The 71,178-nt window shown below is 42.3% G+C and overlaps 1 protein-coding gene across 7 annotated transcripts; it reads right to left on the bottom strand.

Annotated features, from left to right (window-relative positions):
* Positions 1-18,407: 18,407 nt before the first annotated feature.
* On the bottom strand, positions 18,408-70,442 carry gramd4a (GRAM domain containing 4a). 7 transcript variants are annotated; one of them, XM_040035127.1, is made up of 20 exons: positions 70,315-70,442; positions 70,061-70,219; positions 59,153-59,366; positions 52,787-52,907; positions 35,081-35,201; positions 33,557-33,618; positions 31,306-31,444; positions 30,930-30,955; positions 30,552-30,643; positions 29,788-29,879; positions 29,344-29,392; positions 29,165-29,236; positions 29,038-29,081; positions 28,829-28,938; positions 27,123-27,277; positions 24,118-24,262; positions 23,870-23,963; positions 23,476-23,566; positions 23,254-23,322; positions 18,408-20,889 (listed from the first exon to the last, which is right to left on the bottom strand). In XM_040035127.1, the coding sequence occupies exons 2-20, from the start codon at positions 70,066-70,068 to the stop codon at positions 20,782-20,784; spliced, it is 1,812 nt and encodes a 603-aa protein (XP_039891061.1). In that variant the 5' UTR covers positions 70,069-70,219; positions 70,315-70,442; the 3' UTR covers positions 18,408-20,781. The 7 variants fall into 7 exon arrangements, with proteins under 7 accessions (XP_039891061.1, XP_039891060.1, XP_039891058.1 ...); XM_040035126.1 differs by lacking the exons at positions 70,061-70,219; positions 70,315-70,442 and adding exons at positions 59,712-59,999; positions 68,240-68,725; XM_040035124.1 differs by lacking the exons at positions 70,061-70,219; positions 70,315-70,442 and adding an exon at positions 68,240-68,725 and having other exon boundaries at positions 31,306-31,441.
* Positions 70,443-71,178: the final 736 nt, after the last annotated feature.

The following is a 71,178-nucleotide window of genomic DNA, read 5'->3' as shown; positions in this document are numbered from 1 at the left end:
AACTACCGCAGTGAGAGGAAATGTAGTTTTGCATGTTCGTGTGTGTGCAAGTGTGCGTATGCTCGCTTGGCTTCATGCATGAGCGCCTGCGTGTATGTGGCTCCAAGCAGCGGGGAAAACAGTTCATTGTGCAATAAGCAAACTTCTGTTAAAATATTCATGAGCGGCCTCCTCAGTGGGGTGCAGCAGGTTGAGTCAGGTCGAGCTCATTTGAACAGCGCAGTCAGTTAAAATGGGACCAGAAAGCTCGGGAGAGCGCTGGTTAGTCGAGGTCAGCGGTTTAAAACCTTCACAGTAGTGATGCAAAAGTTGAAATAACAGTTGATGATTTGAAAGGGTTACACGAAGCCTTGAAAACCTTTAATATATGTGGCAACGCTTATTCTGTTCATAATTTGTGATTTCATAAAATGCTTTACACGCGTTTTAACCCTGCTAAGACTACAGCAGCATAGACTGTATATAAACAATGGATGTAGGGGACTGTGAGGTCATCCACCTCCTATTTTAAAGCCTTGATTTTAGCTTGTGTAGTTTAAGCTAAAAGTGTGCATATAGTGCAGTTCTTAGTTATCAGCTAACGCTATCAAGCTAGCCCTGATATTTACGCCGGCCTTGAGAAGTCTGATGTACTGTAACTTAAGAAAACATCAGCTCCATTTCACAGGACACATCCTTTCTTGTCACATCCATTTTTAGCAACTATGATGGAAACAATGGAAATGCTCATCTCAAGGCTTCTAAATGGAACTTCAGAAACCAAAAGGCGAAGTCACAGTAGCTACGTCGATCTTTTATACTTTCTACCAGTGACAATAAGGTCAGCAAAGGTTTGTGTAAGAAAGCACATGATTGAATAAGTAGAAGGAAGCTAATAGTTAAGAAATTTCCCTCCAGTTTTCTAGAGCCTCTTCAGCATCATCACTTATATGTTGGCTATGCAATAACTATAAAAGATAACACCTTTTTTCTGTTTTTGATGGTAAAAACTAATGTTACCAAAAAAGCTCAAGTCCTGATGTGCTATTTACAGTATAAAAAAATCTAAACTGAATGTTAAAGTCTGGGCAGACATGGATTCAAGTGAAGGTTTACAAGTAAGATTCTAGTAATTCTAGTTTCCTAATTTTTAGTTTTCTATAAAAGTAAAAACAAACAGCGGCACACAACTAGATGCCACCAGAGGACCTGACTTTGGCCATGTCCACGCTATTATGTTTTAGTTTGAAAACACATCTTTGTCTCTGTGTTTTGTCCTTCCGTCCACACTGAGACGGTGTTTTTGGTCAAGGAGTACTGAGCTTTTTGAAAACGCTCTCCAAAGTGGATACATTTGAAAATGCTGTTCTTGCGTTGCAGTGTAGACTGCGAAAACGGAGGCATTCGAAAACGATGGCGCATTTTAGTCATATGACCAATTCAACTAAGATGGCAGATGATGTTGTATGGCAGTTCTTTTGTTTGCTCTCAATTTTGACAGCCCTATTAAAGATTAATATCAGTTTGTACACATTCCAGATAAAATTCGGCACTTTTTCCTCAACATTTTGTTTTCAAAGAGCCGGAAAAGTAAATAAACGGCAGACGGAAATGACGCAGGTCAATTTTCTTACGTTTTACGCATGCACAGTACAGGAACGTAGCGTTTTCAGTGTGGATGAAAACGACTGGAAACGATATTGTGTACGCGGAGCGTTTTTAGACGAAAAGGCCGTTTTCCAGTTTATCCGGATTAGTGTAGACGTAGCCTTTATGGACAAAAAACACAAAACCTTAAAGCATTTGGAACATCTTCTCTGAAGCATTCGTGAGTGTGTTTATGTGTTTACCTGTACTTGGTGCTTTACTATTGTGAGAATCACATTAGTCTCCTTGAGCCACTGGTCAATTCAGAATCAATTTGAAGCTGCAAAACTTCAGAATGTATTGAAGCTGCTGAGCTTGTGTTTCATGTCTTTTGAATAAACGCTTTGACCTATAACAGAAGGAAAAGGTTTGCCTAGATGAATGAAAAACTTTACCAAGCCAAGTAAGAAAACCATTTGTGTGTGCAATCGTGATGTTTCTACAGAGGAAAAAGGATGAAAATTATCCGTCAGCAGAGCCGGATTTATCCAAGCCAAATGCAGTTTAACAGAACAGTCAAGCAGAGTAAATAAAAGCAAATTCAGAGACGGGTCACTGCAAGAATCCAAAAGTGCAAACAAACCAGAGCATAACTTTTTTATTTTTTCAAATATTAGCAGCATATTATTTGAGACATCAGCACAGGCTACGCTCGTTTGATCCAAGATATGTAAAAAATGCATTTTACAGCCTACAGTTACATTACTGTTAGATCAAATGCTGCGCACCACTGCAGGGCTTCAGGTAACAGCAGCAACGGTAGCAGCATAGCACCGACTTTCCCTCCTCTACTTTCACAGTCTTCATTATACAGCAAGCAGCTGGAGGCCTCGGGGAAGGTCATGAGTGTTTATGTGGGATTCTGTGTGTGTGTATGTATGTGTGTGTCCTGAGGGAAGGTTTTGGACCTAATTGGCACCGGCATGTCAAATGTTTCCGTGAACCAAGCTGGCACCCCTGTACGTCAAAACTCACCCGTTCCCAACAAACGGAGCAGCGCATGAATGCGAATAAGTCTGCCGACCCCTGAGTGACTTTAAGCATCCCAGCACTGCAGGCAATGAGCGCGGAGACAGGAAGGCTGGAGGGATATGAAATCAGCTTATTCAAAATGGGTACAGCAAAAAAAGAAAAAAAAAAATCAGACTAATACATAATCTAAAATGACTGCAGCGAGATCGCAGACATCTAAATCCCAATAAAGTGATGATTTTCTGGTGAAGGTGGCTCCACATTCCTTCATGTAGTATATGCACGTTTTTCTCTGTGTACATGCAAATACTGCAGAAACAAACCTACATGATAAAACCTAATCCGTGCTCTGTGTGTTCAGCAGAGTCAATTATCTGATTCGACTTTGAGACACCTCGCTGGATAAATTTAGATATTAATGAGGACAAAATTATTTTTTGAAAACTCCTTAATAAGTTAAGATGCAGAGCCCCCATTAATTACGGCCATTATGGGACGACAACTGTGCTGACATAGAATTATTTGCTAATGAATGTGAATTAGCTTAAATAATGACCTCATTAACATAACTACTTATGTTCAATATATCACAGCGATATGGTGGGGCATGAAGCAGCTCAAGTGCCTCTCGTTTATTATGGTTCCACCTAATTTATAGCGCATTTTTTAATATTTAATTGCATGTTCTGCTGTCGAATATAAGATATTTTTACACATTTTGGGAATTTTTCGTCATATGTATTCTACGCTCGTGGTTAATCTTCGCAGGCTAATGTTAGTGTTTCTAATATTAGGGACTGTTTAAGAGAGAGGGAGGTCAAAAAACAACAAACTACTAATGCATATTTATGCAGTTTCTGGAGAAATTGAGAAATTAAAATTCAACTTGTCTGACAGAAACAGTAAAATTAAAAAAAACAACCAAACAAAAATGTTTTTAGAAGCTGGGATACCAGAACAATTTGTAAAATAATGGGAATTTACCATCATGTAGGCAGAATATAGTTTAGTATCTTTAATTCATATGAGAGTCTCGTGCATTATGAATGTTAAATAAAAAGTAAAAGCTATTGAATTACCTAATATTATGGTTTGATATAGTTGCCTTGTGGATGCAGTTTGTACTGTTGTGTTGACACTATTTTTTATTATTTTAAATCAATAGTTTTACTTTTTGCTGTGTCAGCGGTGCTTATCTGAAAGTAAACATTTACACTGGTTTCTCTTTTGTCCTCTGTTTTCTTCCCCTAAATTTTCCAATTGTTGCTGACTATAAGTCGTCACATTCTCTTACAAAATGTTGAAAATTGGACACTCTCCATTGTTGCTGCCCCAGAATCCACAATGGTCTTTCTACATGAAGTCAGTTTCTGCATTTTTGCAGATTTAAAAGTTAGCTGCTATTGACGTTGCGTTGCTCTATACCCCTTGTTTCTGTTTAAAACTAAGATACAAATTCTAATTGACTGTAAAATGTTCCTGATTTAATCCTTTCACCTATTACTGATAGCCAGCATCTGTATTAGGTGCAGTGTTGGGGAGTAAGGGAATACATATACAGTTACTGTTTAAAAAGGTGGTATTCAGAATACAGTTACTTTGTTGAATTAAATGGATTACACAGCGGTATTTTCCTGTTTCATAAGTTCGGCTTTGCTCTCTATTTTTGGTAATTCTGCGCCGGTGGAAACCCAAACAAAACACGCATTAAGAGGCTCTAATGCCTGTGTATCAATCTCGTGGCCGATGTCTACTTGCAGCCCGCATAATGACGTGACGAAATATTTTAAAAAGATTTTTATTAAAAAAAATATTTAATATGAAGGCAACAGGCACAGTGTTACAGGCATAGCCCTAAAGAATGTAGCCTTATGGGCAGTGTAAGTAAGCTATTAAGACTCGACTGTACACTGTGTTTGTGTTCCGTTGGAGCAGCCTTTCAACGCCTCTCTCTGTCTCTCGCTAGCAACGTTGACACAGACAACAAAGTAAAGCTAGTTTTCGGCTACGAGCCCGACACGGAACCTGTAACAGTCACAATGGTGTGGTGTCTCTTTAAGACAACCCAAGTCGAGGGTTAATGTTGTCATCCGTATGCGCCACTGACTCTCTCTGTGATTGTGTGGACATGTGCTTGCACGCTAGTGCATGAGGAGGGACGGATTTTATGTTTTACCTCTCCAGACACCTTTGTTTGCAACGTTATGGGTTGTACAAACACTGCGCGCTATGTTTGTTAAGCTGCAGCCGTTCAACCGGGCTTACATGGTTGATGAAGAGAAGGTATATTAAAGAACACGCTGTGGAATTCCCAATGCCAGTGCGAGTGTGTATTCTTTTGGCTACCCTGCTAAGTGTTTTGCCGCCTCCTCTCAACCACTAAACGCAACCCGACGTTACAAACCCGACGTATTAGCCAGAGGCCCCGTTACTGCAGTTCGGAGCTGCAGACCTGTTTTATATACGTTTTCTATACGAGATCGCTGCAAAAAGTGCAGCCTTACCTAATGTCCACCCTACTGTTATTCATTTTATATTAAGATTTTAAAATCTAGTTGGTATTAGTATGGCGAGTTGCCTTCAGTAATAGTAATAAATCACACAGCAATAGTACATTCATGTAGTTGTAAAAAGCACGATAATATATATTAAGTAATCCAAAGTATTCAGAATACGTTACTCTCATTGAGTAACGTAATGGAGTACATTACAAAATACATTTTGGGGCATGTATCCTGTAATCTGTAGTGGAATACATTTTAAAAGTAACCTTCCCAACACTGATTAGGTGATAACTCCTCCTTTTATCGATGTAGTCACGTCTGGTTCCAAAAATGACCAAGAGCGCCCATGAAAAAAATGCCAAAAGTTAGAACAGTAGTCCACAAATCACTGGGAGACATAACATTGCCTGTTTACATGACTTTCACAGCCATCCTACATACTACCATTCGATTCTGCCCAACTACATTCCCTGCAGTTTCTTATTTCTTTCATATGCACTTTCTGCATATCTCCACTCTTAAACATCACTCCATCTTCCTCCATCCTGAAATATGTGTTCACCACAGCCATTTTCACCCTTTCACCAAAATCCACGACCATCTGTTCTTATTCATTTGTCTGTTTAACACCATACATACCCAACATCTCCTCATCACCTCTGTTCCCTTGACCAAAATGACAAGTGAGCACTCCCTACCACTTCATCCAACTTACTCCAGAACTCTTCTTTCTCATATAATGACGTCCAACCCACGGGGCATACACACTGACAACATTCAACATCACCCCTTCGATATCCAGCTTTAAACTCATGATATTGTAAGACATGCTCTTCATCTCCATAACACTAATCACCTATTCTTCCTTCAAGATTACTCCTGCTCCATTATATATATTTATCCTTAAAACTCGGGTCCTCTACCAGAGACCTGGGAACTTAAGGGTCTGGCGCAGTACCTTTGCTGTTCCTAGGACTGCGCTCTTCTGGACAGAGATCTCGGATGTTGATCCTGGAATTTGCTGGAGCTGCTCACCTAGCTTGGGCGTCAATCAATCAATCAATCAAGCCTTTTATTTGTCACATGTAAAGTTTACACCTGCAGTGAAATTGGACCCCCTGACCATACATACATAGCACAGACATCACATGGGAAGACAGGTCGGAGACAGGCAATAATTTGGAACCTCTACTCCAGGGGTGCCCAATCCCGGTCCTCGAGAGCTACCGTCCTGCAGCTTTTAGATGCATCCTTGTTCCCACACACCCGAATCAAATGAATGGCTTGTTATCAGGCCCTTTGCCAAACATGATGGCATGCTGAAGAGGTAATCAAACCATTTGATTCAGCTGTGTTGGAGTAGGGATGCATCTAAAAGCTGCAGGATAGTAGCTCTCGAGGACTGGGATTGGGCAGCCCTGCTCTACTCATACTGGGCTCCTTGTGGGAGGTCAGCATGAGAACAAAAAAACTCCTCTGCACAGAGAGCACATACATCTCCACATCACAATATCATGAAACGTATGACAAGCAACGGGGTTGGGTAAGGGAGTGAGAGGTGAGCCGATGTAGACAACGCCATCCTGCACTGCAGCTGTTAATCCAGTGCTGGGCCCAGACCCGTCGTCTGTCCTCGGCCTTGGAGATAAGCGTTCGAAGGCGTTTGGAATCCAGGATGGGGGTGCGTTTGATGGGAACGGAGAGTCTAAACATAGTCTGTTATCAGGGAGAAAGTTTTGTTGTCCAGCTCCAGCCTTGAGACCACAGCTGGCGCCGATATGGTAGCCGCATGAAATGATGTGGTTTTCCTTTAGTGCGAACAACTGCATGTCAATTTTACAGTCGATCTAAATGTCCGTCACTGGTCTCTCAATCTCCCGTTGGAGAGCCGTGAGTTATCAATTGTTCTCAATTAATGTTATCAATTTTGCGCTCAAAGAGCATAGTCTGAGTATTCACGCTTGTTCACCATTGCCATGTCCGGTTGGTTAGACACTATTTTGTCCGTCAGTATCAGGAAGTGTGACAGGATCTTAGCTTGGTCATTCTCCACCACCCTAGGGGGCGTCTCCATTTTGACCTCGGGACTTCCAGGCCATACTCAGCACAGATGTTTCTGTATACTATGCTGGCTACTTGGTTATGGCATTCTATGTATGCCCTACCTGCTAGCATCTTCCACCCTGCTGTTATGAGCTGGATTGTCTCAGGGGCTTCTTTTCACAGCCTGCACCCGGGGTCTTGCCTGGTGTGATAGACCCCAGCCTCTATGGATCTTGTGCTCAGAGCTTGTTCCTGTGCTGCCATGATTAGTGCCTCTGTGCTGTTTTTCAGTCTAGCTTTGTCCAGCCACTGATAGGACCAGCCACTTCCTCTATACTGTCCAGGGGCCTGTCCTTTCATGATGGTTCTTCTTCCTCCTCTTCTTTCTCAGGTTTCTACTGCTAAACTTCAGGTCGGGGTTTGACTCCCGATCAGGGCATTTGTATCCAGTAAGGGTCCCTCTGCTAGCTAACAGCAACTAAAAGCAGCTAACAGAGGCTAACAGCCCCACCTACTGACAGAAAACATCAGGATATACTCAAAAGCCCAACTCAGTATTGCTCAGAAGTGAGCTTTAGTGACTCATCAACTCGTCACAATCCTTTCACAAAGTTTTGCAGCCTCCTCCAGCATAAACAGAAATGGACATATATTGGCAGCTGAGGTAAACAGTGGCCAGACTACAGATGAACAGTTGTTTGTTCTACAGTAGCCACCAAATCTAGGATGATACACTTGAATTGTGAGGGGTAAGAAGTCTACTGATATCTAATGGTGAGAGTGTTACACTCTGTAACTTTAATATTCTCCCAAAATATATACGATTATATTTTTTGGCGTTTTAAGTTTTAATGCCAAATCATTTCTCATTTACTCACCCCTAGACCTCAATATTTTTAAAATGAAAGTTGAAACCCTTACGCTAAAGCTAGTCCAATGGTTTCAAAGGATCTGTCTCTCGCAATCTGTGAAAGGCCCCCTCCAGTTTTGAAAAAGCTCATCTGGGTGCTGTAAAACAGTGTGTGACATGCTTTGGGAATTAGCAGACAATGCGGCCCTGCAGACAGAAATAGCTGCTTCCTCTCAGCATGGGTGCGCCTCTTGACGCGGCTTTGTAGTCTTCATCATGTAATAAGCAAAAGGTTCACTGGGAGGGTAAAGCTGACACCGGATCTGCATAAATAGACCTATCATCCATAAAGACAAAGGAGCGAGCACGTGTTGCTGTTCCGAGCCTGAACAGTACGCTAAGAGGAGGAAGTGGGCAACTTGGATTGCTGCATATTTGTGCGGTGCATTCAACAGACCAAAGCAAAGTATATTTTTGTTTTGTTTTGTTTCTCCTTCCATGGAAATCATTTAGTTGTAGTAGATGAGATTCTCAGTTGTGTGTTTTCCAATAATTTCCACTAACATCCATGATGAGTCCTTTGGTAAGGCAACCAGATGCATCATGGTAAGTGTGTGTACTTTGTGTGTATGCGTGTGTGTGGGAGTCATTATGCCGGGTGCTGACAGCTGCTAGAGGGGAGAGTTATAGCCAGAATGGGCTGCTATCCTTTAGGGGAAGTATCATTTCAACATTTAACTAATGACTGATGGCCAGGCGGCCAAATGCCTGTCCTCTCCACTCCAGCACACACAAGTTACCACACACAGCGACAGAGAGGTCACCTCAACCTACCCCTGCTGGTGACTGTCCACTAAATGCACGCAGGAACACTGCAAAAACCTAAATGTATATATGCGCTGTCAGAATGTCACAAACCCAGTGTTTTTCTCACTTTAAACTGATGCTTTAATTCCTGCAGTTTCTCAAGTGGAAATTGCTCATAATTAACACTCTTTTTTTCTTCTTCTTTTGAGCTAAAGAAACGTCTGTATCTCCCTAACCTCACCGTGTTTCACACTCAGAAGCACAGCTACAGCACACAGATGTTTTCAGTCTTATGGCTGATTAGAGCTCTGCTCGGGTTCAGTGCAGCTAAGCTGGGAATTAAGTGAAGTCACCAAACTCCACATTGTTAACTTTTTTTTTTTTTTTAGAGAAAATACAAAAGTTTAAGTTTATCCTGCCCTAAAAAGCAGAACTACAACTCTAACAGCACCACAGTCAGAAGAAGAGGTCTGGACGTGAATAAAAACACCAGTGTGGGTTTACTATACAGGCTGATTATAAAAGAGGAGATTCTCTTAAATCTGTATTTGGAAATAGCTTTTTCTGGTTTCCTAAAAATATAGTAAGTAATTTCCTTCCTACCACAATTTCACACAGGATAATGATAATGCCACAACCTTTTATGTGGTACCAAAAAATAGCAAGTGTTTATGCCCTGTCTAACATTCACACACAGACTCAGTGATGGATGCGACACAGGCAACTTGGGGTTTAGTATCTTACCTGAGGTTACTCAACTATACAGGAGAATCCAGAGAGCGAACCACCAACCCGTCTGACTGGTAGGCGACCCGCTTTACCTCCTGAGCTACAGTCAGTCCCAAACCTGGGTCCTAAAACAGTATCTTGCTTATATTGGTTTATACCTCAAAACATCAGTGAGTGAAATTCCATTTAAGCCTCATATATATATAACAAGCGTAGCCACATGCAGGTCAAACAAAAGCAGGAAATTTGATAGATGTCTGGAAACACTTTTTTTTTGGCTTATGCAGGGTGGAAATATGTTTACTGGTCCCTTACTTTCACTGGACACCAAAGTGGGAACGGAGGCCTCATACACGCCCACTACCTTGTGTCGTTGGTGCCTTGTGGAGCCTTTAGTGTAAATATCTGACAATGATATGGCTTGATGTGTGATACAGACCACTAAAGAAGTTTGTGATTGTTGTGAGTGAATATCTAGTATTTTATAAATCTGTTACCTAGCAAGGATCAGCTCCTGAGTTAAACCTTTCTCAAATTTGAGATGAGAGACTACCAATGAGGGTAAAGGATGCTGTTGATTGACACATGACAGGGTGGTTAATTACCAACCATCAGCGAGAAACGTGATGAGCAAATCACTTCCTGTATGGACACACCTTTGCAGTGTATGGATGGATCTAGCGAAACAATCTTGCTAGCTTTAGCTATATTAGCTTGGTTATTAGCATTAGCTCGGCATGTTGCACTGCTGTGTAAATATGTTGACGTGTGGCTCCAAAAGACAAAAGGTTAATAGTAGAGTTTCAAAACATGCCTATATTGTGTAGTGGTTCATGCATTTTCCTAACAAATGTAAGATTCCTAGTTAGATCCCAGGAGGAGCCAAATCCCATTAGGGCTGCATCAGAAAGGGCATGGAGTGTTTAAAAATGTTAAAACAGCAGAAGAAAACATACGGAGCTACCCGCTAAGGCAGGGGTGGGCAAACTCAGTCCACGAGGGCCGGTGTCCCTGCAGGTTTTAGATGCGTCCTCGAACCAACACAGCAGATTTAAATGGCTAAATTAGCTCCTCAACATGTCCTGAAGTTCTCCAGAGGCCTGGTAATGAACTAATCATGTGATTCAGGTGTGTTGACCCAAGGTGAGATCTAAAACCTGCAGGGACACCGGCCCTCGTGGACTGAGATTGCCCACCCCTGCGCTAAGGTGACTCCGTGTAAATAAGTGTCGGCGTGCTGATGCCGCTCCCGATCCTTTTTTCCTGACCTGGTGAAAAACCAAAACGAACGACTCGAGACAGACTTCTTCAATTCAATCAACTTCTTTATTTCAACCCCTGTGCAGGAGGGAATCAGCTCAGCATGAAGCCTCTTGCAGATTCGAAGGGCAGTCCTTCGAACTGTTACATTTATATTATTCCAAAGTTCCTTATTCACCTCCCACCTTTCCTGCTATTCTGTTATCACGTTCGCCTATACATCATACACAGTTTCGATCAAAACAACTTGTCTCTATCTGTAATATATGTGTGTGTGTCTCACTGTAGGTGGGTGTGTGTGCGGGTCATGTCAAGTGTCATGAGTGTGCAATCTTTAAGCACCGGGGGTTTACGCTCTCCTCCTTAGTTCTGCTTTTCTAGTCTATACTTATCCAATGTATTAGACTGTTCTTAACGCTGCCCTTTTGCCCCCCTGTTATCTACTGCAACGTCTGTGCTATTTCTTAGTATCTCGTCTATGCATCTTTTTCCTGTGATGTTACTTCAACTATTCTTACCCCTAAGGTCACACAGGGGCCTGCTTAAAAGTATGTTTAAACAGTATCATGCTAAAAAGCTATATAATGCTATATAATTCCACATAAGTGAGGTGAAAGTACCTTCTGTGTTTTTCTTTTCTTTTAGTGGGGCTTTGAAATGCAGAGAGGTTTCTGTTACTGTGGGTAGTTACATCCAGCTATGTCTGCAGTGGCTCCCCTGATACCGGGGACTATATCAGGAGTTGAACTTATAATGATTATAAATTCACAAAGCATCATACAGTCCACTCACAGCGTCCCACAATGCTCATGAAAATCAAGGTAAAATGAGGACAGTAAAGTTTAGCAACATAAACAGCCACAAACAATTTATTAATTTATTCTTTTTGGGTTTTTTGGGGGTTTTTTTTTCAATTAATGTTCCTATATTGATTTAACAGTGACCCAAGTAGTGTCCAAGAGTTATGGTATAATTATCCACATTAATTATCACATTTAAGGTCCTTCTCCACAGACATAAGGTCTTAAATTATCAGACCTCATCTTATCTTAAAGACCTCATAGTACCTTATCATCCCAATAGACCCTCTCAGACTGCTGGTTTACTTTTGTTCCTAGGATATTTAAAAGCAGTGACTTCCACATGGTTCTACTGGATGTTTCTTCCTATTCAAATGGAGTTTTTCCTTCTCACTTTTGCCAAGTGCTTCCTCATAGGTGGTTGTTTGATTATAGGGTCTTAAGCTTACAATATAACTACTAGGGGTGCAACAATACTCGTATCGGTATTGAACCGTTCGATACAGTGCTTTCGGTTCGGTACGCATATGTATCGAACAATACAAAAAATTTTTATTTATTTTATCAACTTTTCTTCTGACGATGCTGTCTGTGTTGAGCGCTCAGTGAATCTGCGTTCGACTACTCCGCCTAGGCTGCACTGTCGAGTGCAGATCCACTGAGTCCAGCGCAAGCTAGCAAGACAGAAGCTAAGCTCGAAATTGAACCTCCCCCACCCTCATTCAGATCTGGCCTTTGGAACTATTTTGGTTTTCATGTGAAGCATGACCCTGAAGGTAAGCGTGTCATGGACAAAAGTAAAACAGTATGTCGGATGTGCCAGGCAATGCTCAATTGGTGGGAACTAGTGCGTTAGCGCAGTTAGCTCGTTAACGTGTTGGCCGTCCAGCCCCACGCACGGGGCGATCCGCGGTAACTCGTTAACAGAGATTTGCCGCGTTATGGCGTTAATGTCATTTTAACGAGATTAACGCTGACAGCACTAGTGGGAACACAACGAATATGACTGCACATTTACACCGACATGATCCTAGTGCAAAGACAAGTGGAAGCAGACAAAAACAACAAGCATGCATGCTACAAACTTTACCCGAGTCATTTAGACAGCCGTTAGCACATGATGCTCCTTATGGGGACCTTATGGGGACCTGATATGTTTAATATGCTGCTGAGAATATAGCCCAGAAGAAGCGTATAGTATAGCTTTTATTTTGGAAAGAGCCATTTCTCTGTAATAAACTCTTTTTCAAAGATGAGTGATTCCTCAATCAGATAGATTTATTTTTTTATTTTGTTGTTTCAGCAACATTACATTTAAAAACCGTACTTTTGAGTTAAAATATATATTTATAATTTTAATAAATGACAAATTAAAAAGGCATGAACATTTTTTTGTATCGAAAAAGTATCGAACCGAACTGTGAATTTTGTGGATCTTTACACCCCTAATAACTACATAAGACTCAACTCTAAATTATGATAAGGGAACACTGTGTAATACCTCCAACTATTATTATTTTGGCAAATCCCCTGCACCATATTGTTTCCATTAACTCTGATTTTCAACAGATACTACTGGTGTGCAATCACGCAGCACTCTCAGGTTGACTTAACTTTGATTTGTGAGCATTTGTAGTCATCTAAGAATTTTATTTTGCGGGCTAACTCCTTGCTTACTTTTTAAAAGCTTGTTTCACCCTGGAGAGTAAATGTTAACAAAGTTTCTGGTCAAACCACAAAACGTGGTGCAGCTTTAAACATGCACAAAGCTGGCAAGGTTGAGAGTAGTTTGCACTTGAATATTTGTGTCACAGCTAAAAGGATAAAGGACATGGTTAGTGTCCTGCACCAAGCTGTCAGACACTTCTGTCATTTGTGCACAAATGGCAAATGGTGTCACGTTTGATGATGTCTCTTTTGGGAAGACCAAAAATACACTAAATCCATCAAGCAAAGCAGCGGGGTAGACAGAAGCCCCTGAATGACTCGGAGGTGTCATTTACCGAGTGTCGCTTCAAACAGCCTTTAAACTGTGTTAAGTTCATGACACTGCTTCTCTGGCACCGTCTTGAAATAGTTTGTGAGCAAAGGAGAAAGTGAAAGATCATTGAATAAGGTGCTGTTTTGAAAGCCGATTAAAAAAAATAATAAAAAAATCGCTTTGGGTTCAGGATCAGTGTGTGTTTGAGCTTTGACAAGTCCTCGGCAGGAAATCTGTTAAGGATGAAATGTTGCTTTTCTTGTACTTGAGCAAAAATTGATTTTTGTTTCTTTGAGGATTAATAATAACCTGATTTCTGTTGCAGAGCTTTCATTTAGCTGTCAGGTGTGGACTGAAATGAAAACTAGCTGATGTACAGTACTGTGCAAAACTCTCGCTAGGAAAATAACACACATGGAAATAAAGTATACAAAGTGAAAATGATGTTCTGTTCTAATGAGCTTACTTCTCCGGGCTTCTTGAAGGACATTCAAAGCTCTTCTTTGGATGTTTCTGCCTTTTGTTTCGTTCACGTAGCTTCAATTATGTTGAGGTCTGGGCTCTGGGGAGGCCAGTCCATGACTGATAGTGTTCCACTGTGTGTTTTCTATCCAGGTACACTGCATTAGCAGTGAGTTTGGATCATTCTCATGCCGAAAAGTGATTCCAATCAGAACCACTGTGTCTTACAGATGGCTGTAGACACTGTTGTATCTCTTCTGAGTTCCTCCATACATATTGGCACCTATGGTGAACTACAATCTTCAAATGTGGACCTTTAGCCACTGATTTTCCAGTGTCCAGTTTCTGAGTAATTTGGCTTACTCGTTTCCCTTCCTTTAAAATGTTTGTTTCCGCATTTCCTAGAGATATGACACTCCTTTTTCAGTTTTTTTAAGGACCTACTCGGCACCATGCCGACATACATCGAGTTTTTAGCTAATCTTATGGTGGCCCCTTTGAGGCCAAACGGACTGCAAATTAAGAAAACACCAGCAATAAGAAAAATGCTGCAAAAGCACACAAAACACAACGGAAATGGGGAAAAAAACAAAACAAATTGGAAAAACGACAACGGAAATAGGAAAAAAACAGATTTCCAAAAGCACAAGGGAAGTGTTTCTGGGGAGGCAATAACCTGACGGACCAGTTGCAGGAACCCAAAACATGGTGGGCGTGTTTAATCATGATGACGGATTTTTAGGCTGTTAGTTAGGCTAACACACTTACCTCTCATCTTTTCTTTCCTCACAAAACCGATTGATCCTCCACTTCTTTTAAGTGTCTCCCAGCGGAGTTCATAGCATATTTTGGTTCCTGCAACTGGTCCGTCGGGTTATTGTCTCCCCAGAAACACTTCCCTTGTGCTTTTGGAAATCTGTTTTTTTCCTATTTCCGTTGCGTTTTGTGTGCTTTTGCAGTGTTTTTCTTTTTTCTTTTTTTTTCTCTCCAAACCTTTATTTAAACATCAGTACAATACAAAATGGAATTAAACAGTACTACAATAATGGTGTTGTACTTACAAAAGAGTTGTATGCATAGATAAACAAATACAAGAACAGTATTCAAAAACAACAATATAAATATGCTAGGGGGAAAGTAACTGATCAAGCCAAAGAATAAAGTGATTGAAAGATCTTGATTTTTTCACAAACACCAATAGTTTTTATAGCTTTTGGGTTAGTGGAGTTCTTAATTGAGTTAAGATACTGTACAAGTTCAAAGGAGAATACATAAAAAGAGGGATGTCTTCCTAAACATTTGGACTTGTGAATATGAAATTTAGCCATTAAAAGTAACAAGTTAATCATATATCTGTTATCAAAGTTGAATTGTTTTTGGTTTTTGTGCAGACCAAACAAAACATATTTCCAAAACAGTAAAAATCCTTTAAATATATTTTCTGAAATAAAAACACATAAACTCTGCCAAAAATCTTGTACAAGGTTACAAAACCAAAAAAGATGTATAGTAGATTCCTTGGAAGTTTTACAAAAGCTACAGCTTGTGTCAATGTCTAATTTGAATTTGCTTTGAAGATAATCTTTAGAAGGATCAATTCTGTGTATTAATTTATAAGAAATATCTTTAATTTTGTTGGTAATTAAAAACTGATTAGGGAGTTTCCAAACTTCGTTCCACATAATACCATCTGACAGCCAGTTCCAGAAAAAAATGACATATGGTAGCGTGGTTATGGTACTCTGAAATAAAGCTCTAATCGATTTATTGTTGTTTTTAGATTGCTTAGAAAAGCAAATCTTGCCAACAAAAGTTTGTATGGGAGATGCCAACGGCCTGTGGAATGAAGTGATATTAGGTTGATTCTTAAACAGCATACAAACCCCTGATGGTATTGAGCCAAATACTTTGGTATAATCATGACGAGATATAGCTAAATTGAAATGTAAACAAAATTCTTCATAGGAGAAAAGCGTACCATTTGAATCAAATAACTGGTTGACTAAAACAATGTCATTCCTAAACCAACTATCTAAGAAGAGAGATTTTCTTTTAAATAAAACATCCTTGTTATTCCAGATATAATAACTGTGTGGACTAAAGTTATGCTTGTAAATAAGAGTCCATGCTAAAAAAGCTTGACGATGAAAAGCAGAGATTTTTAAAGGGATTTTATCAATATCAAAATTACAAGTAAGGAAAAATTCAGTGCCACCTAACTTAGAAAACATGAACACAGGTATAGTATTCCAAATGGAAGTAGGATTAGTAATTAGATTCTTCAACCAATTTATTTTGAATGTGTTATTTAAAGTGTTAAAATCCAACACATTAAGTCCTCCATTGACATAGGAGTTCATAAGAACTGTTTTTTTTTAATGTAGTGTGTCCTATTTTTCCAGATAAAGTTGAAAAGTAACTTATAAAAGAGGTTGATAAGTTTTTTATCAAGGTGCAATGCCAATGCAGCGTTTTTCTTATTGCTGGCGTTTTCTTAAGTTGCAGTCCGGTTGTCCGCAGGAGTCGCCCTCTGCTGGCGACTCAAATAAATGCAGACGCAAAGCACTTCTGCGTAGCAATCTCTAAAAGGAAAGTATTCTACTGTCAGCTCCCTTTTGAAACCTTTATTCCTTCAGCTGAAACTGTTACACCCAAGATAAGTATACTGTAGCTAGAGGAGAATGTTTCTCTGGTTTTGTGCAGTCATACCTTCTCCATGCACAGAAATACAAATGTCACCTTCCAATCAGGACTCACAGACAGGTTTTTCCATTTTCACAGCTTGAATCCACTATATGGAGTTCATTTCTACTGTGGCACAAAAACAACTTCTCATTCTCTACCTGGGGGGAAAAAGGTGCCATTTATGCCAAACTGCAGTGAATGTGGAACTCTGTAAGGCTACACTGATAGATGTATATGGAGGAAACATTTTTATATAGGGTGTTGTCATTAAGGAGGCATGATGGGTGAATATGTCGGTCCTCAAGGCTATTTTAGTTCTGCTGCTAGCGAACAAAAGTGTGTTGTGGTGTTATATTTGCTCATATCTACCCATGATTCATTGAGTTTGGCTAAATGAGAGAGGGGAAAAACTTGCTTGCATAAGGAGATGGTCTTAGATTTATTGTTGCTGGTGTCACAAGAGCAAGAAAAAGTGCCCACAAGCCATCCTCCACCTCTTTATAGATCCCTTGGTCATCCAATCACCATAAAAATAGAGTGAAATTGGTCAGGCATGTGTAGCATGTTAAACTCTCTACTTTCGTATTTCTAAAGTACAGAAACATCCTCAAGCAAGATGCACCAGGCAGCTTAGCCTGACCTCTGACCCCCCCTGTGGGGAGGCTGAATGAGGAAAAAGGACAAAAACAACCCACTTCTCTCAGGCTTCAAGTGTTGACACAAAGTCCAACAGTGACCCTGTGTGGCTGTAGAGAGGTACTGCAGTTGAAAAGATGACAGAAAGCTTAAAAATACCTTAAATTCTTTTACTTAAATTAAAAAAAAAAAAAAAGTACATCACATTATCCTTTACAATACACACGTCTTTTTAAAAACTCAGTGGTATTTTTCACTGTACAATTCAATCATTTGTATACAAATGGCTGTGGGGGGAAAAGAAAAAGAGGAAAAAGGAAGCCATTATAGCCCGTCACGTCACAGATGACAAATTACTAACTCGTAATGATTGCAGTGTTTAGCATTTGGGCTTTAATTTGCACTTAACCAATCAATATCATGGGTTTTGTCTCAGTCCACAAAGTACAACTTAATCCTTAGGATGTGTGTTTTGTTTATTTTTAATTGTGGCGTTTAATTTATTTTTTAATTCATCAGATCGAGGCCGCTGAGCAGCCCTAGTACAGCTACACAGCGTGGATCAGGCAGATGGGAAAACTTTCAACATTTACACACTTAGAGGAACTACATAGCTAATACAACAGTGATGACACCAGCGTGAACGAAGAGGACCTCGAGAAGGCAACACAGTCGTTTCTGACGGCACCTCCATCCTCAGCGATCTGTGTATCTTATTCACTTTATGGACCAGCTGAATGAACAGATTAAGGTGTTATGGGTATGTGACAGTTCATCACCAAAGCTGGGATAGGCTCAAGCCCTCCTGTGGGAATCTGGCAGCTTCCACTACACTAAAAACCAATCACTGCAATGCTGGATATGGACGCTTACATGCTGTATGAGGGTTAAAAAGCTGCTTGTGTTGCTAAGGTTGGAGTTTGATCCTGTTGCTGAGCAGAGATAGTCATGAGAGTGGTGCCGAGCTGATGAAACATCAATTCCAGAACAAGAGCAGTCCAGTTTTCATAACTCCCGAGGTAAAGGAATTCAAACTGGGGTTGTTTAAAAAAAAAAAAAAAAAAGAGAAAAAAAATACATTTTGTACAACCTTCTGTAAACATGAGCGTAGGCAGAATATTGCAGACTGCAAAATCAAATATTTGGCAAAAGAAAATAATAATGTTAGACATTTAGAACGTGATACATTCTGTGCTTTATCTGAGTGCAGCCCCGTCGGGGTCTCGCAGTCCCCGCTGAGAGCTGCCAGCCACAGTTAACAGATTAGAAAAAAGGCTTCAGGTAACAGCTTTAAGACTACAACAAGCCAGCCAGTCACACAGTGAGACAGCATTAACTACTGATTCCACCTGCTCAGATATCCGACAGGTATCCCCCACCCCGGTCATGGATCGAATTTATTCCTCAATAAAAATAGAAATCCATGTCTGGGAAAGGCAGCCTGTTAGCAACAGGCTCGAAAAACCAAAAACAAAACAATAATCATACAAAAGAAAATGTCAAAGAAAAATATCCATCCTTCATTAGCTTTAACTAAGATAATCATCAAACGCAGCTGTTTGAACTGGTCCATCGCACCTCTGGCAACTTCATCTCCAGTCCGCCTGACTCTAAACAACGGCGATGACGAGACGACTCGTATCGACTTTAAGAGAAGCCTTGACATTTCAAGTCTTGACGGCAGTTCCTGAAGGGCAGTCTGGTTTTACTTGAGGATCGGTGACATATCGGGAAAAATGTCAAGGTCTCCCTTTCAACAGTGTTTTTGTAAGATTTTTAGCTAGGAGTGTGGAGCACCTACTCCATCATCTCAAATACAAAGAGCTAAAGAGAAACTGACCTCCAGCCCTTTATCCTCGCCTCGCAAAACACCTTAAAGTGTCTGATGTAGTTTGGCATTATACACTTCTACATATAAACGCAGAGGGGCAAAGACCCGCTTCGCTCCCGGGAACAGCGTCTGGAAATAAAGCAAGACCTTTATCCATGTACACACTTTTAAAAAAAAAAAAAAAAACAAACATCAGCTCACATTTAGATGAAGAGGAACACATGGAAGCGCACTCACTGTGGCGTTTGCAGAAAGAAGAGAAACAGGCATGTCTATACAGCCTGAACTCAAAGAGCTGAGCACTTATACAAGTAGAGTCACCCAATCAGAAGGAGACTTCAGAAGGTTTAGGATACAGTGAGCTGAAAGGCCTTTACGGGCCTTTGTGTGGAGAAATGTGCCAGTTAGAGTATCTTCTACTCCTGCTTTTACAGCCAGTTTGATGGTTGTCTGGTGCAGCGTGCAGACATCAATCTGCCGTTAATACAAAGCGCTCAGACTGTTCTTCCTGCTGAGAGACCAGCTGAACATGGCCTCGAGTCGAGGAGAGGAAGGCTGTAATAATGAGACTGCAGTGGTTTCTAACACTGACCAACATATAACATCCATGCACTCCCACACACACACACACACACGTACGTCAGCATTTCCAGTTTTTAATAAAGTGCAGGGAGAACAGCAGAGATGGGACAAATAAATGGTCTCCATGTGTCGAGAGTTTAAACAGCAGACGGTGTTGTGCTCTTGTTGAGAAAAAAAAAAAAAAAAAGGATCTGTTACAAAGACCAAAAGACATTTTTCAAAATAAAGGCATTTAACATGAAAACGTCACTGCACTGTTTCACAAACACGGACGCCGAACGCAGCGGTGGACGTTTTTGCTTCGTCGGTTTGGCTAAAAGGACAAGAGAGACCAAGCCAGCGGCGGTGTAAACTAAGAGGAAGGCTCCCGTGTCAGCCGTCATCACAGCTATTAATACACTTTATTTAAAAAAAAAATTAAATTAAAATACAGCCATGGATGAGACGAAGCACCGCTCAGCCTGTCTGAATGTTTGTTTTTGCAGTGATTTGGAAAAGCTCGTTTTTACACATGTGGCAGTCTGAACTGTTTGTTTTTTAAATACATCCAGGTTGATGAGAGCTGTATGAAGTCTTCCTACCACAGTAGAGAACATCAGAGTCACTTAAGATGCAAATTAACACACACACACACACACACACACACACACAAAGCCAGCTAAGTCAAGTGGTCAGCAGGTGGGAGAGGAGGCCAGCCCCCCTTCACCAGCCTCCTGATGATTGATAAAACCACACTGATCATCCTCCTCTCTTAGCAAATTTTGTCCATAATCACCCACAGGAAAAGCGTCATGTGACTAAACACCAGCTACACCCACATATTCCCTCTAACGTGGCCTAAGCAGAAAAATCCACCAACTGGGCCGAGATCATCGACTATGATGATGAGGATGAGGAGGCAGCTCACACACGGTCGAAGAGTGCGGCGTTAGAGAGTGTCATCCAGTTCGGCTGAGACTCGGGAGGTTCTCTGCATCAGACTTCAGCCCCGGCGGAGGAGTGCGGAAGGCTCTTTAGAGCTCGGCGCTGGCCGGCGGTTTGCTGGTCACGATCTTCATGTACTGGGTGAAGATGGCCTCGAAAGCCTCGTCCCTGTGGATCATGGCACCAAACACCAATGGCTAGAGGAGACAGAGATCCTTGGCTGTTAGTGTGCTTCTACTGTGGTAAAAATAAATAAATAAAATAGAATCTGCTGCCAAGTTAAAGCAGCACTAGGCAAAAAACAAACATAACTAAACTGGAATAAAAAACCTCTTCAGTAAAGCTGGAACATGGAGGAAAGCATCACTCTCAGCAGCATGCAGCAGTCACACTGTTGCATGCCCTGTGATGGTATCAGAGTATATTTTTCCCCGATAATAGAGTTATTATAAAAGATTATTAACATTAAAGTAGGATTATTAAGTTATGATGATGGCTACTGATACCAAACACAGGCATGGTTTTAAACACTGAGGTCAGTGCAGTGGTGGGCAGTTAATTTTCCCAAGGGCAAAAAGCACCGATATGTTTATAAAGTAATAAAATTAATAGAAGAAAATTGAGTTTAGCTTATTGGCGTGGCCCCAGCCTTGGGCCGGCATATGTGCAAGTAATCCCTGCAAAACCTCAGGGTTCAAACTTCTGTACACATTCTGTTTAGGAGGGTTTCTTTCTACTCTTGGCTCTATATGATATCATCGAGAGACCCCCCCCCTACACTCTGTAAGCACAGAAGCCCCACCCACATGTTCAAATTATCTCTATGTGAGAGCCAACCAACCAATCAGGGGGAAGTTGGCTTAAAAGGAAATGAGTGTAGCAATTTATCTGGAAAAATTTAGCACATCATGAGTACTGACAGCAACAAGAGTCTCAAACAGAAGCTGATAATAACAAAAATGATAATAACAACAACAGTAATAACCGCTGTCATCCCAACCAATAAAGGGAAATTTTACACCATAAACAAATGAACAGTTGCACATAAAAAAAATTACAGCGAGTTTCCACTTGGGGGCGCCAAAGTCCAACCTTCAGATGATCTAAATACAAACTGATTAGAGATAACATTATGACCAGCTGAATAATATTGTGTTAGTAAAACCTTTTGCTGACAAAACAACCCTGACTCAACGAGGCATGGACTCCACTAGACCCCTGAAGTCCTGTATGTTGGGAGGTGGGGCCTCCAGCGCGTCCAGCATATCCCGCAGATGCTCGACGGGATTGAGATCTGAGGAAATCTGAGTGTTAAACATGTTCTTGTGCTCCCCAAACCATCCCTGAACCGTTTTTGCTTTGCTGCAGGGAGCATTATCCCGCTGAAAGAGACCACAGCCATCAGGGAGCACCGTTTCCATAACAGCATACATGGTCTGCAACAATGCTTTAGATTGTTGGATGACCTGGATATGCTGGTTTCCCAACATTTCATTGCCCAAAACATCACACTGCTTCTGTAGGCTTGCCTTTGCCCCATTGTGCATCCTGGTGCCAGGTCACCCATGTGATGTAACATTCATCAGACCAGGTCACCTTCTTCCATTGCTCCGTGGTCTTGTTCTGATGCCAGTGGTGGCGCTTTCAGTGGTGGACAGAGGTCAGCACGGACACCTGGCTGGTCTGCAGCTATTCAGCCCGATTTGCAGCAAACTGCAATGTTCTGTATTCTGAGCCCTTTCTATCAGAACCAGAACGTTTTGTGCAGTTTGAGTTACATAAGCTCGTCTGTTGGATCGGACGACGCGGGCCAGCCTTCACTCCTCACGTGCATCCGTGACCTCGTTGCTGGTTCACCGCCATTCCTTCTCTGGACCAGCCCACAAGAACTGCAGCTCTGGAAATGTTCCGACCCAGTCGTCTAGCCATCACAATGTGACCCATCTTTTTTTAACATCAACTTTGAGGACACTTTCTCACTAATAATTAGCATCCACTAACAGGCGCCACAATGCAGAGATAATAAGTGTTGATAATGTTACGCCTGATCGGCGTATACCTATGTTCATGTGGTGGTAAACACTGTACAGTACCTACAATCTTTGCTCTTCCCTTTCAGTCGGTTCACTCAGTACTGTGGAGCAGTGACATCTAATACTACGTGTGCTGTACCGAGTGAATCGACTGAAAGGGAACAGAAGTTATAGACATGACTGTTCCCAATAATCTCACCAACCTCTTTCTCTACTTCCTCAGTAGGAAAATTATTGATGCTACATCTCTGTCACCTAGCTACCCGGTAACATCCTTGATGGCCAACTAATCGGCTCGTAAATCAAATCTTAATGAAACGCCCACAGAAACCCACAGCAGCTCACATTTGTGAATTTCGATTTGTCACATGCAATACTGGAGAATTACTGCTGACTTGTCTGAAACTGACTGAAAGGACAAAAACACAACATCTATAGCAGATAATTATTAAGATGTTGGACTGAGCTTCAGCTGAAGCAAATGAAATCACGACTCCAAGCATAATAATAAATATACAAAGTCTGTACCTTCTGAGTGGAAGGAGTGGCTATTGAAATGCCCATCCCACTTCCTGGTAGGACTGACAACACTTTGTACTGTGGAGGAGAAAACCAGAAATATCTGCTTTAAACACACACCAGAATAGAATTACATTAGTTTCATTATTAATATTTAAAGTAAGTAATTATCCAGTTTTAGAGAGGCTGCTGGCCTCGAGACATTCCTTATGCGTATTACTGAGTCATTACCTTTTGTATGTCAGTGATGTCCACCAGCTTGATGACTTTATGCTTCTTGGAGGAGCTCGATCTGGAGCTGGAGCTCTCAAAGCACAGGTAACTGAGAGAGACAGAGAGCTTTGTAAAAGGAGGGAAACAGAGACACCAAAAAACCATCCAAATTGAACAGACGTGTAATAAAGTCTTGAGTCGAGTGTTCTCAGGAGGAAGGCTACCCTGCACAGAGCTACACAGAGAGGAGGAGAGATGAAGCTCAGCGCAACTTAAAACTACGTCTCCTCTGGACTAATGAATCTTCGTTCCTCTCGTCTGCTCCACCTGTAAATGGAAGTGCTGCTTCTCTCCTCCGCTCAGAGATTTGATGCAATAAAGCTCTCCCCTGAGACAAAGATGTTCCACTTACTTCTCCGTAACGTAAAGCATCCCGTTCCTGATGTAGTCTGTGGGCATCTTCCTGTCTCGGTTTATCAGGCAACACCTCCAGCCATTTTCACAGACTGAACAAACAGCATACAAGATGATGAAGGAGCGTTATTCACAGAAAACACATGATTCCAGCTTTAGGACATTTCTAAGTTGGATGTACAGAAATAAAAATGGGTGCCAAAGGAAAAAAATAAATAAATAAAAAACTGTAGTACTTGCTCTTACCCGGCAGAGGGCGCTCTGACTCTGGCAGGTTGAAAATCTCGTGGAAAGCTCCCTTCTTGGTGCTGTGAGAGCGACCGCTGTCCTCCTCTCTGCTCCCCCCACACGGGACGTTGGCGAGGCTTCCACGAGAAACCACCGGCTGGACCTGGAGAGAGTAGGAGGGAAGAGGGGAAGGAGGATGGAGGGAAGGAAAAAAAAAGAGGGGGAAAAAAGTGAGAACATAAAAGGAGGACAGAGAGAGAAAGAGTCACATTAAACTCAGCGGATGAGGTTTTATAAATCTGTGTGAACTACAGTATCCCGCAGCTTTAGAGACAAGTGGCCGAACTTCAAACAGCTCCCCAACTTTTGAGGTTGCATCATGTGCGCTTTCTTCACAGCAGGCTTAGGAGTGACGTGCAAAGCAAAGAGTGAGGCCATCATTCAAGTCAGCATCCATAAATTACCTACAACACGCGTTTACCAAAAACATTCGTGTCCACTGCAGTTTTACTTACACCAGCGTTAGTTGTCACAAGACAAAGTCAGATAAACTTCAGGGTTACTGATCTCTCCAGTTAGCAAGCATAAACCATTGTGACTCCACTACCAGTTCAGCTGCGTCGGTGCAAATGAAAGCAGCTGCAGGTGCACTGAAGAGGCAACACCACAAAAAGGAGTCATTTTGCAGGAGGTGGCCACACCGGCTCGCTCCTTATCACCCATTTACGCTCACCACACAATTTGCAACCAAACAGCAAGGTCATCACGGCTTGGTAGCATTTATACCAGCACCGAGGGTGTGACTATACGCTGCAGTACTCTCCTGAATGATCAGGAAAAGCCTCCACATCAGCGCTGGTACAGTACAGGAGCAGAAGTCTAAATTTTTTCCAGAAAGTCTGATCTTCCTATACCGTTTCAACATCTCCTCGTATATAATCTGTGAATCTTTGAGCTTCAGTGTTGATGTGTCATTAAAACTGAAAGAGTTACACAATTGTTTCTTAAACCTGTGGTGGCGCAAAAAGACTCCACTTTTGTCATGTGGGGAAAAACTGGCGAGCATAAACGGGCCATCACGCCTCTTGATTGATTTTACGCCACTTCTACTTTTTGATGGAGTCCTCATCACTGCTGGTAGCAGATATTACACCTGCAGCCCAGTCAGGTTATAGAGCTAGTCCAGCTCCTCAAGGACGACACATCAAATCCACGAGTGCCAACGGGAAAAAGGGGGAGAAACCAGGAGGCGGGCATCACATGAGTTTAGCAGCACATCTGCTTTTCTGTACCAAAGCTCTGCAGAATGACCTGCAGCAGGCTTCCTGTGCATGTTTCTGATCAAACTAACAGAATCAGACTCCAAGAGGTGGCATGAAGTCCTCACGGTCCTGAAGCTTAAAAAAAAGAAACAAAAAAAACCCCCAAAAGCCAACGAGCAAATGCGTGAGCTGCATGGTGCTGTGAGCGCAGGTCAAATTAAAGACACCAGGACTTATAACACCCTCTTGCAGTCTGATTCTATCACATGATTAGCTTGCTGGAGGCCATTCTGTAGAGCTCTGGCAGTACTCCTCCTGTTCCTCCTCACACAGAGGAACAGATACTGGTGCTGCTGCTGGGTTGATGCCCATTATGGCCCTGTCCAGCTTTACTCTTGCAATGGGCCCATCTCCTAGTACCTCCTCCACACTCCTATGCTGGGAGACAGCAAACCTTCTTGTGACAACACGTGGATGCATCACCCTGAAGGAGATGGACAGCCTGTTCTGCGGGTCCATCTCATGCTAACAGCAGTGACAAGAACAATGCGAAAAAAGTAAAACTAGAGAAAAATCAGTCAGAGGGAGAAGGAGAGAGCAGCGGCCTGTGGCCACCACCTCGATGGTAAGATCAACTGTTCGGTTCATTTTTATGCAGGCCTCTTTACATAAGAGTTTTAATCTAATGATCTAACAGCAGTTATGGTGTATTTAAGGGGAACAGGACAATATTAATGTGCTAACATGAAACTACACTCGTCAAATCTTCTCTACGTGCCTACTCAGTAAACACACTGCCAATTCTCACAAGCATCTATGTTCGTGGATCCAAAATGTCACGGGGCTGCAGGCTCTTAAAGATCATTCAAACAAAAGAGAATAAAAACACCGCAGTGTCAGAGCAAAAAGGAAAAATCGCAGACCGTTTTGTTGACATTTTGATCCACTGCATTCACAAATTACTGACAGCCACTCACTAGGTGTGTCACACATCACTCACACACACACACACACGCATTGTGGTGAACTGGCAGCACACACAAGCACAGTAGAGTAGACACACCAGAGGCCCTACCTTCTCAGTGCCAGAGAGCTGAGAGAGAGAAACGACAGAGCAGACCTGTGACTGCGGCCACAGCAAACACACACTCAGACATTCATGTAAGAGAGGAACTTTGTGGTACCCACACAGAACAATCACGGGCTCAATTGTATTGCATTATTGACAGGAGGGGTGATATACTGATTGATTGATTGATCATACTTTATTCATCCCGAGGGAAATTGGGCTAAGGCTGCCAGCGCCATAGTTTTGATACTTTATTGATCTATTTTTATCCACCACAAAGGGAGTCAGTGGGAGGTGGGCTATAGTGGGTGGACTGCTGACAACATGAAAGACTGGACCCGACCTGCTGCTGATGGATGATCCACACCCACATGGAGGTGGTATATGTGCCTTTCTTCTTGTGTGTGTGTTTGAGATGATTGCTTATATATTAATCTGCAAATAATGTGAATTCACTCAAACTTCTAGCCTGGGAGAAGTTTTGCAATGCAACTGAAAGCCTCTGTGGTATAAACCTGTTAACAACTCAGGTCTTTAAGTTTGAAATCAGGATGGGCTAATGGAAGAAATATGTTCTTATTTAAGATTTTAATAAAAAATAAAAAAATAAAATAAATCAAGAACCTGAGACAGGAAGCAGTGTTTGTGGTAGAAAACGCGTGTGGGTTGGTGTTGGGGTCTGTTCGCCTTACCCGTCTCGACACCGTGGCGTTCGTCCTCTCTTTGAGCTGGGGGTCGGTGGGAAGGCTGTTCCACACGATGTAAGGCGTGTCATACTTGTCGCGGAGCTTCGGGCAGCTCTTAAACAGGAAGTCTATGATGAAGAACTTGATGCCGGCGTACACGCCTGCAAAGAGAGTAATCACAGACACATGAATTCTTAAAAAAATATATAAAATAAAAGAGGTTAAATGATGCAAAGCAACACCGTTTAGTGAAAATAACCCCTCAGATGTGCCTCACTGACAGACAAAGGGATGCCCCAAATAGGTGACGCCCCCCCCGCCCAAAGTAGTCCTTGCCGCTGACCTTGATGACGTCACTAGTTTCAGCATTGTGCCCATTCTTGCACATACAGACACTGAGCCAGTTATATGTTGGAGCTCAAAGTGACTCTGGTGTATTGTTGGTTATCCAGAGCCTCCCCAGCTAAGCAGTCAGATTTTCTCCTCATGGTAAAACAGCAGATTTACAGAATAAAGTGCAGAATAATGAAAAGCTTCCAATGATGAGTAGAGGTTCCAATTTCCAGTTAAACTCGATGGAAAACCAGCCTAAGAGCTCCCGATGAGACTGACGTGGGACAGATGCACACATGACCACAGATTTCTTCTCCACTACATGAACTGGGCTCCGATGACTGACCCACCAGCTGACACCCGCTTACAAACTGGACTCTCTTTGGGGGAACGTTTTTATTATAATTGTTTTGTATTTGGAGCCTGTCATGCAGCTGCCGTGTGTTGCCAGGTCTCCAGGCTCCTGCCATTCCTTATCGTTTTCCCTGTTGGTATCAATTACCCACAACCAGAGTCACACATACTACAGAAGGCAGTGGCTCTGCATGTACAGACTATGTGGGGATTTTCCCCACGATGGGTGCAATACAGCCTGCCGATGTCACTTTGTGCCAACACAGACTGGTTTCCTCTGCACTCTGTCACATTTTTCCATTCCACGTTCACAATGTAACAATGTGCTCAGCTAGCTGTCTTCTTCTTTCAGCTGCTCCCATTAGATCATCTGCCTCCATCTCACCCAGTCCTCCTCTGCACGTCCTCCTTCACTACACCCATGAACCTCCTCTGAGGTCATCCTCTCATCTCCCTGCCTGGCAGCTCCATCCTCAGCGTCCAATATATTCTTTCTCCCTTCTCTGCACATGTCCAAACCATCTCAGCCTTGCCTCTAATTTTGTCTCCAAATGCAGTTAGCTATCTGCGCAGAAAAGAAAGCCCTCATTCCCAGTCACGCTGAACGTGTGGTCTGTTTTGTTTCTCCAATTGAAATGAGTCACTGAAGAAATCTTAGATGGGATCTGAAATAATAAATGTCAGTATATTTACTTTGTTTAAATGTCCAGTGCAGCTTTTAAGCATACATTGATTTTGGTTATTCGTTCCTTTTAAATGGAGAAATGAAGTGCTAGATGGAAATTTGGCTAAATGACAGCAGCTTCTATGCCAACAGTTTGCTCCGAGCACCTTTCAAGAAAGTCTGAGTGCATAGTGGTTTGGGAGACGCTAAAAAGTAGTAATTATGTATAAGATCTATATGCCAATAGCCCGCAGCTTCCCCACACAGGCTGAGGGAGTACGGCTCCACAAGTTCTGCATCTGTTTGTGACTGAGTTCACGTATTGTCACAATGAAAAAGATGCTTTGTGAACATCACTCACCAATCATGAAGCCCAGCAGTTTGTACGGCAGGACGCAGGAGGTGATGAAAGTCACCCACAGGCAGACGTAAAGTTTCTGGGTGCTCTCTGGCTGCACCCACATGAACAGACTGAAACAGACAGCAGGAGGAGGACAGAATACACATCAGTATATAAGTTACGTGCATTTCTTGCACACTTGATTGTCAGGCTGAAACAAAACCACTCACTTCTTTATCTTCTCTAAAACATCAGCCATCTTTCCAAAGAGGTTCTGGAAGAGATTTAAAAGCACCTCATTAAAGAGTTTGTCTTGTTTCGAGCAGCGGTTGGATCGTTAGATGAACCTCGTTATACCTGTGCTTTTTGTGCAACGTCAAGTACAAGCTGAAACTTCTCAGACACAGTCAAGTCTTCCTTTGGAGGCTCCTTTAACAACACACACACACACACACACAAAAGCCACAGGTTGATCTCCAGTCATGGATACATTTCATTCTGACTTGCACAACAACAACAGCAGGAAGGCATCTTACCATGGGTTCAGAGACCTCAGGCACAATGCTCCACTGGATCCTCCAACCTCTGAAAAATAGAAGGTATAAATAATGCACATGTTATAAGGCAACTATTCCTTCAATGCAAAACATCAACTTTAAAGGACCGACTTTTCCAGCAAGTACTGCTCTTTTGTAGCGACATTTACAACAACCCCAAATATGCACAAATGTGTGCATGTTTTTAAAATCCGGCGGTTTTAACAAACATTTGCTGTGTGACTAAGGGCCGCGGTGTGCATCTGTGTACTACCAGCACAGCTGTGGCCTGAGTAGTTGATGTTAATGTGGGTTTTTTGCACAATTAATCACGCTAAAAGCTGAAAATCGGACTGTAGCCTTTTACAAACAATCGAGCTCAACCGTGAAACAACAGCTGAGGCAAAAATGATCCTGCTTTTATGAATAAATGACAGTTTTTACCTGGCAATGAGGTAATTTAAGGACAAGCGTAGGATAGCCAGGAAGAGGAACATGGGAATGGCCCAGCCATGCCAAGCAGCATTCATGTAAATCTGGATTCAAAAGGGGGGAAAAAAAAGGACAATATATACACAGGTTAACGTGGTTTGTTGTTCTTTAATAAACAACCGATATGCATTAAATTCAGCACTTTATAGCAGCGAGGACACATTCTTTCAGTCAATAACGGCAATGAATTATAAGATGGACATAAAGAGGAATCAGGGGGCTCATTGTAAGCCTGAAGCGCATAAACTTGGGTGATATATCAGCAGTGGAAGACGCTGAGTCACCCGTCAACACTAAACCAGCATCACGTCTGGATACTGAGATGGTGTAGGGCCATAATCAGTGGGTTGAGGATGATTTAGCATAACCACTGACTGGACATTAATGAAGCTCTGATTAGGCCTGCAGTCGCTGGCAGAATCACTGCAACTCATCACAGTGAAGCAGACATGACTTTAATATTCATTTAATCTCCCGGCCACGAGCTGTAACACAATTAGGTCAGAGTAAAACTACAGAAACGACTCTTTTCTATTAAAAGGGTCGTACCCGCTGTCCAAAATTATCATCGGACTCCTTTTCCAGAAGCCATCAGCAGTTTATGGCAGGTAATCCTGTATCACAACTAACCTCAAGTTTTCTTTTAGAGAATATCGAAGCGCGATTATTAGACAAAGTTAAAACATTAATTCACATGTCTGAAGTGTAAGACTCACAATGAAGGCAATAGCTGAGGTGTACACGGAGTGCCAATTAGATAAGGCGGAGAGGTTCCTTAAGAAGTTGGTGACAGGTCTGGCTCCTCGCTCTGAAACAGCAAAGACAAAGGGATTCACTGAGAGTGTAAAGCTAAAGACAGAGCAGCAATGTCTTTACTTTTGGTTATCTTTGTGAATCAGCCTTTTACTGTGAAATTTTCCAGGACTTTTATATTTAACTACATGTCGAAATGTTCAAAAGGAAAAAAAAAAATTAGATCTACAATACACAGAACTAGAGTATTGCATGAATGTGTGTTAGTGATATCATTACTATTATTATTATTATCATCATTATTATTATGTAGAGGATGCCAAGTAAAAGCTTATACTCACTGAGTCGCCTCATGTTTTCTGTCAACCTGGATGGAAAACAAAAGAAAGTGAAGGTCAGATTACGCGTAGATGCTGACATACACGCAAAAAAAATAAATGCTGCTTTATGTGAGAGGGGAAGTGTTAACACTTTGGCCTTCATCCGTCTGTAATGACTCACTGTTCTGTACAGAGGAGGAGAGAAAATAAGTACGATGAGGAAAAAACCCCCACTTCCTCTGTGCAAAATCAAACCAGAGACAGCTACAGGGTGAGGGTACAAGCTTCGGTCTCGTCCACCGAGACCGAAGCTTTTATGCTCGCCGGGCGCTCCGATTCCACATCTTCTTCAACAACCCGAGGAGTTACGTTCTGCTCAGGACCACATCTCACCCACCTTTTAGCACTTAGCGGTTCCTCAGCCTCCACTGTGCTTTCCTCCGGCTGGAAGCGGAAGTCTTCCATGTAAACCCCGAAGCGCTCGTACAGCCACTTCTGCAGCCGTGAACTCCACACTTCCTTCTGCTGTTTCTCTGCTAAAGAAAACACATCAACTTTGATTTGCTGCTATAAGCACGACTTAGTTTTGTAATCCCCTGCACCAACAATCATGCATTGTTAAAAGAAAATCACTGATATGTGATGGGCTTATGTTATCAATAACTCTTACTCCAACCCTATCTCCTGCCCTGTCATGGGACCCAGACTGGACCACTTAAGCCTGGTCTCAGACAGTGATTATCCAACGGTAGCTGAGCAAATTCAAGGACTCACACCAGGCCTGCTTCTGTGTTTCTAAGCACATGATTGGGAGAGCTTTGGGCCATGGTGTCTGCTTTTTCTGCATTATTAAGTCTTGTTACAGGTTAAGCCACAGAAATGACACAGTCAGGATCACCACAGGCAGGTGGACATGGCTGTATGGAAAGGTGTGAGCTGAACCAACAGAGCTTTGCAGCCTGTGCTGTTACATAAAAGCTAAACTTGCTATTGCCGTGTGAATAAATATATATCAAAAAAAAAAAAAAACACTTTGCACTTTGTGTAATGAATCCGTGTTTTCTACACGATAAGCTGACTTACTGTAAATAACTGCCTGGATTTTATAACCTTAGTATTCTCTGCATGCAGCCTGGTGGGCCTGATATCCTCATAAACTGCATACTTGCCAGTCAAAACAAGGACAACAGTCAACTGCTAATGCTGAAGTGCCCCTGAGCAAAAACTAGAGCTCTAATCTGCTGTGGTGTTTCAAGTGAACACTAATTTGTTGTGGTAGTACCCACAGGTGACTAACAGCCTGACTGCTCAGACATTTATTGCCATATGAGAATGAATACAGTTTTAAAAAGTGTTTGTTTTTTCTGCTGCAGATGATGCGATTCAGCTAGAAGCAGTTACATTTACAGTTTTCAAAGCCACCACTGCCAGGGCCCAAACAGACGCGACTTCTCTCTTTCACATTATCTACGGCAGGGCTTTGGTAGCCGAGTGCCAGCTCATTTAAACTAACATGTGACTGAGGGTAACATAGCAACGCTTTCACTTCATGGTGGTAATGTGGGTTTTTTTCCCTTTCCTTTTTTTGCTCTTTATAGTTTGACCTTTAGTGACATCACAGCCACATCACCACTGAAATGTGTTACAAAGTTTAGGGTGCTGTAACTGCTGCAGCAGGAGGTTGACTCTGCAAACACACAACTTTAAAAGTTTCAAATGATGGCGATGGCGATGGTTTACGTGGGTGCACGATCACGCTCTGGACCTCTTTGTTATATATGTAGATGTTGATGTCAAACTACAGGAAGGAAGATTCAATTTAACACAAATCTTATAATTTATTTAAAGCTGAAAAACGAGCTAAAAATCTCTGAACAGACTCCAGGCTGAACTGCAGTAACCTGTGGATGAAGGAGATGTGCTGCAGTCCTCACAGGCTGCCACTAACTGACCGCCTCACTTTACCAAACCTGGATCTGCATAAGCCGGCCTAACATATTCTTACGTCTGCCCTAGATGAAGTGATCTACAATCATAACCCATTTTCCAAAATTAGCCTCACTCTCTCACCCTCCCTTTCACTAATATCTCACACACACAAACACACACCAATCCCTGGATCACTGAAAGTCAACCTACGAGAGTAACTGTTCAGCCTGAAACCAAAAGAAAGCACATATCAGAATCTGACCGTTATTGCACTAATGAGCTTGTCTCATTTGTCCTTCGCGCAAATATTTTGAAAACTGACTCATTCTTAACAGCGACGATCTGGACTAATGATAGGAACCAGCCTCGATGCATTAATGTGGTTTGTTGTGTTGCTTACTTGTTCTTGACAGCACACAGCGCACACAGGAAACCCCTCTGTTTGCGTGCACGTGTCTGTGTGTTTGTCACGCACACTACATACTGCCTCGTGTCCTAGAGTAACCCACAAACCCTTCCGACCCACTCTGTTCCCATCGAGCGCTCCGTTGCACGCATCCTACACTTTCACCTCCCCTGCACACGTGCACACACACACGCAAACTCTCCTCTTGATTTACTCCCACACTCAGAAGACGTCAAGGACTCATTTCCTCTCCCTTAGACTCCAACTCGCCCACCTTCACCCCCCCCCATTTCTCATCCACTTGGAGTCTTACCTGTTCTGTTGTTTGAGGGCGACTGCTGCTTTCTGGGAGGTTGTGGTGGAGAGTCCTCTAGCCTGAAGGGAAGGGACAGACACACACATAGTCACGAAAAAAAACTAAGGGAAAGATCTGTCATGTGTCAGTCTCACTTCTGTATTGTCAGAACTGCATGTTGAAAGCTGCTGCACTGAACGGATCACCACAAAAGGCAAAGAGACATACACAGAGCCAGACTAGAAAGATTCACTCTGCCTGTTATCACAGTGAATAAAGTTACTGTTAAAATCTCACACAATGAGACAAAAGGATCAGTGCCAACAAAAATGGAAAAGGGTGAAAGAGGCAGGGTGGTACAGCAAACATCCTCCTTTAACTTCAGACGCATTAATCCAGCTATCCATATCCTGCAAAAACTGAAGGCATCTGCATCAGTCGGACTTAAATAAATCTCAATGACAAATCTGAAATCACTCATTGGTCCTTTAAGGAGGGCCTACCCACAAATCACCCATTCTGCACAGCTACAAACACACACATTCAATAAGTGCATCCCTACAGCCATTCTTATTCCATAAAATGTCCTGAACAGGCACTGCAGTGGTAGTTACAAATGGATGAAACAACATTTAGAGCAAACTGGCACTGGCAAACTTGTTGCTCTTTTATCTATAAGGCTTTAATTGCAGTCATATTTCTTTGTAATGGACAGGAAATTCTAGCGTAAGACTGAATTGATCTTCTCCCTAAAGAGAAGGCTTCTCCAGAATGTGTTAATGCTTTGTTTTACTGTTTATTCCAATCATATACCAGTGAAGAAGAAATGTTTGCTGTCTGTTATGCTCATGCTGGATATTGCTGACAAAGTATTAACTGTGGAAAACTTGCAGGTCACAGTACATTAACTTCACCTCTTACAAATTCCTAAACTGCTTTCGATAGTCTTGAGGCCATGTTTCAGCGCTGGCAATCACTTGAAGAATACCAGCAGAATTTCCCATGGGCATTCAAGCTAACATTTCCACACACACAGTACATGAGAGAGAGACATGCACACCCGCAAGTGTAAAGGGTATCCCAGTAGATGCCAAGAGGCGTGGGTTTTTCCTGTCACCAGGATAGCATCTGTGTCACAGCGAGGAGATTCAGACAAGCGCGTGACTCCTTTCGTTTTTTTTCCCTCCCTCTCCCTTTTTCCATCTCCCTAATAACACACACACACACACACACACACACACACACACACACACACACACACACACACACACACACACACACACACACACACACACACTTGTGGAATTTCCTGCCTACCGAGCTGTTGATGCTTCTATTTATAACAGAAATCTTGGGCAGCACCGGCACTGACACCCTCGTCATCCAACTTGCCCCGTGGTAAACTCTGCTGAGCTGAACTGTTACAAAGTGCAGCGTCACCCTTTCCTTTCATTTCATAACTATTACTTCCCTTTTCATACATTTCTCTCCTCTTATTTCCCGTCATGTGCTTCACTCTGCAGTCCCGTCTTCTCGTCTCACCTGGTTTTGAGCAAATCGCTCATCTTCTGCTCCAGGTCTATCCTTTTGCTTCGCTCCCTCTCGAGCTCCTGCCGCAGGGAGTCCACGCTGGTCTCGTCCCGCAGCTTCCTCAGTTCCTCCTCTGGAGAAAACAAAACAACACAAACACTGAATTAAATTTGCTGACCTCCAATCTAATTCAAGTCGATTTTACTTATATCACACCTTTATATTGTAAGGTAAAGACTCTACTGTAAAAGAGAAAAGACCCTAACAATCACATGACCCTCTATGAGCAAACTTGGTGAAAGTGGAGATCAAGAACTCCCTTTAAACAGGAAGAAACCTCCAGCAGAACCAGGGTTAGGGAGGAGTTGCCATCTAGTTGGGGGTGAGGGGAGGAAGACAGGACAAAAGACACAATGTGGAACTTGTTATGTTATCTTTAATGGCTCATCCTGATCCCTGACCCTGGTACTGCCAGAGGTTTCTTCCTGTTAAAAGGAACTTTTTCCTTCCCACTGTCGCCAAGTTTGTCGCCAGAGGGTCATCTGATATATTGTATGTGCTTTACTTTAAAATATAAAAGATGCTATATCAGTAACATTTAATTTTTCTTAAATGATGAGATTCACACTCTCACATGCTCAGGGTCACAAAAAGGCACATAAGAAGCAAGATTTAAATTTATGTGCAATGCCATTTTCAGTAAAAGAATTCAATTAAATAAAAAAAATAAATTGCTGTGCTTAAAGATACTTTTCCCTGAAAAAAAAAAAAAAACTGCCTCTGCTGAGTCACGAATTTCTCATTTTATCCCTCCCGTTTATAGCCTATAACCTTCACCTCTCCTCCTCACTTCCTCCTTGTCAATCATGCGATGGCTTCAATTGGTTTCAGGTAACGGCACTTTCAAAGCCTGGGGTGCAAAATCAGCACTGCCTCATGCTCTATTGCCCCTGAATAAAGGAGCACATGAATATTGGAGAAGAGAAGGCCAGAAATGTGTGCACGTGCACCCGTCAATCAGTACCCACTTACCCATTAGATGCTCGAATAAGCAATCGCAAAAATCAAAAGGACAGATCGAGTCCACCTTAAAGAGAAATATTTCTGATTATCAGCAAAGGCTCTTCGAGGACAATCATGCCCTGCTGTAGCACCACTTCCATTGTGAACACCCTCAAAAGCACACAAGTTGGTGTCTCAGTTAAAAACGAGAAACATCACCTGAAACGGGTGCAACATGTTCTTGAAGTAGCCAAGTGCTGAAAGTAAAGAAAGCAATGAAAGCAGCGCAACTCCCCAATCACCCACTTTTCTCAGAACATCGCACACCCGAGGAGAGGATTCAGATTACAAGACTGTAGCTGCCACTTTCTCTTTCTCATCACCCAGCCTCATAGCTCACTCTAGTCCTTTATTACATCCCATTAACACTAATAAAACATTCATTGGCAGAACCTCCTGCAGCTACAGCGCTGGCTTCAACCTGGGGTGCTGCCTCTGAGAGAGGACATACATCCAGTATAATGTGTCTGCCTCAGATTCTTCTTCTGCATTTCTAGTTTACTCAGAGCAGTTTGGGAAAATTTGGCTCTCTTTGAAGTCTTCCTTTTGAAAATCCTCTGCAGTGGTGCATTAAAGATGAAAAACAAACCATCATTTTATCTCTTATTTCCCAAAATGCAAAATGACTCCTCTCATACATTCAACAGTGGCTGTGTCTCTCCTCCCATCGGCACAGCATTCAAATATGTATGAAAACGTGCCTCTGTGTACATAACAGTAAGCAAAACACAGGCCAAAGGTCGCAATGGGCTTAAGCTGCTTAATGGTTGCCCTGTGCCATAAGATCTGCAGCCAACTTTAAACCTATTACATTAAAAAGACTAGCAGCAGCAGCAGGTATGATGCAAGCAGCAGTTTAGCTTTGAGTTTAGTGTAACATAAGCAAAGTCACTCTGTACAGAAAAGGAATTCATAATGACAATACTCTGAAAACAACCTGCATTAACTTTTGGTGAGGAGGAGCCACAAGTGGTAAATAAGCTGGAAACATGAAGACTTGAAGCAGCATCTGTGATCACCTGGAGCAGTGTCTGCAACATTAGGCCTGCTTTGGTTTCTACCACAATATCTGCATTATTTCCACAACACTGATGAGCAGTCCGATGAAACTGCTGAAGGACCTTCAAGTCAAGTAACATAATAACTAAACCAACCACAGGATCTCTTTCTTAATAAGATGACTTGGGTGGTTTTCACAGCTTTTTACCACTAATGCCCACTCGTACGCTGCCACTCCGTACAACCACTCCCTGCACCCCACCCCCAATTTCTTTCTCCCATGCTCCACTCCTTCCCGTGCATGTATTCCCTCTCTGTAGTTTCCTTCCACATTTTCCATAACCTTCAAAACACCAGAAATAGAGATGCTGCAGAGTCCCATAACACTGCACTGGAAGTGGGGCCACAAGTGTGTGATACAGCACAGTTTGGCACAGTACGCTATGTGTGTCGGACGAGGAAGGATAGAGTACAATCTGTTTTTTTCTGTTCCACAGAGGCCCTCTACATCAGATAGCATATTAATAATACTGTCAACATGCCTGTTCTGCACCTAAAACTGGATTGCTGACTTCTATATATAAATCTTCATCCTGGGTTGCCACATCACAGGGTCTCTTCAGCCATTACGAAAGCTAGTAACTAGACCATTTATGTGTAACACAGACAGGGGATTAGCTAAATGCCATGCCAAGAGATGTCACTTTTAATCGTGCTGACCTTCTGTTCTTTGCAGACTTTGAATGAAACCATAATATCTGTAGGGGAAAAAGAAAAGCTACAAAAACATCACTATGAACTTTACACATGATACATTATTTTATAAGGAAGGTTTGGATGCTGAGGGCAGATTATGGAAATGATGGAGGTTCTGCACTGCTGAACGGTGTTTTATTTGCACCAGGTTAAAATGAATCGTTATGCACATTTTTAATTGTACTGGATTAGCGCTGCATGACTCACACTTCAAAGTAATTCTTAACCATTTCATATTGGGCCCTAATGCAGCACTTCAATCCCCTCTTACTTTAAGTCTACTCTCGGTTCAGGCCGGCTTTCTTCCAATTGGCTACCCCTCTTAAACAAAAGGTGGGCGGGATTTCTGTGCCCTGTATCCAGATTTGTGTTACGCAGACACATAGCAGTTTCTTTTTTGATAATTTGAGTCAAAAAGCCAAAAAAAAAACCTAAATGTTTGCATTCCTGAATGCTGATGAGGATTTGTGACAATAATAACCACTATACAGAAATTTCCTAAATCAAAGCATACATGTAATTTTTCATTTTTGTCTCGTCACACCATTATTAGAGCTAGTAGAGCCCAAACCTATACAATGAATTTTTTATGGTCCTGATCCACTACTGAGGTAGAGATGCTATATTTAGCTGGACAGATGAGTCCCGGTTCCCAACTCAAATGTGACAAAAACGTACCTCATCTGGTTAAAACTTCTTTGATAAACTGAGGAAAAATCAAATCATTCACACTTACATGTAACCTTTAAATACCTCCATGGATTCAGCAATTTAAAAAGTAAAGTTTAGAGCACCTTACAGACCTCAGAACACTTAAAACATGTTGGCTCGTGTTAGTCACGTCCGGCTTATATTCCAAAGATGGCAAACTTACTGAGGTTGAGGTTACTTTTATGGCTTTTGAAATTATCGACAGCTCCACTGTAAAGCAGCTCAAAGCTGTCAAAGGTGCAGTCCTCCATCCTGCACAAGGCCACGCGCCTCTGCAATCGACCGGTCCCCGGGACGCTGCTGCAGGAACGGGACGGCAGAGTGGCCGCTTTGGGTCGGTCTTGACGTCCAGCCATGGCTGCAGGTTGCTTTAGTCCAGCCCGGAGAGTTTAACCCCCCCACTCTGACCTCAAAACTCCTCCAAGGCCCGTAAAAGTTTAGCTACAGGTCCCATGTTTACATGTCCCCATCCAGAGATCAGGGATTTCTCCAAACTAAGTTATCGCAAGCAGCACAACGGACTGTTGTGACAGGCCTCCACACAGTGTGATGAGCAGCGATCAGAGCTGGTCTGCATGTGTCAGGCTCTGGGTGACAAGAGAAGGGGGGCAGTGGAGGTAAAGAGAGGCGGAGCTTTGCTCGGCGGCCAGCAAACTAAGAGGGCCTGGAATCTGAGATTTCTCAGCAGACTAGAGCTGTCAGACACAGACACACACACACACACACACACTGCATGTTCATCTGTCAGCAGCCTTATATGACCCATGTGGATCAGGATGTGTTGTGTTTTTGGTTTAAGCAGGTGTGTGAAGAAGCATGTGTGGGGACAGAAAAGTCTGCACGCGTACTGTACGCACTGGACATGAACTGCAAACCGCTTTTCATTTACGCAAGTTTTTTTAAGTCCTCAAAGGAAAAGTACTGTGTGAGTTTTTCAATCCAGGCCAGAGACAATAGCTCCTTTCACGAAAGCAGTGGGGGCATGGGGTGGGGGAGTTCGGAGAATAAGAGAGACAGAGCGGGAGAGAGAGGGAAAATCAGCTGCTTCGCACTGGCCTCTCACTGTTCCCATTCACTGCCGTATTTTCCACAACACTCTTTTACTTGAGCATAAAGGAAGGTCGATTTTTGTGGCCTCCAGCCGATCTGCAGATGTTAACAGGCTATTCAAGCTTCTGGCTAAGGAAAAAGAGAAGGGGAAACCACGGCACAGGCATCCAAAATGAAACTAGCAACTAACAGGAACACGTGATTTCTCTATTCCTCACTTCTGTATGAGAAAAGATGACAACAGAGCTGGATGATTCACCTTTGTCTCAAATGAAGCCTTTTTGCACATAAAAGGGCTGATCATATATAAGTTATAAATACCGATTTACTTTACCATATGATATATGATTATATCATTAAGTACAGAGAACATTTATGTATGAGTAAGAGCATTGCATTCCCAAACATGTATATGTATAAAAGACATCCAAATATAAAGCTGTAGTTGGACCGAACTGTTTCCTCCCCCTCTCCTTGGCCGCCTTCCTCTCTGGCCTTGATGTCTGTGGATAACCTAGATTGGACTTGCTTGGTGTCCTCACTTCATCCCCCCTCTACAACACAGGTCGACTTCACGGCTAAGTTCTTCCTGCAACATCAAAAACAACCCCGACGTCTTTCTCGTCTCATGCCGTGTTTGTCAACCTCTTGTTTACGTGATGCCGAGCCAAACTCCTTGACAGGCAGCCTGTGTGGGAGTTAAAGTGTGTCTGTGTTCTTTCTAAATGTATGTGTGTTTGCTATTGGCCATTTGTGTGAGACTCATATTTACATAGGAGAGGGGGGGTGGAGAAAAACATGAGCGTGTCATAAATAACCCAGATGAGCAATGTTCAATAATCCGATTTTGTGTCAGCAGGGAGGATACATTTCTCCTGTTTAGGGATTCTAAATCACATCACAGATTTCATTACATCAGATATCTGGTAAAGATTACAGTTTCCCCTGTAAGAAAAGGAAACCGAGTGTTTTCAGGGCAACTGTAAAGAAAACAATTCCCACGGGGTCTGAGAAATGCCATGCGGTGAACTCGGAGGATTGTGCAGAAACCCATTTCCTCTGTTAACAGATGCTGCTAGTCATTTAGCTACTGCACACTTCCATGTCTCACTCAAAGAGCACAGTACTCTGTGGTACGGCTCATTTCTACTCTGTGAACTTTTCTACCCACATGGCCAACTGTTGCATTCTCACACGCTTCCCTGCAGCTAATGAAAGATGACTAAACAAACTGATGATGATGAGGATAACTGTAACACTTGTGAGTCCAGTGAGAAGATCATCTAAAATGTTGTCCATTCCAAACTGTACCGGCACCGAGATTATACTTAAAGGCCTCTTCACAAAACTCCCAAATATAGAAACCATCTGCCTCTGCAATGTCCAGACCCCTTCAATGCCAGTGACTTCATTTCCTGTAAAGAGCTCACGTATGATGGAACCGACAGGTCCCGTGAAAAATGTCTTCATTATCATGCAGCGTGTACTGAAGCTGCCCATTAGATGGAGAATAAATCCTTGTCGTGCAGCAAGTGCTATGGCTGCTTATTTAGAAAGACAATGAATCATCATCACAGCAAAAGATATGAGTGATGAGGCAAAGACCTGCAAGATACTCCATCACTTTTTTTAATTTTCCCAAAGAAGGCTAAACCAAGACTTTTTAATAACTTCCATTTTTCTCTGCATAACAGGTCTCCACAATTACAATACACTCCTCATTACTACGTTACTTCCTTACAAGTTTTTCCCTCTAAATGAACGCTCTAAAAAGACAGATCGCATATTTCCCACTTTTTTGCCTTTAAACACCCTCTACACATCCTAGTCTATATAATAACCATTTGCAAACTTAACTTGCAGTTTATCAGCTGCTTTGTGATTTAAAACTAGAAAAAAAAAAGAAGCTGTTTTGCATCAGCCATCAGACAGAAATGAATTCCCACCTAAAACAGTGAAAATATCAGCTGCAACAGTTTAAACCAATTTAACTACATTTTATTTATTATAGTGCCAAATCACGACTTAGTAGTGTATTTTATTACTAACTACTACTATTGCAGTTTGCTTGTATTTGCTTAATTGTTTACTAAATGTTTGAGGTGTGAAATAAACCGCAATGGAGTTTGAAAAAAAGAAAAATGGGTGTGTGTGCGCTTAGTGTTTGTGCGCTGGTTGGGGGGGGGGGGCGCGAGGATTTTCTTGTAAAACAAAGGGGGGCCTAGTAAAAAGTTTGGGAACCACTGCTTTAACTAATAATCTAAAGCGCCTTGAGGTGACTCTTGTTTTAGATTTGGTGCTGTATAAATAAAATTGAACTGAACTGATATGAAAACGATTGGTTGCGGTTGAGGGGAGAGAGACATGACAAAAGACATGCTGCCCAATAAAGTGGTTGTAATTATTCACAGCTTGTCTGAGTTCGAACTGCTTCTTCTGTGTTTTTCCCTTAAAGAATAGCAAAGTCACTTGAGCCAAGGCCCCTCTGTGAAAAATGGTTGCTGGTCCACTTTCTATGGTCTGCTGCAGACCCTGTGTCTATTCATTTGGATTTATTATAGTTGGAAAATTGCATTTCCATAACAGTTGCATAACCTAAGCTCAAATATAAGAATTTTAGACTGACTTAAGCCTGATTAAAATAGAAACGAATTTAAATGGAGGTTAAAGTAAAAATCTCACTTCAGTTCTCACTGAAAAACTTGTACTGACCACATCCCCCGAACCACTCGGTCATCCGCTCACACCCATTTAGCCCGCTGCTTTTGTTTTCTAGCTAACAGATTATCTTTTCGATGTCCATCTCTCCACGGTTCACAGGATTCATTGTGGAACAAAAATTAATGCTTAGATTTTAGTACAACTGGCAACACATGATCACCTAATGATCACCAGAGTTCACCCGAACTGTGCCAGATCTCCAAGGGTTGATTGTGTTCATCTGGACGTAGCGTTTTGTGGGAGAAACGTTTCGTCGCTCATCCAGGTGACTTCTTCAGTCTCAGCTGACTGCAGGTTTCCCCAATCTTATAAACAGTACATTTGAATAATGACTGAAACCAGCCCAGTGAAGGAACAATGGGCTGGGAGGTCAGTTCCTTAATCTTAATTATGCAAATTCTCATGACCATTGATCAACAACCACTGATCAAAGCCCACTGATCAATGGTCATGCATACCATTCGCAGAGAGTTGGGGAATGGCTGCAATCACAGCATTGTAAGATGGTGACAGATGTACCCTTAGGCCCCCTCCTCGATTCAGAGATGGTCCTTCCCTTTTCACGTAAATGGCCTCCTTGACTCCTCGCTCAAACCAGCGTTCCTCCCTGTCCAGGATGTTACATCCTCATCATTGAAAGAGGGTCCACTGGCCTGTAAGTGTGAATAGACTGCAGAGTCCTGGCCTGACGAGGTAGCTCTTCTGTGTTGTACCATCCGCTTTGCCAGAGGTTGTTCGGTTTCCCCGACGTATAAATCCCGGCAATCCTCCCGGCACTTAACAGCGTACACTATGTTACTCTGTTTGTGTCGGGGGACCCAATCCTTGGGGTGGACCAGTTTTGGCGCAGCGTGTTTTGGGGTTTAAAAGCCACAGAGACCCAGTGTTTAGAAAAAATATGTCTCAACTGCTCTGTGCCAGATCGTATTCATCATTTTCGAGCGCCCCGCCATTTTTGCAAGAATCCCTCCTTCTAGATTACTTGTTAGATTTGAGTGAAACAACACTGTCCTGATGTGACTGTTTGCATGTCTGCTTGACTTCCCGATGAATTTCAATTCTCACAGTGGCTCCATGATCTAGTGGTTAAAACGGTCACTTTAGATGCAAGATATCAGCAATTCGAGAGCAGGAGGAGACCCATATCCAGCCTCAGGGAAATCAAAAGCTAGTGTACTCCTAGTGCTGGTCCCAAGCCCCGATAAATAGGAGAGTTACATCAGGAAGGGCATCTGGTTTAAAATTTGTTCCAAATCAAACGTGGATCCATACACTGTGGTGACGCTGTGGGAAACCACATAGCCATCCAGCCAACTAAGGACAACTTTTTTTTCTGCACTTCACACATTACAACATGTGAACTGTAAAGTAAAGACCTCCTTTACTGTGTTTTCAGCTCTTTTCCACCTGTGAAAGGTTGAAATTGTTTAAACAATATTTGCTTTGCTGATATACTCCTATTATTTCAGGGGGCCAATATCTGCTTGTATTATATTCATATTTAGCCAATATATAGATCCTTACTTTCTTTAATTTTTAAATGTCTGCTAGTAGCAACACTTCCTGTGACGCAGCTGGGATGTACTTGCTATTCCATGAAACCCTTCCAGTAGTTTTACTGCAGAGAAAATTCCAGCATTTATAGTCTGAATTCTCTGATTCTACTAGTGCTCACTTGTTCAGCTGCCTGTGTGTGTCTGCCCAGTTAGAAGTAGGGCAGCAGCTAGGACACCGTATCGACCAGCCAGTCACTGCAGAGCTCAAAGCGTGGCCTGTTCCCCTGCGGTGACCTTCAATACGCGACCTCACACAGGATAACTGCACTGTCGCTCTCTCTCTCTCTCTTGCACCCACCCCTAATCCTTTACAACTGGTTGGAACTAGCAGTGGTAAAACCAATAGACCCCAATTAAGGGAAGGCCTGTCTATAACTGTGCAATGTGAGACTATAGCTGTACTTTAGCCTACCAGAACAAGGGCCAATGTTTTCAGAAGAGAGATCCACGCACTGGTGCGGGTAATTCATTTGGCTAGCAGACATTCTTTTATTAGCTCCAAGTACAAATGATGCCTTTTGTGATGTAAAATCTGGTAGGAAGAAAAAATAGAAACATCAACAAGTCAAGAATAAAAAGTAGGGAGAAGAGAAAAACAAAAAGGGGAAATAAGGGCAAAGAGAGGCCAGTATGAGTAAAAAAAAAAAGAACACGAATAATAGCGAGACAGAACCAAGAGGAATGAGAGAAAGGAAAGCAGTGAAAGCCTAGGAAATTAAGCCGGCTCATATAACGACATGAGGTGATTTCCACTGGCACTAACCTCTACCATTTATCACTTGTGGGAGGGTCAGCACAGCTCAGTTCTTTTACCCACAGGACAGACTCTAGCTGATATATCCCCTCTGCTTCCACATCTATTCCCATGATAATCACAGAACTCTCACACTGTTATCACTCAAACAAACTGTTCTCTTTGTGCTCATCCTTGTGTGCAGCATGTTCAGACACTACACACAAAGTTTTCCACGAAGCAAATCCTCCATCAAATAGATGCGGTGATCTTAAAGCATGGTCATAATATAAATTTATCCCTCGTGGACAATCTCTAGACTTTTTTTTTTTTTTAAACAAATACCACTGTAAGAAAATGTTATTTGATATTCTCTTGCTTATAGCAAAGCATTCCTATGGCCAGTGGTGCTTCCAGAGGTTTTTCATAGGGGTGGCCATATGGGGGCCACTAATATTAGAGTGGCACAACAAACACCGCAAATTTTTGGCAATGGCCATTGCCCCCCCTCAGCCCCCCAATTGGTGCCCCCCCTGCCTATGGCTTGCTTTAAAACCAGTCTCTTTCACTGATAATTGTGCCTTCACAGACGTCACCAATGCCATGAGCACTGATCCACCACCCATACCATCAACTATGCAGCCTACACCAGCGGTCCCCAACCTTTTTTGCACCATGGACCGGTTTATGTCCCACAACATTTTCACTGACCGGCCGTTAAAGGTAACAGGGATAAATACAACAAAATAAAACCAGTACCAGTACCCAAAAAAAGAAGATTTATTCATAACACACAAGGAAACCAAGTTAAAGATAAAAATGATTAAAAAAAAAAAAAAAAAAAAAAAATGATAAAAGAAACCCCGAAAATCATAAATCTCACACCCGAGCCTTAACTCTCGTGGCCCAGTACCAAACAACTCACGGACCAGTACTGGTCGATGGCCCGGGGGTTGTGGACCGCTGGCCTACACTGTACAGGTTAAAACAAGCAGGACAATCCCTCTCCTGCTTAGCCCAGAGGAGGCATTGTCCATGGCAACATCCATGACAACTTTTCCAGTGATTCCGTGGCCATGCCCAGTTTCTTGTAAAAGGTGCACCAAATTCAGTCATTTTGCTTCAGTCATATCGTTTGGATGAGAGTCACAGACGCAGCATTAAAAAAAAAAAAAAAATCAAACACACAAAAAGAAGAACACACACAGCATCCAATAATCACTTAAACCTAAAGCCTCAGCTACACAGGCCTACAGGTTAGTCGGTGACCCCCTGGCTCATTGCTTGGAAAACAAATATCTGTTTGCCAACCAGGTGGAGAGTGGAGGTTGGAGGCTGCCAATTGCTTTAGCCACTGGCAAAATGCTAAGGTAACCTGTAGTTTGTATGGAATACAGCAAAGTAAAACTTTGAAAGCGAACAGTCTTTATTTCTGGCTTGTGTGCCACTCTTCACTTTCACAAATAGTAATCAAGCGTTGACATCTTCCATACCAACTATATGCAGTTGCAAGGAGGCTTCTGGTCCAGTACTGACTGTTTGTGACCATTTTCACCTAAAGACAACACCTCTAGCAATCACCCGCAACTGGTCATGGAAACCTCATTTGTCCTTAGTGACTAGTGGCTGCCAACTGGTCTTTAGGCCTTTTGTTGCTGACATCTACTAAGACAATATTTACCCAAATTTTCACTTTTCACTGGTTTTTAATCATACTATGGTATAAACAGGTACAAACACACAGGGGAGCAACAGTATCAACATGTCCTCCACTGTTTGTCAGCACTTCTACAAGTAGGACGTGATGCTGGGTCAAAGCAGCAAAAACACTCTGGTGGACATGCACTCCCATGCTAACACTGTGCTGAGAGCTTCAAAGCGCAAACATTCAGTAACTATAGAAACCTGACTTACCAGCAAACAACAGAAACATTTATTGCTACTGGCTACAAAGCTAATTGGAGGCAGTGAATTATGAGCAGCACTGCTCAACTGATGAAAACATCTATTTAAAAACAACAACAAAACAGCACTGTCCCATAAAGCTAATCTGATAGCTTACTGTTAGGTATGTGTGCATGAATCGGGACTACATGAGATAGAGGGAATACACTGGGATCTGTCTGAAGACAAAGAGGAGAACTGAAGAAAAGACCAGAGTTAATAGAGCAAAAGGCCATGATGACGCTCTGTTACGAGTAAGAGTGTATTTGTGTGTGTTCGCGCGCACGCATTATGGTCTTTTTTTTTTTTTTTTTTTTTTTTTTTAATGTGATCTCACGTCCGGAAGCATGATTACAAATTAACCAAGTTAGTGTCCTCAGAATAGCGCGGGCCAATCACAACAAATGCCAAGGGAAAAGGCATGGGCCATTCCATCCACGCACACAGCATCTGGAATGGAAACTCATGCCTCCTGTACAGGAAGGAGACAATCTACTTAAACAGTGTGTTTGTTTTAGTATACAGCGTGGGCTCCCGTTTTATTTTTGGCACGCAAGAGAAAGATATCACAGAGAGAGAGAGGGGAAGAAAAAAAAAAACCACCCACACTCAGATAGCTCTGAATACTAAAGAGATTCAAGGAGAGCAAATAATTTCTTGGGTTAAATGCTGAGCCAACGTCGGCGCAAAAGCAAGACACTTCAAGGTTTGAAAGGATGTCTGAATCTCTGCTCCTTATTTTCTTCTTTCCCTGCAGTCGAAGAAGCTAAACTGAATTTAAGACAGAAATGGAAGCTAAAATGAGTCCAAAAGCTAACATGTTATTCACATTTTACATTTTCACATGTTGGTCTCATCACAAAAATGTGCTTGCTGTGAGCAAACAGCGACCTTTCAACAATAAAATTGCTCTCGTAACCATGATTGACAAACAAGTGACTTTAAGCAACAATTTTCCACATTTGCTCCACTCTGTTTTACTTATTGTGGGCATTTTCCCACAATGTCACTGAACCTCGCTACATAGTATCCATCAGTGCTCACTAAAGAAATGTGCACATTCCCAGATGCCACTCACCTGGCAAATTATAGGCTTTTAGTGGTTGCCAAGAGGTCACAAACTGGTCTCTGGGCCTGTGTGTGACTGGGGCTTTAAAATTCACAGGGAAAGAGTGTAAAGCAGTGTTACTCCTCACCATCCACTCTGAATATCATTTCGGAGTTCCTGCCAACCTCTATAAACTAATATTTACATATAAATGAATCTATAAATAAGAGATACGACTTAAGCTATCAGAAACCTTCTGGTGTGCTTTAGTATACCAATCCAGCATCTATATAGAGCATAAAAGCAGCAACACATTTGTGTAAAGATGGACTTAAAAACCTTTGGCTATTGTCTGACAGTCAGTAACTTCTTTTATCTGGGGGTGGGTTTGTTTGTTTTTTTACCCACAAATAGTGACGAGCACATGACACACTGGCCACCGCCTCAAGGCACTAAGGCAGCAGCCAACAGTCGAGACTGGGTTACAGTTTATGCAAAGTAATCATTTCCAACTGCTGCTGATAGTATTGCAAAGTCAAAGTTATATCAACCACAGCATCTCAGCCATGCAGTGGCAAACGGGATGCTGAATATCAAGTTCCAAACCTCCTCTGGCATTAACATCAGCACATAAACTGCATCAGGAGCTTCATGACTGGCTGAGCAGTTCCTCTAGATATGCAAGGAGCCCAGTGCTTTTTGATACGTATTGCATATCTGACTGGAAATAATGGAATAAGAGGAAGTAGCTGCACTGGATTGGCTGGAGGCACTGTAGGCAACAGGCTGTACAGTGTCTATGTCCAAGTATTTAACTGCACCTGCTGTAAATAGTACTGGTGTCATCAAATATTAAGAATATTCTTAATATAAGCTGAACTTCATGTCAACAACCAAAATCCGGCGCTTCCCAGTACACCATAGTGTCTTTCTATAGCACCTATGTTCCAGAAACAACCATTACACAGCACATTAAACTACAATGTCTCACTACAAGGAGTCTTTTGTCTCACCCTGCTAATCTTATTAGCTTTAACTAATGACAACGTGTATGTCAGCATTTAAATCTGTGTTCATCTGTGCTTAACACGCACTGAGAAAAATCATGAATAACCGCTTGTGCAGCAGGCTATATTGCGCAAGCCGTCCCATAAACTCAGCGCTCCATAGTTTATCGTATGACGACAGCACAGGGAAGAAGGGGAGAGTGCAAAGGAGTAGTGGAAGTGGAAGCCAAAATAACAAGAGCGCACGGCAGAGAGCAGGACTCCATTACATGCTAATGGATTGTCATGCTTCGGTGTTCCCAGAAGTACGATTACACCGGCCAAAGATGGAATGAGAGATTGAGAGGCGTGAGAGAAATGAATAACCTGAGAGTGAAAGAGGAACTGAAGACAAACTGAAAGAAACGTGCGTAGTGGTTTGTCAAGTGGCTCCCATATTAGTGGCTGTTCTGAGCTGTCACAGCTTTGGAATTACGTGGGAACATCATAGTGATCAGACAAAGAGAAAGAAAGAAAGAAAGAAAGGGAAAATCAAAAAAGAATAAGAGGAAGAGAAAGAGAATAAGTTTAAAAAAAATTTAAAAAAAAGAACTGAGGCTGATCCGGAAATTGGAGAGCAGGGAATGGTGGGCAGAATCTGAAAGAGCAGCTCGGCAGGATGAAGAGAAAAAAAAAAAAAAAAAAAAAGCAATGAGAGCTTTAGAAGATGTTTTTAAAGATGGGAGAGAGCAAGGAAAGGGAAGTAAGAGATATCCATGAAAAATAGCTCACTAGCTCGCATCCTGACAGTATGACAACGGGTCCAGCCCTTTGAGCTTAGGCACAGCATTATGAGAGAAGGCATAGCCTGAGGTATTCTCTTTCATACGCACACACACTTTCCCTTACTTGCTAATAGAAAAGGTAAAGAGGGCGGGCGGAGACCTGACAGTCCATCACAGAGCACTGGCAACAAGGTTGTTGTAAAGGTACAGCAACTGCACACCAACCAGGTTAGACAAGCCTGTAACAGAAAAGCACCGTCCAGTCCCCTCACCCTGACTTAACCTGCTTTGCCCCCGTTTCCCTGCCTCTTCATAAATCACTAAAGGTTTACAGAAAAATCTGCTAATTTCCCACTACTTTTATCAGTGATGACAACTGCAAAGATACCCTGAATCTACACTGAGCACAGTTTTGTTATTGGATGCTGTGTGGAAGTCATAATGACTTTCATAAGCAAATGGAGTTTGTTAAGATTAATTAAGGACAAATTAGGTCCTGGCTACAGGTAGACCTACAGGTGGGTGCAACATTTTGGTGGGCTGCAGCACCTAGCACAGGAAAGACTGCACATACAGAGGAAGGACTGCACACTTTGAATGCAAATGTCATGCAGTCAGTTGAAACACTAAAACTAAAATGGCGCTTGTCTTTACAAAACAAAAATCCACAGATTAATTGATTAATTATTGAAAATCTGCTTCAAGTAGCTATAATTATAACCCTTATAAAGCACATTATCAATCATTTTATTGCACATATTAAAAAAAAAAATAGTATGTGACAAGTAGTTTTTTGACTCTTGGTCTTGCCTTTAGGCTGACATCAGTGATTCTTGTGAATTGTGAACAGGCACATGGTCAGACAGATGTATGAGCTAAAAATCAACAATGTGAATGTGAGTTTCAATGGCCATCTATCCTTTGATAGCTACAATAATTTCCATCCTCCCATGACCCTGAACTGTATAAGCAGTGAAGAAAACCGATGGATGGAAGGATTGAAATCTTTTTGAAAACACATCGAGCGAGTTTATATAAGGTCCAAAAACATAAAACGCTTTCCAGGGTTACTGGGTTCACTAGCACTTTGTAATGTCTCCTCCCAGGCTGCCTCTCTGGTGTAGCATGGACAATTGATTAACACTAGTGCAGCAGCTGCTTGTTCCATCATGTTTCCAGTGTAATTTCAGGGTTGCTAACATACAGCTACCAAAACAAGATGATACTGCCTTTGTTACTGTCAATTCTAGCATAGATTACACAGTCACACTAGTTTGTTCAGTGTTGTGTTCGTTTCCCCTTCAACTTGCTTTTGAGAAACTGGAGAAAGGCTTCCTTACAGAGAGCTAAGCTAACCCGATGAGGACATGACAGAATGCCTGGATTTGAGTATTTCATCACTTCTTTCACATTAATGAGAGCAAAATTTGAGTATTTTCTGTCATTGACAACACTGATGACGATCTACTGTAATACTGTTTAAAAAAAAAAAAAAACAACTAACATACAAGCATTACATTGCTTTCAGTGTCTGAGACAACAACTGGGAGATGTCCTCTGGATAAACCATGTGTTTGCAGGATTGGAAAGTACCCTGTTTAGACCTCTTCTCAAACCCCCGAGGGAAATGTTCCAACAAAACTCTGACCTTGCTGGATCTGATCATTTTCAGTCTCCAATGAGGCAGCAGAAAGGACAAAATGAAAACAGACACAGACAAAAAGCCATGTATATCAGGCAATCACACAAAACACTGATAAAGCAATCATCTGTTCCATTTGGGTATGAGGCAATGGGTGTGGCCTCTGTCACCATGGCACACAGCCTCTGGTAAAACCAAGTACTGCTTATCAGATAGCAGCTTCTATTTCAGCTTCTAAATTGAGCAACTCATTAGCATTTCTTGAATCTAACAGATTGGCAGCCCAACATAACAATGTTGTGCACAACAACCGCGAGCAATGGATAAAACTAAGCCGACTGCAGTCTCAGACAGTTAAACCGCAAATTCAGTGAGATCACAAGATGACACAGATTACGTTTGTCACTTTGCAGGAACTTACAACATGTGTGATTCTTCTTAATAAGAAACATGTATCACTTCTAAAATCTCTCCTACAACACGACTAGCACATTTCTGTGTCGAGTTGCCAGCACGAGTTCTTAGACTCTTTACACCAAAAACCATCTCTTCAGCATAAGAGGCTGCCTGCTACATTTGCCGTACAAACACACCAAAAACAAACAAAAAAGGCCATTTAGATAAGAAACTGATGAATTCATGAGGCGATATCTCTACAACACCAAATCACCAGTGCAACACAATGCAACAGACATTTTCACTTGTTCTCTTACAGCTGCAATCATCTCGCCAAATATGAAGTTTTCTATAAAACAATGGGAATGGGACAGATCCGACATTTGGACCCAATCGGCCAAATTGTCACTCAAAAAGCTACATCAACTATCGCTGACAACGGGCAAATCGAAGGTGCTGGTGTCTTTAGCCACTTTTTGTTGGTCTGCGTGTGCCACGTGTCAGCAGCAGTGCACCAGCTGCTCCACGCTAGTCTGTGACCTAACCACAGACTGTGGTTTAAATGAGATGACACGAATGAAAAGTTCCTCCTCTGATGCTGCTTTGTCCTCCTCTCTGTGTCATCGGGACGCTTTTATTTAGTCAGAGTCAACTCTAGTAACATTCTCATCGTTAGATCCACTCCTCACGTGAAAAGGTGCACGCAGAGCAAATAAAAAAGAAGAAACTAGTGTGGCGGTAAACGACAGTAAAGACGCTTAACAAGCACAAATAAGATCAAATAAGACCTGAAGTGAAACGACTGAACTGCTGCATCACTAGTTCTGGGTAATTCAGAAAATCTGAGGCAGGACTCAGATATGCTGCTCCGGTGCTCGACGGTGGGTGTTACGGATGTTTGTGTGGCTATTTTTGCTGGTGCGACTACCATAGCAACAGTAACCAACCATCACAAAGCAAGGTAGCTGAGCTTCAATTAAAAGTTATCAGCCAAGTTAGCTGCCTGTTAGGAAATGCGTTCATTTAGAACAGGCTGATTAGCCACTTCAGTGATCAACTTCTCCATTTTGATGCTGAACTATAACAGACAGCCACTTTGCTCTTTCTGAATAAATGCATGAGATTTTTTTGGCTTAACAGGCAGACTGGAGCATTTGAATAAACATATTTGATTGGCTGATACCTACACTGGCACCTCAAAAACTGGATTTTTCTCAGCTTTAAGTGCAAGCAGCACAAATAAAGTTTCAGTAAATAAAAGCAGCTTAAGCAATCATATTTAGTTGGAAAATAAATGCCCAGAAAAGTGCAGTGTGTGCGCATACTCACGTAGGAAATGTTTCTCCAATAAGGCAATTTCCAAATGACCCTTGACTTCGTTGAGCCGCTCTGACTCTGACCTCTGGAAGTCCTGTATGGCTGCAGCCATAGTGGGAGACCCCGAACCAGCCTGTGCACACAGACACACACATTCATTCATGCATACGTACACAGGCACGCAGGCAAACACAAACAAAAAACAGAGAAACAACAAAGAAAATCAGATTTGAATTCTTATTTCCATGCACGCGACACAAAATCCACACGAGAGCACAAGCAGGGAGATCCCATATGATCTAATGCACACAGATTAGCTTGGTGCAGTGACTCACACCAATGTTTCCTCTCCTGGTTCGAGTCCAGCAGGAGCGAGATAGCAGGAGGAAGGCGAAAAAGAGGAGAACCCCCCCCACCTCTTCTGACTACAGCAACACTGATGACTCAAACAGCAATGACTGAGGGATACAACCCTGACACACAGGGAGAGTAGGTGGACGAAATGTATGGCAACGACTGAGAGATGATGACTGTGTGTGAGAGAGAGAAGGGAGCGGGATGAGAAGGGTAAGGAAAAAAAGGGGAGAGCGGGTGATGAAGGAGGAGGACAGGATGAGAGAGACTGCTGTGCTAGTGCATGGTGAGCACTGCAGGTTGAGCATCGCTGCTCGACTATAGCGGGGGTCCTTTAAGAGACTCTCGCCACACAACAGACGCATACACTAACGCACACACACTGCAGCAGCTTCTCCCTGACAGCAACCGGTGAGGCTTGCATGTGCCTGCACAGACAGACTGCAACATCTCAAGCAAGGGAGACAGAGGACGCAGTAGCACACAACTGATGGTGACCTAAAAAAAAAAAAAAAAAAGTGCTTTGGGGGAGAGCCAAAGTCTAACGACACCGAAGGCTGGTGAGACAGCGACGCCGCGATGGATAGCGCGTCCCTGAATACAGAAGCACTTCAAAGAAAACAAATGAGAGGCTCTCCTGGAAGTGTGTCACGAAGAAGAAGAGGGATGTTGAGTGAAAGAGAAGTAAATGAAGACAGCAGGATGAAAGAGAGCCAAAAAAAAAAAAAAAGAGGCATGAAAGAGAAAGATGAGGAGGAAATGTGAGGAGAGGACAGAGGGGCAAACAGATGTTTTTTTGCTGCATTGCGAGCAACGATTCTCTTTAGTTTGGATTTTGGCGGCTTTGTTTTATGTCCTACGAGGACGCATCACTTATACACGCCTCTGATGCTTAAAGCAGGCGTCCGCTCACACTCATAATGTCCTGGTTAGCAAAAGTAGGTCAAACGCTGACGTCACCCTGGACAAATATCGGCTAATTAATTATTGTGTTCCCCCTCTCTCCTTTTAATGAGCATGTGATGTGAGTTTAGGAAACCCTCCGTTTGGAAAAAAAACAGAAACTCTCAATCTCTTCTGAGAATGCACGCTGAGAAAACTGAACAGATAGAACTGTAACAAGTATGCAAATCACAGGAAACACCTCCATCTAATGAAATTCTCCAAGCAACAAGGTTGCTATATAAATATCAACTTGTACTTTGTATCACACCCACTCAGCCTTCAACCATTTATCTGCAACCTCAGCAAAAGACTGCATAAGGTCACGCCCTGGAATCTATTTGAAATGCAATATTAATCCAGTCTGTCTGGTATAAAACAGAAGCTAAGAGATGTTGTTGAACTCATTTACTCCACCCATATTTTTAATTTTAAATCCAACTGTTGAGTGATTTCTGCTATGAATAGTGATCAGCTTCCACTGACTAAAATTGAATTGAATTTTTCTTATTGCTGCTTAGTCATCGCACCTTAGCCAGTCACGTCCGCCGGCCCTGCCTGAGCCCGGTTCTGCCAGAGGTTTCTTCCTGTTAAAAGGGAGTTTTTCCTTCCCACTGTCCTTTACTCATTGTTCTAATTTTGTGGGTTTTTGCAGTATTACTGTAGGATTCTTACCTTACAATATAAAGCACCTTCATAAACCTCCGAGTTTTAAAAATGTGCTGCCATTGTGCACTCCTGCAAGATTCAAGAAACTGGTTTCTGCGCGTCTCCATGATTTGCACCTTTTTTGTCTGTGACTGGATAACTGTGTGGGTGATCTGAGTCAAGGAGCAGATTTAACCCACTTCATCCTGGAGCTCTTTAGCTCTTCACAGACTGTCCTGTTTATTGAGCCACAACTCTCAGTAGTTTCTGCACCTCTCTGCTTCACGTTAGCCATTTCTCACTTCACTTATTTTATAGGCTTCATGATTATACCGGCCCCCTCCATCCACAAACACCAGGATATAAATATGTAATTGTTCTGATCACAGTATTTTTAATTTTTTTTTAAGAACGTGAGGTGTGGAAAAATGGGGGGGGGAACTAACAGTAGTCAGCTCCTAAAAAGTATACATAATAATAATGTTTTTGGGGAGTATTCAGCTGCTTTTACTTGTTTAAAGCCTGGAAAGAGATGATGCTGCCAGCTGTTGGCTAGAAGCCCAACATGAATTGACAGCTGCTTCAAAATCCTGCAAAAACTGAAACCTCTCAATCACTTCCTCGATATCTCTTTCAGCCCTTCCTGTTTGAAGGCCGGCTTTTAAAAATCGATATATAACTCGATCCATTTTCTTTTAGTGATACCTGTTGTACAGACTTTATGCCTGCTCGTGACTAGAAGTTGGGTTTGTTGCCAACCTTAAAGAGGAAAAACTTGAAAGTCTAAATCAAGTCAGGTTAAAATGTCAAGTTATGACTGACTTACTCTGCTAAACTCTGCCGATGCAAACACTTCCTGTCTGACAGCACCTCCGTTTCCATTTTCTTCTAGCCTCTAGGAGAATATCATCAGAACTAGACAAATGCAGAGATGTCCTGGTTAGCAACAGTTTTCTTGTACAGAGGAGAGATTCGACCAGCTGCTAAGTGCTCTCCTACACTGTGAGGCAGGCTACTCTTAGCGCTTTAATGTAGGGGCTGGGCTCCTGCGCTGGAGTGCTCAGGTAACGAGACAAGTCGCCCTGAAAATGTCCAGTCCTCCCCGATTCAGAGTCATTTGAGAAGAGAGCAGCTCCTGGGATCTCACGTGCCGACTACACTCTACTCCTGATTTTTAACTCTCTCAGGAGGCTAGAAGAGAGCCTCGCAGATGAAGGTGATAATAAGAGAGGAAGACTTCAAAGCTTTGCTCTGCTTCTGAGCACATCAATAGAGACCTTCTTTGTGTCTGACAGAGCAGCGGTCAAGCGGGCCGCTGGTGGTACTTTTTGATCTGTCAATTCTAATGAAAAACAATTAACAAATGTATTTGGGCAGCAGCGAAAAACCCAAAACAAACCCACAATAGACAACAGGAGGCACATGCAAGTATAGCAGCACTTGTTAACGAACATGCAGCTGTAAAGCCACAAAAGTATTATTTGTGCCTCTTCTCACTTTCACTTTTGTTTTTCTACCAGTGAAACTACCCACCCTCCCCCCTTCCCAAGCAGATTTGCTGTTAACCATGTGATTTCTAAAAAATGGCTCAGGTATCTGAGGTGTTGCTTGAAAAGTCACTTTAAAATCCAATAAAACTGATTAAAAATATACATCTTAGAAGGTATACTAAGAAAAGACACCGCTTGCCACAGCAACATCTTAAAGGTTGCTCACAGCTCCTCATACATGATAAATTTAAACCCACTGTTGTATTCTGCAGTGTTTACAAAGTATATAAATCAGGTTTGGCTACAGTTGACATTTCAAAAGGATGACTGTAACCCAGAGCTCAACTCTTTTGGATTTTTCTGCCATTACAAAACTGATCTTTGGACCTTAATATGAAAAACAGAGAGAGATAAGAGTCTTGAGTTTAAATCCTGATGGTATCATTACAGGCTCAAGTACTCATGTCTAGTGAGTACATGCTTTGGCATTGAATGGCAGGTTCGAAGCTGTTCAGCGCTAACAGCTGGTCAAGTATTTTAAATGCATGACAATATGTAAAACTTAAAAGGAACAAATGCATCTAATTAAAATGCACACATGCAGTTGGAGGAAATGGAGACATTTGAATATATTGATGTCTACATATGGAGATCCAATCAGCTGACACTTAGCTGCTCGGATGGTCCCGCGTCTAAATTTAAACTTGCGAGACATTTTCTCCAGGACACATTTGCCCTCTTTGTCAAACCTGCTCCTTCTATTTTGTCCTAAAACTACCCACAAAACTCATTTTTCTTCATTGGCCTCTGACACCGAGTTGCACATTGTGTCTCCTGTGCCTTTTTCAACTACAACTGTACACTTTTAGCACCTGCTAGCATGTACTTTACTTATTTCAAATCTATTCACTTATTTATTTTATCCACTGTGCCTTTTTTCAGCACTTTGGTCATTTAATGTGCTTAATAAATACATTTATAATTTGATTTTTACATTATTCCTATTGGGTACTTTTAGTATTTTAAGTCAGTACAATTGATTCAATTTGTAGAGCTCGTTTTAATTCATGGGGTGACTCGTTATAGTCAGTCCTTTTTAGGTGATTAATGCTCCGCATGGCTGGCGGCAGAAGCAATGCTTCAGTAGTTTGGTTATTTCTTTATAACCACAATATCCTGCTTCAGAATGAGAGAAAATGTGCTACGTAATGGCAGGAATACATAATTCAGGTCTAGTTTTTCACATTTGAATATTAACATTACATTTTGGTCATTGCCTTGGCTGAAAGAGACCATTACAATAGATAATGGCTACACTGAAAGTCCAACATTTGCGGTGATCAAGCTGCCTGATCCAGCAGGTAAAGTGAGGCCGGTGAGGTCGCACGCGCTCGTCTGTTCAATGACTGAGCGCCATCTGCCCAATGACATCCTGTCTATTTAATATGGATGACACAAGCTAGTTTGTCAAGAAGTATCGGTGTATATATTCAGCAACCCAAGGGCACGCTCTTTTTAAACAGATGAGGCAATGAAATTAGGTTTCCACTTAGGCCATATGACCCAATCCTGAAGGGTAAAAAGCACTCATCAGTGGTGCCACCAGGGTGGGCTCCAGTGTGACAATAAGGACCTCTTAAGGGTACTGTGGACTAAAGGTGAGATATCCACCATGCCGTTTAGGCTATAAGATACACAAGGGAATGTGGGAGAAAGTGCATGCCTCATGTGTGCATCCCAGCAGGGATGAGAGCAAGCTTGGTCTATTTTAGGGCTTCAGAGTGAGTCATCAGTGCTGTAATGTGGGTGATGCCTTCTCAGTGGGCTGGTATGCACACAGGCAAACACCAGAGCAAAGACAGAAAAATTATATCCTAGCTCACAGGTGCACGTGTGAAAACAAACACATGAAAATACAGACACGTTGCACATGCCTATAAAGTATGCTCAAAAGGGAATTCACGGCTAGATCGCTCATTTGATTTGTGCAAGTTTGTGCAGGAAAACTCAAAGAAAGGCTTCATGAGCAACAGTTACCTAAACTCTCTCTGAACAGAGACACAGAAGAAGACAGAAAAAAAAAAAAACAATGGAAGGGGACAGAGATCTCCTGAGCATTTATTCAGGAAATGATACAATCAAGTGACTAATCTGGTGCATTTAATTATCTATCAGTGTGCACGGCAATGACGACAATCCTGCAGTTTTTAGTCACCACTGAGGGCAGAAGAAAGCTTCAGATTTCAGAACAGCATCCAGCGTGGGGGGAAGAAATATCAGAAAACATGGTGTTTTTTTTATTTTGTCACAAAGTTTAGTCTTCTTACAGTTTCCTCTGGATCTTGTCCATGCCCTCCCCTCTAGACATCTTGGAGTCCAATCTTCTGAGGCCAACTTCCTGTCCTCTCGCCTCCTCCATCACTTTCCCCGCTTAAATCTTTTTTCTCCCACCATTTTTCATTCTCTACTTCTCACAAATGCTTCCAGTATTTAGGCTCTTGACTCATGCTGATGGCTATCTTACTGTATGTCTACTATTAGAAAAACCTCACTGCTGCCATCTCCTCCATTTTTCTTTTCATGATGAGCCCTCCCTTTTTCGTTCCTCTTCAGATAAGCAGAAAGAAGGGGACTTTTAAAAAAAGCAACATGGTTTTGTTTTTCAGCTGCAGCGCTCCTTAAACTGGAGAAGAAATTCAAACCAGCATGATAAAGGTAAAGCAAAATCCCCTGCTTGTCTCCCCCCTTTTTTCTGTTGAAGAAACACCAACTTCAGTGATTTAGCATCACACCCTTTTTAGAAGGACTAATGGATGAGTCACAAAACAACCCCAAAAAACAAAAAACAAAACCCTAAATCCTCCCATGTGTGTTTACCTTTCCATCACAGGACAAAAAAAACCAAACACACACAAAAGAAGAAAACAAAATGATGAGCACTCACGGGTTCTCGCAGGACGTCCTCTGTGTCACGCAGAGCTGCTCTCGGCTTCAGCTGCATGTCGTCGCTACATTCGTTGTCGGAGGCAGGTGGCGACTCGGCCAGATCCGGGAATTCGTCTCTCGTCCTGGGGCCTCGGAAGCGGATCTTGTCCAGGCGCTTTAGCATGGTCAACACCGCACACCTGGGCTTTACCTTAACATGGCGGACGGCAACCCTGCGGGCGCAAAATACACGGGCTGCTGAACAGGCAGTAAAGGACGAGTCATTAACGCTGATCGGAAAACAATGTCTTTACTCCCCTGTTGTTTACAAAACTCACAGACCCACTGCAGTTCATGTAAACATGCTTTTCTTCATCGTTATATACAGATTGTTTACAGAATAGTTTGGTTTATATTTTACTGAATTAATTTGATGCACATACAGAGGAAGAGATTCAATTATTAGTTAAAAAATATTCACTGAATTGTAACATATAACCTTAATCTTAAATCTAAGAAATGTAACATGTCACGCTTCTCTTCCTGTAAGCCGGTGCTTGATCCATTTTCTCACATACCAACACATACTACAGTCTTGGACTGCATGTTCAGGCTCCAAATTTGCCAGTGTTTGGATTTTCCTCCTCTTTTTAGTCTACACAGGAATATGGGGCCACCGTATCCTGTCACTCCTCCAGCAAACAGCAGATTTAATTCACATCAATAGCTGGAAAGGTGGTGCTGGTCGAGAGGGACTGTGGGAGGCTGTTAAAGGCTTAATGGTTGCGTTTTCGTGTCAAGGGTTGACATCTAATGAAGACAAGTGGGGGCTGTTTGAGTCATCATCCACTGCAGTAAACTTGACCCTTGTGAAAGTAACGAAATACAGACAGGATTTACAAAGTCATCTACCAGCAATGTGCGAAACAGGTCATGATAGTTTAACAGGAACCAGCTTCAAAGCACAACAGGTGCTAAACTGTTTCTGGCAAACACATCACAGTGCTGCCAAGGCTACGGTTTCACATCAATAGTGCCATCCAGAAGTATGTGATCAGGACTCATCGTTTCTAAACTGGTCCGTGTATGAAATGACTAATAGACAGAAAATAGAAATATTAATAAAAATATAAAATGTTGTGTTATTGTAGTGTTTTGATCTCAATTAGCAAAACCAACACATTTCTTTCAGCTTTATGTTGTTTCTAGCTTCCTGTTCCTTTATGGCGCGTGACGAAGAAGCGCTAACTAAAGGTGATTTGACCAACTGTAGCGAGCACAGTCCGGCAGATCGCGAATTCTTGAGACCAGTGCCGACACAGGCGTTTAAGGAGTGCACGAATATAAATGTCACTGAAAAGAAAGAATCGTGGGTTGATTTTTATTCGTTTTCCAGCAATGCATTTCACAATCTAACTGGCAACTTCAGATGAACACGTTACTTGGCTACATGTGCTGCAATATTATCAACTGACTGTTATCCTGGCCAGGCTCTAGCTGTGACTCACTGCAACTATCACGCACTCAGTGTTTCTTCCAGAAAAAGCTGTTTGGCCTGCTGGCTGCGAACAAGGATCTAGCCTACTGCAGCCTAACAAGTGAATGTAAGGGACAGATATCAAAACGAATGGTAAAAGGTAAAAAAATGGTGCAAAGATTGTCCAAGTCCAAAATTATACTATCCCAAACTTTTAGCCCACTGTAGCTCCGCATTGTTAACTAGTGTAAGCAACACTATGTGTCTACTTTAAATCCTAACAGGACAACAGAAACATGACAACACTATGGATGGGTACCACACTCTGTACTATTAACGAGTTATGTTGGTACTAACGAGTACTGATTCACACTAAAATAATCAGTACACCTACTCAAAAACAAAATATGTCTAAAGCTGAAGAGTGTACTGTATCCGATGGGCTGACAGCTAAATTCAACAAAGGACGTGCAGCTAACTTTAGCACATCTGTTGCTGACTTCTAAAATAAAAAAAAATTAAAAAATGAAACCTATGGAGGATGATAACACATTTAGTGAGACACATGTGGGCGGTCGTGGCTCAAGAGTTGGCAGTTCGTCTTGTAATCAGAAGGTTGCCGGTTCGAGCCCCGGCTCCGACAGTCTCGGTCGTTGTGTCCTTGGGCAAGACACTTCACCTGTTGCCTACTGGTGGTGGTCAGAGGCCCCGGTGGCGCCAGTGTCCGGCAGCCTCGCCTCTGTCAGTGCACCCCAGGGCTTTGGCTACAATGTAGCTTGCCATCACCAGTGTGTGAATGTGTGTGTGAATGGGTGCATGACTGGATATGTAAAGCGCTTTGGGGTCCTTAGGGACTAGTAAAGCACTATACAAATACAGGCCATTTACCATTTACCTCAACAGCTTCAATTACTCCTGTAATCAAGTAGACAGCTGGATCAACTGTCCTTTAACAAACAGGATTTTTTTTTTATGGCTACACTAACATTTCCTATCCGCACGGTAAACAACCTTATGATTGCCTACAACCCAGTCAGACCTCTCAGGTCATCAGGTTCAGATCTTTAACTATACCCAGAATCATATCCAAGTTTGCTGAAGGTGCTTTCAGTTAATGTGGTCCTGTTCTCTGGAACAACCAACCTGCTCACTCGGGATCAATTACATCTGTGTTTACATTCAAAAACAGACTCAAAACCACACAGGCCTACAATTAATACGTTTTGCTGTTTTGTTTTATTCCGTTTTGCTGTTTTCACTGCCTTAAAGCAACGTAAACCTACGCAGTTTTTTAAAGTTTCTTCATTTTCTATGTTAAGCACATTTAGTTTTCATCTAATGAAATCTGTTATATAAATAAAACTTAATGTTACGAGATAATGAAAGGTATGAAAGTATGTAACCACAACCACTAACAGTCTAACATTAACATTGTGGCGTGCACAAACTGTGTCAGTTAACATCAAAGACACGATCAGACAGCTTCATTCTGTCGCTCTCACCCGAAGCTTTTAGTGCACCTGCTCTGCAACGTCTCAATATGCTCAGCTCTTCACCCGCATCTTATCAATATTAATTAAGTAAACTGATATATTTGGATTTATTGATTATTATATTACATTTTAGTTGTTCTTTTTGGCAGACACCTGAAGCTAAGCTAGCGTTATCATATTAGAGCTAGAAAAAAAAAAAAAAACACTGGTGCATCCCTAAGGAAAGCCTCTTAAAAATAAATATTTAAAAAGAAAAAAAAAAAAATCCCTTATTGTCGGTGGAAACCACGATCAGTTTTTGCAGCCGAGCACAGACCCCCAGAATATACAATAAACATGGCTGTGATGGGTAGTAGTCGTTCTGGATTTAATCCTCCCGAGACCTAATCAGCTTGACCGAATGCCTGCCATACAACAACATGACGCAGAGTTTATCTGACTGGACTCCTGTCAAGACTTTGCTTTGTGAATGGCTGGACAGCCGTCAAGCTTTCTACCATACTGACTTGTTGTCAGACTCAGGACTAGTCCAACTTTCTTTTCTAAGAGCTCAGGAGAGGCAGCCTTAGCTACCAACCTGCTTTTCTTATTAACTGCCCATTTGTTTGTTATGCCTAAAGATTGAATCACTTCTTTCTTATTGCAAATACTGTAAAAACTCTTATTTCATCAATCCTCAGCAGCCGATCCCTGCACAAGCAACAAATTGATCAGACCTGCCATTATGAAGAACATTCAAAGGCCTTTAAACAGCGTGTTAGGAATTATAATTTGCTACAGTGGGTAACTCCTCTGAGCCCGCATAAAGGGGACTCGTTTGAAGCTCATTAGATTGAAGCACAAACTTCATAAAAGTCTAAACACTTCAGTGGAGAGCCGCACTAACAGACTAGACTACACATCACTCCTCGTGTCTAAGAGGAAATAAGACAAGGCAAAGACGTAATCAAACAAATGACAATTAGACTGGCACTGAGGCAGCAAGTCTAGCGGTGAATTAAAGACAAGAAACAGGCCACATGGGCACATGTGAGTGGAAATTACAAACGTGACTGGTGGGTTTATCCCCGCGCCCCTCCAAGGGGTGAATGGAAACCTGCTGAGTGGCAGGTTAATAAACACTTCCCTCCACTTGCCTAGACACCTGTCACGCTAGAATCTGTTCTCGCAGTAACCACCCGAATCCACTCACAGCATGCTCGGTGGATCAGCTCAGACGGTCCCTATAGTCAGCTCAACCAGGCTGTTGATTACCTATAATACAACACAATCAATAGTGCCTGCTGGAAAAGAAAATAGAGGCACATTTGGATACAACCCCAGAAACTGACATTTTCAGTCAGAAAAATGTCAGCGAATGACGCAGCATTCAGTCTCAAGGCAAACTCCTATTCAAGCGCACATTGCGTGTTCCCATGCTATTCTTTGCCTCCTTTCACCGGAGTGTTCTTCAGGCTACCTCCTGTTTACTTATTTCCTTTTTAAAGGGTTCTCTTTCTCTGGTCCAGGAGCAGCCTCAACCACAGCAGCTTAAATAGGAGGATGAAAAGATGAAAAGAGAGGACAGAAGGAGGAGGAGGAAGAAGTGGAGGAGGAGGAGGAGGAAGGGGCTTTAGCTCAAGGTCTGATCGCTGCGACTGTTACTGTGGGTATACACACAAACAGCCCTCATGAGTCATTTGCTCGGCTATGTACAAACACAAAGACACCTCGGCCCACCTTTACCTAATCATAAGTCACCGTGAACACACCAGCCAGGGGAGAGAGCCTGGTGCTGACATAAAACCAAACAGAGCAGCAGAGAGATGCACAAACACACATATGCACATAAAACAAAATTACAATGGCTGAAATGGTTTATTATTGTATACCTTAGTTAAGGGTGAGGAGCTTTACAAGCCTGGTGTATTAAGGCCTAATACACTTTGTGTGTGTGTGTATACATGTCTGTGTCTTCTTGGGATATCGCCTGCTAATGACCTTAATAGCCTGAAGTTACTCGTGGTCATGTGGGTCACGCTCGCTACAACAGCCAGACATGGTCATGCTTTTGCAGGCAGTCTTATGCCCTTTGGTCGACTTACTCAAGAGTTATTTCTGCAACTTGTGGTTTCCCATGGAGGTGAAACTAAAACTAAAACTGACATTTTACACACCTCAAAAGCACTCAGTTAAGTTTTATTTATATAGCACCAAATCACAACGACAACAGGAGCCTCCAGGGGCTTAATGCTGTAAGGTAAAGACCTTACAATAATACAGAGAAAACCCCAATAACCAGACAACCCCCTAGCAAGCACTTGGCGACAGTGGGAAAGACAAACTCCCTTTTAAACAGGAAGAAACCTCCACCAGAATCAAGTTTAGGGAGGGGCAGCCATCTGCAACCAATTGGGGGTTAGGGGAAGGAGGCGAGAGTAGAGGCCTCCTGCCTACGATAGCCGGAGAACTCCGACAATCCATCAAGCGGTGCAGCTTCGTAGCTTAGCAAAGTCGTACCAAAACATTTGACAGATTTTCGAGCGCCGTGTACATAAAATCATTTCGAGGTCAGTAAACACAACCAGAATTCCTACATAAGGCACACAGGATTATAAGGGGCACTGTCGATTTTCAGAAAAATCAAAGGATTAATTTTAAATGTGCCGTATTTTCCAAAAAACACGGTAATAACGACGGCCCGCTAGCATGCTCTACCAAAAAAAATGTGCTTTGTTGTGTATCTGACGGACGAAAGCTAAACCAGTTCCACACCACTGAAGTTGCAGCATTTTTACAAACCAATTCTGGTTCATCCGTTTCATTCAACGATCCGCTTTCGCTCTTCTCATTCTCCGTCGCCGCCATGCTTTTTCCGCCATGTGCGTATGAAAACAAAGGCACTGCGCATGTGCGTTTTACCCATATTCTATCGCGATATTTCATTTTCTTATCGTTGCCCAACATTATACCGGTATTACTGTGAAAGGTATGATATGGCCCAGCCCTAGTGCAAAGTATACACACAGATGTTGAAAAGGGGTGGATGAAGAAGAAACAGTGCATCATGGGAAGCCCTGAGCAGCCTATTGAGCTGTAACTACGGGCGGGTTCAATGTCACCTGATAGAGGTGACCCAGAACTTTGTCTTTAAGACACTCCTGCAGTTTAACTAACTGGTCTATGTCTGGCTTCAATGACAGATAAAGCTGGGTATCATCTGCATAACAATGAATGTGCTATTCCTTTTAATATTAATCAAAACACCAACTTGTGATCAAAACATTCGAGGCACAAGCTGTGAAATATTTTTGTTTCAGTGGATTAAAACTAATAATACTTAGTATTTACTTTAGCCTTAATATTAAGGAAGGGTCAGGGCTAAGTGAGCAGTACTAATAGAAATGAATAGAATTATTCACTGTAAACAAAGGAAGTGTTTATTAGTAAACTGCAGATGGCGCTGTTGGGTGAAAAGATAAATGATACAATGAGCATGTAGCCAAATATATTTGTTGTCCACATACCTGGGCAGTCCACCAAAGTAAAGTCTATGCATGGTGAAACAGCACTGCCTCCCTCTGAAAATTTTACAAACACTCACAGGCCACTTCATTAAATACACCTGTTCAACTGCTTGTTATCCCAAATATCCAATCAGCCAATCACGTGCCAGCAACTAAGTGCACTGAAACCTGCAGACACGTATCTTAAAGTTACGCCAGAAATTATGCTGACAAGAATCTGCCACAGACAGATCTAGCGAAGCACTCAAAAGCACATTTCTAGTATCTGCTGCTACACAAAGTGTCGTCAAGACCGCACTCTGACAAGACGACGCACACACATTCACAAGGTGAAAACCGTAACTTATACACTTTTGCAGTAACAAAATCCCCAATAAAAATGCAAACTAATCACATTATTGCTCTGGATTATTAACAGCTTCATAGACGTGCTCATAAAATCCTGCAAAGCAACTAGCTGAGGAGCCCTATGAAATCAACATAATGCACTCATCAGGAGGCACAGTGACCTCTTAAGTTAAACATTTGTCTTTGTAGCCATGATAACGCATTATCATGAGAGACACTCATTACATGGTTTTATGTCTAAACATCATGAAATGGTTCTTACTTTAATTTCAGTCATAACTATATCACTGGTGTCCATCAACCATACATGAAAGGGTGCCCAATAAAGCTTGAGCGCTTACACACGAGGGCCACTGTCTGTATATTTTCTGGGACATTAGCAGTCAGGTCTGATAATAAAGGCTTGTTTAAAAAGAAAACAAAGACCTGCCACAGTGCGGTGTTTCCATTTCGGTGACTGATGCTTTAGAACTAGCTTCCCGTTACAGGTGCCTTCACTGAACGTGGTGTATAAACCCATGTAGGGACATCCTGCTTTCATCGTCATCCTCCTCATCATCCGTGGTGCTTAGTTTCTGTAGAAACATGGCTGAATAAAGCAAGACACTCACCCGTGGAGCTATTCTCAACTTGTATGAGTTTCATAAGACACTCAGAGACAGGGAGGGAGGGACATGACCTTTAAATAACTCATCTACAGGCAACAGCCAGAATGTTCCAATGGGCAGCTGCAACTTTTGTTCACTTTCCTGCATTAATAATCAGGTGAAGGGCGACAGATGGTCAGAAGAGACGAACAGCGTCAGGCTGCTGACAAGCAGAATAATAACTAAAACAAACAATGGCACTGTAACAGCGCAGAGATATCGCAAGTTTCCATATCAGCATATAGGCATCACGCCTCTGATTAAAGACAAAATCTATCTCCATACATATCATATCGTCACTGTGAATGCTTCTATTGAGCCCAGCCTTTTTATTTGATGTCAACCCTCGGGAGGGAGCAGGAAGGCAGGAGGAGAGCGCAGATATGATGAACTTTAACAAGACCTATTAGACACATCCGGCTCTGTTTGTAGTTGAAAGCAAAACAAAAGGTTTCAAGCACAAGCACAGCCCCCAGCGAACAAATACTGACAGAAGAATAATGGTGGGGACAAGGATACGCCAGCTTTTATCTAACCCACTAATGCAACCCTTTAGGCAAAGTGGAGTTTTTGCTCAACGAAAATAAAAAGGCAGGCTTTTTTCCCCCCCTAACATCATGTCCAGGGTTATTTTTTGGGCAGTGCAGCATCTGAATGCTGCCTCTCAGGGTCATGCATGCCGTGTGATGTACCACTGACATGCAAACTCAAACCCAAAAACAAATGACTCATGAGGAAATACTTCTGTTAATATGAATTCCTGCATTATTGAGCGGGGCTGCTGAAGTGAGGTTTACTCAAACAGTCACGATCAGCACATGATGTAACAGCCAACAGCATGGAAATTACACACTCCTTCCTGCCCTCCAGCCCTCTGATCATGCAGCATCAGCGCTATTATTTCACCTTGCAGTTACATAATCAAGGATATAAACAATAGATTCTTCCTCAACAACTGGTCACTCTCCTCCATAGGATGTTAAAACGTGATTCTGATCAAATAGTAATCACATTTGAACTCTGTATGGCGACAAAAAAAAAACTAAAGCCCTGTACCAACTGGTTTAATCAAAAATCCAGTTTGACAGCACCTTTAAGAGGTCAGAGGTTCCGACTGTAAGTGAACACACCACACGAGCACTTTATCTTTCTGGGGGTGCAACCGAGGTACAAAACATGAAAATATGTAAAATATTACGCTAACATTTGTTTGTTTTTAAGTGCTTTTGAGTGTTTCGGTTGAGACTAGAAGTTGATTTTAAAAATTCACTGTTACACTGGGCCAGGAAATGAGAAGAAGCGTGTTTTTCCTCTCTCTCTTTTTTAAACAGCATCAAAAGCCGTCAGACTCTGGCACAGTTAGGCCAAACTAACTAACACGATACAACAAATGCGTCCGTTATACTTTTATCTGTTAAGGGCGACTAATTTCAAACGGTGGGGGTTGAACTTAGGCCTCGAGTTAGCGGTCTCAGGAAAGAGAAAAAGAAAACCAAAATAATCCGCATTTTGGGTGACCCCGAAGAGACGCTGGGACAGCTTGGGTGTCATAAAATAATACCCCTCATTTTTCTCCCTCCCCTCCAGAACGACAGCCATTTATTGTGTTTCACAAATAAAATAAGCGTTTCTTACCCAGCACGTAAATCGTAGCAAAGTTTCATGAACACTGAGATTGCCTTTTAGTCTGCTTTATCCTTCTGTACACCTGCTGCTCAGGACGTCAAATTAGCGCCAGTCTCACGGCGAATGCCGCTCACTCCGTCCATCCATCCCGACGATACATCCGCTAATTTCTGAAAGCCGACTAAATGTCGTCTCCTGCTGAGAGCTGAGCGGTCAGGCAGGCAGACAGTGGGGAAAAAAAAATACCAGTTGCGTGTCCCCCCCCTCCTTCTCCCTGGAGAGAGCTTTCCTGACCAGCGCCGTTGGCCCGGAGCTTGCAGATACCGGCGCTGCTCCGATCTGTTGTAGATCTACACAGACTGGCAGAGAGAGCAGGGCCGAGGAAATTTCGTCAGTGTGCGGCGCTTCTTTCTTAAAGGGGCCGCCGCCGCCGGGGGCTGACGCTTCACAGCAAAGCTTCACAAACGGGACGCGAGCGGAAACACCGCGACTTCTCCTTACCACCGCCCTGTGGCTGCCTCTGTCACATCCTGATAAATTATAGAACAGGTGGCTAAACAATGGCCTCGTTATAATGCACTTAATCGCTGTAAATCAACCCGCTACTGCAGCAATATCATCTTTTCTATTGAGTCATATATAGGAAATATCTTCAGTGTTGTTTTTAATATTTTTTAAAAGTTTATTGTTAGTTTCTCCTGTTAAACTTTCTTCAAATCAACACTAGTAACAATATAATTTAAATCCTGTTTTGGCCCTATTCCTTTTTGCCCTGCCTGCCAGCTGATACTATACATTTACTGTAATAACCAAAATGACACTAATAGCAATGGATAAATTAACAGAAAAAGGAAACACAGGGACAAGAGGAGCCTATAGATTATTTATATGCTTGGAAAATCTAAATTTTCCGGCACAACATCGCATTCTAATTCTGCTGCCAGACGTGACAGGTTTTAAGGGGTGTAAAAGTCACCAATAACAAAAGCTTCCTCCTTTTTCTTTATAAAAAAAAATCACTTAGCTTCTTCAAGCACACTTATAAAGAAATTGCTGGCATATTTACAGACCTGTTTGCCAAGGTCTACCTGATATTTCAAATCTCTATCTGCTCTGCCATGGAATAAACAAACAAACACTGAAACATGGTGGATACTGGATCTAGAAGTTAAAATGAGCTCTCCAGGCTTCTTGGAGTTCTGCTGCTATTTGGTTTTCTCTCTGTCGAGATGATCCCACACTCCTTCAGTAATGCTGGGGAGGCCAGTCCATGAATAGTTTTCCACTGTGTTGTTTTCTATCTAGGTGTGCTTTTAATGCAGTGTGGGTCGTTGTGACGCTGGAAAGTGACGCTTTCCAAATGGCATTGCATGGTGGATCAAAATCCCATGGTACTTGTGTTCATCAGCGATGATAAGATCGCCAACACAGCTGGCTTAAATGTCAACACCAAGCCATGACAGAGCCTCCTTTACAGATGACACTCACTGTTGTACCGCTCTTCTGACCTCCATATTGATAATGATTTGAACCAAAAATGTCATTTGTCAAACTTTTCTGTTTGTTTCCTTTCTTTAAGAACGGCTTTCGGACAGCTATCCACCGAGACCGTTCTAATAAGGCTTCATTTCTTGGGTTCATGACTTTCGGATACTGTTCATCTATTGTAGATACTTTGCTCTGCGTTTGCCCCCTGTGAACCCACAATAAGGCTGATGTCTTAAACGAGTCAATATGTAATATAAATCTTGAGTACAGCAACTTCAGACACCTTACTTTTGAAAATAGGCACTTTCCATAAATCCTTAAAATACAGTTCAGGATACTAACCTTTGCATAGTCTTTGATGTCAGTCTTTGAGATTCTCCTGGTCTTTTCGAAGTAACAGAATCCCAGAGGGGCCTCTTGTATGAAGTTATCCCACTGTTTGAGCAATTGTATGATGAAGTGATCTTGAGCTAACAGACCGCTTTGACCGTCCTCTTTCCACTGTTTGAGTTCAAATGAGAAAAAAAGAAGAGAGCTTTGAAAGGAGCGAAGAGTGAAACGGGTAGAAACTGAGAGAGAAACAGGAGTTAACCGACCTCTGGCCCCTCAGATAAGACCATAGATTACGGGGAAGTAATCACAAGTGCTTTCAATGGCTGCTGTCAGACTACCAATGAGCCCAGTGAGGATCGCAGTAGCTCTGTCTTCACTAGAGTTCTGCCCTGGTTGGCCTGCAGCTTTGCTTGTGTGGTTTTAGCTTCAACACAAGACAAAGAAAGACAGTAGATGTTTAGATTACCTTCACATTTGTGTAGGCAAATGTGTGAGGCACGGGATTTTCCATATGTAGTTCAAGAGTATTTTGTGCAGACTTTACATGAAAGAGTATACTTAGAGTTTGAGTTGTCTAGAGCTTTCTGTAGTATTCTGCATCACTAATCAGATTATATGAAATAAAGCCTAATTAGCAAGACAAGCCTACTGATTAAAATACAGCTTTGCACCACTTATCCGTCTGCTATGTAAAATTTTAGATTGCTATTTGAACAAATAATTACTTTTATGGAAGCAGCAACCTACATCGTTTGGGGGGGGGGGGGGGGGGCAGTATGGAAGTGCCTAAAGGTGTAGTTCTTCAAATGGCCACTAGGGGTGGCTCCAAAAGTGGGTCAATCCTAATGTACTCCAATTTTAAAATGACAATCTTTGGAGCTGAAACAAACATTTTTACAGCCAGGTACAGATTTATTCTCTGCAGAGTTCATTCATTTAATTACTTTAGATTTTGTGCATTGGATAGGGTTTGTGGCCAGGTGCTTTTTGTCTTCTTTGCCTTTTGATTGTACTAGCCGGAGTGAGCTGTTCGATTTCTTTAGTAAGTAAAGCGTGTCTAAGTTAGCATGTAATATCAAAGTGAATTATGAATGCACCTTGTTAACCTTGCTAGCCCAGGTCTACAC

The sequence above is a fragment of the Simochromis diagramma genome, unplaced genomic scaffold, assembly GCF_900408965.1.
Source record: "Simochromis diagramma unplaced genomic scaffold, fSimDia1.1 OVJJ01000816.1, whole genome shotgun sequence".
Lineage (NCBI taxonomy): Eukaryota > Metazoa > Chordata > Actinopteri > Cichliformes > Cichlidae > Simochromis > Simochromis diagramma.
Note: the sequence above shows the minus strand (reverse complement) of the source record. Positions and strands in the feature narration are given on the sequence as shown.

What these genes read in the sequence shown, in the direction of transcription:
- gramd4a (XM_040035123.1), bottom strand. Translation starts at nt 68,268, where the DNA reads ATGAAACTTTGCTACGATTTACGTGCTGG. An exon ending in GAACCGCTAAGTGCTAAAAG is followed by an intron (nt 30,956 to 31,305) that starts GTGGGTGAGATG and finishes TTTTCCATCCAG; the next exon opens with GTTGACAGAAAACATGAGGC. An exon ending in GTCAGAGCGCCCTCTGCCGG is followed by an intron (nt 23,964 to 24,117) that starts GTAAGAGCAAGT and finishes CTGTTTGTTCAG; the next exon opens with TCTGTGAAAATGGCTGGAGG.